Genomic DNA, 71607 nt, shown 5'->3' on the forward strand with positions numbered 1-71607 from the left:
ATTTCCTGGGGACCCCCTCGCTTCTTTTATTCAAAGTCACTACCTGTCTTCTCCTGTCGTCTCCTGCCCCCTTGAATCCCAGCATCCTCTCCTTCAACTCCCCCAAATAAAGGCCCCCAATGTGCCCACAGCACTGCCCTTTGGGAGGAGAGGGAAGAGCAGGGAAGGTGCCTGTGCTGGACCAGAATCAGGGGAGGAAATGACCTAGGCGCCTGGGACCGGTGCTCACCCCACAGGCCCTGGACAGTTCCTGCCCGAGTGGGAAGGGGAGGAAGGGGACTTTCATTCCCTGGGCAGAAAGGGGGCACTCCTCTTTCCCCTCGGTGTGTCTCATTTATTTCTCCCCCCTCCTCCCTCTCCTTACTCTGCCCCTCCCCCACTCTCTTATCCCTTCCCCTTGCACCCCTCTCCCTCCCCCTCCCTTTTTCTGTCTCTGTCTTTCCTGTATATTGAAGATCCAGTTTCACCTCCTGGGATGTGAATGGGGAAATCTGGGGAAGAGATTCTGAGAAGAATCTCCAGAGCGTGGAAGGAGCTGAATTAGGGGCCGTGGGGTGTGGGAGGGAGGGAAGGTGTGGCGAGGACCTACTTTAACCTGAGATACAGCAGGCCGATCACCATGGGAAGCAACGTCCTCTATTGCCCCCTTCTCTAATGAGGGAGGGCAGGCTCGGGGTGATGGGGGGCGAGACTAGAAGGGAGGTTGATCCACAGCATGAGCCAGAGCCAGGCAGCGTCCTGCGTCTGGCTCAGCTTCCGGGAGCCGGGCTGCACAGTCCCTGCGGAGGGAGGGCCGGTCTTGGTCCCGGCACTCGCACTCGGGAGAAGCAGGAATTGCCTCCACTAAAAAGGCCGGGTTCCCCGCCCAGGCGCTAAGGCTGCGGATTTGTAGCTAGGTTTGCTTCAATGCCTAGAACACAGGAGATGCTTAACAGTGATTAGTAATTGGCCCTGTTGTCAACTGCCATCAGGAGATCCTGGGACAGACTCCAGGCCTGGAAAGGATCCAGCCCTTCTCCATGGCATAGGGTGGCAGCGCGTTCCCTGAAACATAAAGAGAGCAAGTCCGGCACGTCTTAGCAGCGTCTTCCGCTGTCCTGGGCCGGGACAACCTGCTTCACTCGATTATCAAGCGCATGTTAAATACTTAAGTAAGACTTTCAGGTCCGAGGATGGGCCCCGAGGGAATAATGAAGCATATTGTAGGCACGAGGGAGTGTGACTCTCGTTGGCTGAAAGTCTGATGAACCCTCAATGTCATGTGTCAATAAACTCGCCAGAGCAAAGACCCAAAGAAGAGAGAGGAAGGATGGAGAGACGGAGAGACAGAGACAAAGAGATGGAGACAGAGACAGAAACAGAGAGACACAGGGAGAGAGGCAGAAAGAGACAGAAATGTACACAGAGAAACAGAGACAAAGAGAGATGGAGACAGAGACAGAAACAGAGAGACACAGGGAGAGAGGCAGGGACAGAGAGACAGAAATGTACACAGAGAAACAGAGACAAAGAGAGATGGAGACAGAGACAGAAACAGAGAGACATAGGGAGAGAGGCAGAGACAGAAATATACAGAGAGAAACAGAGACAAAGAGAGATGGAGACAGAGACAGAAACAGAGAGACACAGGGAGAGAGGCAGAGACAAAGAGACAGAAACATACAGAGAGAAACAGAGACAAAGAAAGACAAGGAGAGGCAGATAAAGAAACCAGACAGAGAGACAGAGAGAGACACATACTCACACAGAGGCAGAAGACAGAGAGAATTTGACAAAAACCAAGGAAGAAACAAGACTAGAGTGAAACATGGCTCCTAACATGTCTTTTGATTCCCAGTACCTATAACCCAGGAATTGTAGAATTGCTGAAAGTGGACTTTCCCAATAAGAAATGCTCTCCTTGGTTGAGATGAGATTTTATCTTGTTCTCAAAGAGAACTTTTTTCTTTTATTTTTTTAATTAACAAAAATGTATTTGGAAGGAAGGAAAGAAGGAAGGAAGAAGGAAGAAAACCCTTTTTTGACAAATACGCATAGTCAAGCAAAACAAATCTCCACATTGGTCAAACCCCCAAAATATATGCTTCATTCTTTCTTTGTCTCTCTCTTTTTAAATCATATTACTATAGATTGTCTATTTTATTGGGGTTCCCCCCAAAAAAAACAGATTCTAGTTTCATTTATTAATTCAATGTTTTTCTTACCTTTAATTTTATTTATAAATGCTTATTGATTGACCAATAAAGGAAGTATTGTTTTCTTTGTGTCTGTCTCTTTGTCTGTCGTCTCTCTCTCTCTCTCTCTCTCTTTCTCTCTCTTTCTCTCTCTCTGTCTGTCTCTCACACACACACATACACACACACACACACACACACATCTATCTAGTGCTGGTAGGGATGGGTTCAACTCTTAAGTGAATAAATAAACTGCAGTTTACTTATCCCTGTTTTCTGTTCTCGATTTATTTATTGACACTAGCTAGATAGCCTCCTAAGGAAATTCATGTAATTATTCATGAACTTGGCTCATTCTTTTATTCCAAAGCATATAACTTACATCTCACTTCCCTTGAATAGTTTTTATTTAATTTCACGTGCAATGCCCTTTTTCTGGCCTTTGTATATGGAAGAACCTACTTCTGCTGCTGTTTCGGAACAATAAAAAGGAAATGAAAAAGAGAGGGGAAATCTTGTTAACTTTAAATAAAAGAAGATTCTTATCTCAGCTGCCCCAAGTCTTGCTTGTTTGTTGTCTCAATGGTATCTGCACTTTGCCCCCCACTAGACCATCATCTGGGTAGGTCAGTTCTTTCCTAATGTCTTCCCAACTTGTCTTAGCCTGAACGAATGCTTTACCCTGACTTTTTATTATTTCTGCCACTCTAAAATTCAATTTGTGTTGTTGTTTTAAGTTATTTTGAGGGGGAATACGAGTCAGTGAATTTCCTCTCTTATTGCACCAAATTCCCATAATCCCTCCCATGTCTCATTTTGTACCCTGGGTCCATCACACCTCTGTTAGGAGGGGGGCAGCGTATTTCATTATCAGTCTTCTGGATTTGGAATTAATCAGTGTACTGTTCAGAGTTCCTAACGCTTTCTGAGTTGTTAGTTTTTACCATGTTGTTGCCACTGAATAATTTGTTCTCCTGCTTCTGCTCCCTTCACTTTGCATTGGTTCAAACAAGTCTTCCCAGGTTTCTCTGAAACTATCCCCTTTGACATTACTCAGCCGCACAATAGTATTCCATACTATTCACATAGTGTAACTTATTCAGTCCTTCTTTAATTTATGGGCATCCCCTTAGCCTCTAGGTTGTTTGTTTTGACAAAAGAGCAGCTATGTTTTCGTATCTATGGGTCCCTATGAGACTGTTTTTTAAGGCTCTCGGGAGTATAAGCCTTATAGTTATTTTTATATTGAGCTCATTCATTCTGGAGTATTCTATTATCTACTCTAATCTATACAATTCCCCCAGTTTCTGTTTATTATTTAGACAAATGCATTTGGTCATTAGTCGGAACAATTTTTTGTGTAATGATTATTTGATGGGAGGAGCTAACCCTAAAAGAGCATCATATCCCTAGATATTCCTTCAGACTATGGCCCTCTGGCCACGACAGGACCGAGGAAGATTGTCCCAGGCTTGCCAGTTTTAAAGCCAAAGTCTTTCTGACTATGAGACCCTTCAGAAGAGGTTACCTCCACCTACATGGCAAAGGATGCAGATCCTCTCCGTCTTTGGAACTCCAAGCATGGCCAGAGGGTTGTTTGTAGCAAATCTCCTAAGTACCATGAACCAAGCTAAGGCCTGAGGACCTAAGTCCAAAAAAGAGAAAACTTGTCCTTGTCTCAAAGTACTTATACTCTAAGGCAAAGCAGTACATCAAGGAAAATGAGCATCAAAAAAGAGAGTGTTTCTAAGGCAAAGGTTTTTAACTGTGTCAGATTTAAGATTGCTTAGGAAAATATGCAGATACTTAGTGGCAGAGGCAGAATTTTTTCCTAGTCTTAATTCCAATTTCTTGCAATAAATGTATTCTAGGGACATCTAGGGGAATCTCAGTGCACAGAGTACTGGGTCTGGAATCAGAAAGACTCATCTTCCTGAGTTCAAATCTCACTTCAGATATTTATTAGCTGTATAACTCTGGACATGTCACTTCATCCTGTTTGTCTTAGTTTCCTCCTCTGTAAAATGAGTTGGAGAAGGAAATGACAAGCTATTTCAATATCTTTGCCAAGAAAACCCTGAATGGGGTCACAGAGTGGAATTGATAAGACAATGAGTATCTAGTTTAGCATGGGGATTAATCGTTCTCTAGTTCAGTATGATTGAATTAATCTTACAACAAATAATGGTTTCCTAGTGATACAATGATTGGTTTATACTCAGTATGATGAATGGATTTAATTGTAATAGAGTATTTAAGAGGACAGAGTCAGACCTAGAGGGAGGATCGAATAGACTCAGAGACAGATTCGGAGAAGACAGAGGACTGGAGGCTGGAACTCCAATTTCAGAGAGACGTTCCATCTTTGATCAGGCTCCTGGTGGCTCTCCTGCTTCCCCCACTGAGACCAAGGCCTGTCCGAAGGGCCTCCAGAAAGCTGGCTTAGGCCGCAGGCAAGGAGACAGACGTGAAGGAGACAATAAAGACTTTTGGACTTTAACCCTGACTGTTCTCATGGTGATTACTCTGCTGAAATGAAGGCTGGTCCAGGACCTCCAGAACGTTACAGATAAGACTGAAAACTGAACAACAATAAACCAGTCTCTACTGCACTTTTACTTTCAGATTTGGGATTTTTCTGTGGAGGTTCATATGTTCTTGACATATTAAAAATTCTTAGAAATGATTTTTAAAAAATAAATTCTAAACTATGAAGGATAAGTTATTTTGTAAAGGGCCAAGGGTTTAGGGTAAGGAGAAAGAGATCAAGATCTTATTTAAGTTCAACAAGATTTTTTTTTCTCTATATAATTTCCTTTCTTGTTCTGAACTTGACAAATAATAGTAGATATGGGCATTTCCATATGATGTGGACTTAACTTTCTTCCTCTGTCAGAAAGAAGCCCAGCTGGCTATCATCAGGCATAATCAATTTCCGGACTGTTTGTATAGAGTAATTGTGAGAATGGAACTCTTTATCAGCCTCCATTGTCTATCCCCAAACCTCTGGGCAGCTTTAAACAACGTTTGAGATACTGATGATCATATCTTTTAGACTAATTAGAGCTGATTACCATGCCCCAACATAGCATTTGCACTCTTTCTGTTGTTGTTTGATTGCATTTTTGTTTTTCTTCCCAGGTTATTGTCTTCTTTCTAAATCCGATATTTCTCGTGCAACAAGATAACTGTACAAATATGTATACATACATTGTGTTTAACATATACTTTAACATGTTTAATATGAATGGGACTGTCTGCCATTTAGGGGAGGGATTGGAGGGAAAGAAGGGAAAAGTCGGAACAGAAGTTTTTGCAAGGGTCAGTGTTGAAAAATTACCCACACGTGTTTTGTCGATAAAAAGCTATAAAAAAAAAAAAGAACTGATTACCACAGCAGATTGGGATTCTACCCTGGATCAAAACATGTACACAAACTTCTGCAAAATTGATTCCACTCACCATTGGTACATAGAATGTCTACATATTTATAGACAACCCAAAATCCAGTAGACTTAAAAGTGAACAGCTCCTGTTCTGAGAGAACTCAACAGGTATCACATGTAAATAGTACCCTTGAGTGAAACAAGATTGGCAAATAACCAGCTTACTGAAATAGGAGCTGAATACACGTTGCCATGGGGAAAAGGAGAATCGTGAAGGTGGTAAAGTTTTTACAATCAAAACTAATCTAGTAAACAAGCTCACAAAAGGAGTAAATAACAGGCTCATGACAATACAATTGCTACTTGCAGGAAAATGCCATGTCACTGTCTTCAGCGCCTATGCTCCCACCATGATGAAACCCCATGGGCTCAAAGAAAAATTTTATCAAGATCTGGAGTCCCTTATCATCAATGTGACAAAAGAGGACAAGCTCCTAATTCAGGGAAATGTTAATGCTAGTCTAGGTTCAGACTACCAGATGTGGCAGGAAGTCATCAGGAGGAAAGGAATTGGAACCAGCCCAGCAATGTTCACTTACTGCTGAACATTTATGCATCTCATCATCTTCTCATCACCAACACTGTATTCCATTTATCTGAAGCATCATGGATGCACCCTCGCTGCAAATGCTGACATTTAACAGACTGTGTAATTGTAAGAAGAAGAGACAAACAGGATGTGAGAGTGACCAAGGCAATGTGTCATGCAGAGGGTTGGACTGATCATAAACTTGTCCTCTCCAAGCTGAATATTTGCATCCAACAAAAGCAGTGAGCACAAAGCAAAAAAAAAAAAAAAAACGAATTAATGCCAACAGATTAGAAGGGGAATGGTTTATTATTAGATAGGAGATAGTTTGTTGCTAACTTGGAGGTAAATTGAGTCAACATACAGTTGGCAACAATGTAACAGAAAAGAAGTAGGCAGCTTTCAGCAATTTATAGCACTTCATTTGCTCACAAGATCAAAAAATATGCAAATATCAAGATTGGTTTGACAAAAATGATGAGGAAATTCAGAAGCTATTAAGTGAAAAATGAGAACTCCACAGGGTGTATCAGCAGGATAATTCATCCATGTCTAAGAAGGTTGCATTCAGTTCCATCAAGAGTAAAGTACAATTGAAACTTAGAGAAATGCAGGATTCTTGGATCAGTAAGAAGACAGATGTGCAAAGGTTGATGCACTGGGCTTGGACAATCGAGCACTTATGGCTAATTACCAGTTGGACAATACTCTATTAGCATATGCTTGGAAAATAGCCCTTCCCCCTATTCTGTGCTGGTTTGATCTTTATTGTGGGAGGGATTAGAGGGTGAAGTAACACAAGCCAGAGTCATTTTTGGTGGTAGATGAGGAGAAAGAAGGTCGTGAAGATCCTGTGTCCATTCCCTTCACTTCTACCCCTAAAGACCAAGAATAAAGATCAAGGACTTTTTCTTATCCTGACTCTAGCCGATTCTAAGGTATCCAGGTCTTCACACAGATGAAATTCAGTTTTATGCTAATAGTACCAATCCAAAGCATTCTTATGACGTATTAAAAGTTATTATGGCCAAAGACCTATGGTGCATCTTAACTACTCAATGCTGCTGGAACTACATTGATTAGTGACAAGAACATGATCCTAGAAAGATCTACTGAACACTTTCATAATGTTTTCAATAGACTGTCATCAATCAATGCTGAAGCTACTAACTGTTTACCTCCAGTTGAAATCAGTCACTCCCTAGCTGAAGTTCCAACTAGAGAAGACCTTTTGAAGGCCATTAGCCTACTTTCATGTGGCAAAGGACCTGGTGCTGATTCTATTCCAGCTGACATAATTGAGAGTCCATCGCTTATATAAAAGCCAACTGAAAATTTCTAGATTATATAACCCAAGAGGTTATACCCCAGGAGTTCAAAGATGCCTTCATTGTCCATCAATATAAAGCTAAAAGGAATAGATTGTCCTGTGACAAGCATAGGGAGGGTTTCTCTGTTAGTCATTGCTGGCAAGATTCTTGCCAGAGACCTCCTTAATAGGCTGATCCTACACCTGGAAGAAGGTCGTCTACCTGAGAGCCAGTGTGGCTTCAGAAGGGCCAAGGAATGGTCAATATGATGTTTATTGCCTGACAGTTCCAGGAAAAATACCAGAAGCAGACTGAGGTCTGTATATAAGATTTGTAGATCTGATCTAAGCCTGTGATACTATCAGTCATGAGGGTTTATGGAAAATTACATCAAAATTTGGCTGCCCAGAGAAATTCATCAGTTTCATGATGGCCTGCTTGCCCCGGTTTTGGACAATGGACGGTGCTCTTGAGCTTTCCCAGTCACCAATAGAGTGAAACAAGACTGTGTACTTGCTCCTGTGCTTTTTAGCATGATGTTTTGCATGTTGTCAAACATCTTCAATGAGGACATACATGGCATCAAGGTCAGCTACTGCACTGTTGGTAAATTCTTTAACTTGAAAAAATTACAAGCCAAAACGAAAATGGAAGAAGTGCTGGTACATGATTTTTTGCTTGCAGACGATTGTGCATTTAATAATTAAAGCAGGGTGCTACAGGTAGTCTAGGTCCTGTGCAAGTGATCCCATAGAATAGTTGGAGCTTCTTTTGCTCTTTTCATTTATTCAAGGTAGCTTACACTTATGCTTTTCTGTGGAGTCATAGATCACATTACTGGGCTCTGGGTTATTCCCATACACACTGATCAATAAATAGTTCAGTCAGTGGGATATACAAAAGAAGAAAGCTACAAGTACCATAGAATTTGATAACCCCCAAAATCCTTACCTGGTCAACTTCACTAATGTGATGAGGTAGACCCTTAGAATTGTTTTAATTTGCATTTCTTTCATGATTGGTGATTGGGAGAATTTTTCAAATGGTAGAGTAAAAATTTGTATTCAACAAGAACTGGGAAAACTAGAAAACAATCTGATAGAAAGTAGGCATTTCACACAACACACTGAGAAGTTGCAAATAGATATATAATTTGGACATATGTGGTGACATCATAAGCAAATTAGAAGAGCATGAGAAAAATATATGTCAGTTTTCTGATGGAAGCAGCATTTATGACCAAACGAGAAAGACAAAGATTCACAGGAGATAAAATGGACAACTTTTATTATATACAGTTAATTAAGTTTTTTCACAAACAAAATCAGTTTCACAAACAAAATTGGAAGGGAAAAAAGGAATTTTTTGTATCTTCTCTGATAAAAGTCTCATTTTCAAGATTTGTGAATTTTTGATTAAAATTTATAAGAATAAGAGCCATTCTCCAATTAACAAATTATCAAAGGCTATGAATGGCCAGTTTTTAAAGAAAGAAATCCAAGTTATCAATAGCCATTTGAAAAATTCTCCCAATCACCAATCATGAAAGAAATGCAAATTAAAACAATTCTAAGGGTCTACCTCATCACATTAGTGAAGTTGACCAGGTAAGGAAAACAGGAACATTAATTCACTCTTTCAGAATCTGTACATGGGTTATTTCATTCTGCAAAGCGTTTGGATCCATGCCCCCAAATTTACTAAACTGTACCCAGTTTATACAGACCCACCAATACCATTAATTGCCTATATCCTCAAAGAAATCTAAGAAGTTCAAGATTTTTATATAAACATATTTCTAAAAACTCTTTTTGTAGAGGGAAAAACCTGGAAACCAAAGAAGTGGCCATCAGTCGGGGAATGGTTGAACAGTACCTTATTGTGCTAAGAAACAATGGATGTCTGTTTCATCAAAACACCTTAACCTGATGCTAAGAAAAGAGAGCAGAACCAAGAGAACAATTTATACAATAACAACAACTTTGTAAAGACAAATGACTTTGAAAAACTTAAGAACTAATACAATACTATACAATAATCAACCCAATTCCAAATGTGAAGTATGTTATCCTCTTTCTAACAGAGAGGAAATAGATTCAGGAGAGGAAATGAACTTTATAAATAGTTTGGGGTCATGATCAGCATACAAATTTCTGTTGCTTAATTATGCATATTTTTACAAAAATGGGAGGGGCTTCCTTAAATGTAGGACAGGAAGTGGAAGGGAAAAATTATTATTTGTCTTTCATTTGTCAAAAGGACATCACCAGGTGATGTCTTTCCTTGCATGGAGTAGATTTAAGTGATGTAAAATTGTAAAAATTGTCAGTCATATTCTACCTTCTAGAGTAAATGAGTGCCTAGACAAAAATGAGGTTAACAGATGATGGTCCAGGATGACCTTGACATCTTTGATGTCTTACAGTTCTAAGTGCTCCTGGTGCCTGCTTCAGGTGTCTTCATGTGTTTGGGAATAAATCGTTCTCATGTACCCATCCTCCTGGGGGAAGTTTTCATCTGCTTGACATAGACACCCCTCTAATTCACCTATAGGTCTGAGAACTACTGGTTGTGTTCATTGAACAAATTAAAATTAGTTAGTTAAAACAATAAATAATTTTAAAAAAAATTTAAAGAGCAGTTGCCCCCCCCCAAGAAGCATCCAAAATTGTTTCATGTGACGTACCACACTCCTTAATTTCATCAGAATTGTACTTAACTCCATTCTTGTCTAATTCTTCATACGTTTCACCTAGTTTGTCAGTATCCTCCCCCTCCTGTTCTTTCTTCTTTTTTCTTATTCTAATACTTATATAATTTCTTAAAGCCAATTTTATTAAGTTATATGTATAAAGTGTTTCTTTAGGAATTGAATCAGGGCCATTATCATTTTAGTATTCACATAGTTGCTCTCCTATTAATTTCCATTCATCTGGATCTAATTCTTTTTCCTTTGAGAACCAAGGAGATGTGTATTGTAATGTTTCTAAAAGTTCAACGATCTGCTCCTAAGTTACAATCAAACCTTGGGTTTTTATGAGTTTAACTAAGCTTTCGACACATTTTCCTTGAGGTGGAAAAGACTCCTTTCTAAACATTTGTCCCATTTCAGCTGAAACACTACTTTAGCTCTTAACAAAGTTTCCTTCTTGTCTGTTTTTGTATTTACCCTAATTTCTGGGTCACAGATGTAGGTCCTTAGCCCCGCATTGGGTGCCAGATTGTAATGTTTTTGTTGGTTTTCTGGAGGTCTTGGTACCAGCCTTCTTTTCAGTGTATCAATCACCACAAGAATAGCCAGGTGCTAACGTCCAAATCCTTTATTATCTCCTTCACAATCTAGTTTCCTTGCCTGGGGCCCAGTTAGCTTTTTTAAAGGCTTTCTGGAGTCTTGGTTTCAGTGGAGAAGTGAAGGAGGAGAGCCTGCCACCATGGTGGTGTGAGATGAAGTGAATGAAACTGGCTCTCTGAGTCCCTGGGCTTGTGCTTCAGCCTCCAGCCACCACAAAGATGGATGATGGAATGAATCTATCTCTCCTACCTCCAGTCCTTTGTCTTCTCTGGTTCTGACTCTGGCTGAGTTTGCCCCAGCTTATATGCTCTATTCTAATTACTTTATCATAGTTGTGAATTTTGTGGAACTATATTAAGTACTAAGTACATGTACTGACCTAGAGAACTATTAAGAACCAAGCTAAACTAGATAACCACTGTCTTTATCAATTCCACTGACTTAACATCTTGTAAGAATCCTTCTTTCAGAGTTCTGGCTCATAACAGTTTCAATTTAATCATTTCAAGGTTCACCTTGGCTTAGCCAACTCCTGCCACCAATCTGCCATCAGAACACCCAAGCTGCAGCCTTCTTTGCCATAGGTCTCCCTCCAACGCCAACACTTCCCCTGTCGTGCGTCAGTGTTATTATGATAGTGGAGTCACCACATCTGCTGCAGCAGCTGTTAAGAGATAACGCCACTGTGGCCAGAGCAGACTTCCAGTCCCATCAGATCTTGCAAGATTGCTTGATTAAAGAAAGGAAACACAGAAGGGCTGATAAATCCAGTCTACTTTTCACACCACAGCCTTCTGCTTGCTTCACCCAGCAGCCCCAAACAATGTTTAGCTAATCAGCACAGCAAAACAGCTGAAAAACCTGTGCCTCCCTTTTTCTTCTCCTTCTCTGAAGCTAGAGAGAGTAGTGAGTGGCAATATAGGAATCTTTACAGGGTTTTCCCTATCTCAAACCATAATTGGTGACAAAGAGCAATATAACCTTCCTCTAATCAACCAATTTGCAATGAAATCAAATTAATCAACTAGCATTTACTAGAAACTGTGCCAAGTGCTGAGGATACAAAGAAAGACAAAAACAGCCTCAACACTTCAAAAATTCACAATCTGATGGGAGAGACTGTTGAGGTTCAAAGGAGACCTCAAAGATTGGGGTCACAGACCAGTGTCACAAGTTGTCTCAAAAGAATCTGTAGGCTTGAACCCATCTCCAAGTCAAGGGACAAAGCTTATTGTAATTGTAACTCCAATTGAAGCAGGGTAAGTTTGAAAGGATTTTAGCCGAGAGAGAGAGAGAGAGAGAGAGAGAGAGAGAGAGAGAGAGAGAGAGAGAGAGAGAGAGAGAGAATACATACATATATATATATGTATACATATATATACACACATATATATATAGATATGTACATATATATATATATATATATGAGATAAAGTTAGAGAGACCAGAGCTTCATGTTCCTTTTTTTTTTTTTTTTTTTTTTTTACTAATTTTATAACTTACAAGTAGGTTTGAGAAGGGGTTTATTCACTATTTTCTCAGGAACTTGGTTATCACTGACTAGGAGATTGTCTATCTGACAGTCAGCAATGTTTGTAGGACTGTCCTAAGGTCAGAAGACTTTAGAATCATTGACAGACAAATTGATAGAACGATAGCACTCTAAGGTCAGGGGACCTCAGGATTACTTCTATATTTCTCCTAGAAGCTGTACCCCCATCAAGATATGCCAACAAGATATAAACAAGGTAACCGAGATAACCTCAGAGGGAAGGCATTAGCCTTAAGAAAGATCAGGAAAGGTTTCTTTCTGAAAATGGGATTTCAAATGAACCTTAAAGGAAGCCAAAGAAGCCAGGAGATGAAGTGTTTAATGGCTCGTTTCCAATTTACATAGCTCCCAACAAAGCAAACGAAGAACCTCTATCTAATCCACTCTTTCAGTTGCTATTTTTTTCTTTCCCTATTCTGGCTTCTGTAAGCACATGTTCTTGTTGCTTTCTTTGACTTCTGTCTCTGGCTTTTTCTGGCTCAAAGCAGAATCTCCTTGTGTTTAGTAAGACAACTCTACCCTGTGATAAGCTCAAACATCCATCTTCATATCATATGACCCCAAATCTTTTGATCCATGTCCCACAGCCCCTAGCTAGTCCCCAAACAGAATTTCATTGCTATAAACTTTCAAATTTTTAAAAATAGTAATAAACTATCTGCCTGAACATAATGCATCGCAGCTATCTTTGACATCAGTTTGGGTCTCTTCACAAGCACTTATCTGATGTACCATTTCCTCACTGATTGATTTTTATCAGTGTTTCACCCTCAAATAAATTTTTCCTGCCCATTTCTGAAAAAAATATCTAATACCAAAAGAGCAGTATATACAAAAACCAAAATAATAAAGGCTTTGCCCTCAAAGACTTTATATTCTTCTATTCTAATACGTCTAACTGGGAAACAACACGTACATATATAAATGAAGCAATGATATTCATCTGCGGATCCCTTATCAAATGAGTCCTTCAATTGACTAAGATTCTAGGGTTTTCAAAATATTACTGGCAAATTTACACCAGTTAAAGGGTGAGTCTTTAAATGACAATTCACATATGAAAAGCTCAGGAAAGTAAACCGAGACTTGACAGAGACATGGACATAACCCAGGATGGGAATAGTCAGATAAATTTAAAAATGAAAGCACCAATCTTACTAGCAATCTTGAGGTGGAGCTGAGTCAAGAAGAGAGAACTTTAGAGGAATCGTTCAGCTTCTGGGTTTTCTTTTGTGCCTTTTAAAGAATGCAGCAAGAGAGGAGGGGATTTCTCTCTCTTCCTCCTACCCCATCAGCAATTTTCCTTAGTGTGTCATTTCAATCATTGAATTTACTTTAAGCTAATTATATTTTCTGATTGATCAGAAAAGAAAGCCACATAGGAAGAAAGTTCTCTACGGTTCATGGTTATCATTCCAGAGCCCTCACATGATACAGCTATTCCTTTGAGCTCTGACCGAGGCACAGGATAGGGGTGCTCTCCTGTAATACCAGGGTCTCCTTGTCCCTCAGGCCAGTATGACAAACCCATCCTATTGTCCATGCTCAGCTCTGCAATGGCTCCAGTGGAGATGGTGACTCTCACTGTCGGTCCCTATATGGCCTGGCTGGCTTCATGATGTCTAAGGATCAAGTAGACAAGGAGACACCTTGTTATGAATGGAGGACTCCGGCCAACTTCTCCATCGTGGCTGAACCAGCTGCCCATTAGGAAGTGTCATGCTTTTCATAATGACTTTCCCTATGTGTAGTCAGCTTCCAGCAACCCCCTGGTTCCTAGGGTCACAGGTGAGACATCTCCAGCCTGGCCCCTTTCCCTTTCTCAATGCTTCTAGCTGTCCCAGAGAGATGGAGAATTGTGTCCCAGAATTACTGGGGAAATTCTGGGCAGGTAGGTCCTAATAGCCTCAGGATAGGTGAAAGATGCCTCTCCTTCCCTGCTCTTACTCTTGCTTACCCAGAAGAAGATGGGTCTGTAGGGAACCAAGAAAAGGGGAGGTCGCAAGAAGACTTGGGAGGGATTGATTGGACTGGCATGGGGAGGACTGTGTGTCCTCTCAGCCCATTCCTAGACAACTGACGAGCACAGCCTCCCAGCTCCCAGGGAACCAAATCCCACAAACTGTGAGTGGCCACAGCCCAGAATGGGTGTCTAGGAATGGGGAGACACCTCTGCCATCCTCAGTGTCCCTTCCTGTCCCCAGGGAACCCAAAGGGATGGTAGGAAGGGCCTCAGGAAAAAGATGTGGGGAGAGAGAAGGGAGATCCAGTCCCCAAGTGTTAGGGAGGTGTGTGAGAGAGATCTAGGAGGAGGGAGAGCACCACTAACAGAGCAGTGAAGGCTAAACCTATGATTTCATTGATCTAAAGAGTTCCCAGATGAGGAGACAGCATTTCCCAGTGCAGGTTGCCACTTACTCTACAATTTCCAGTCTATAAGAGTTGCTGGAAGCACTGAACACATTAAGTGACTGGTGCAGGGTTACGCAGGCAAGAAGAGCCAGAGTCAAGACTTGAACCCAGATATTCCTGCTCTGGGGCCAGTCCTCTACCTACCAAAGAAGACGTTCTGGGATCCAGGGCAGCCAAAGTACATGGGTAGGACATAATGGGTCCTATATGAGAAACAGCAATGAAGTCAGTCTGACTGGAAAGGAAGAGGGGAGAGAGATTATAGAATTTTAAGTGTCAAACAAAGAAATTTGAATTTGATCCCAAAGGCAATGGGGAGCCACAAGGGTTTAATGAGTAAGAGAAAATATCTGATCTATACTTTGGGAAAATCACTTTAGCATTTGACAAGGGTGGATTGGAGAAAGAAGAGACTTGATACTGGGACTAATCCAAATGTACTAGTCCAGCATAGAGGTGACAAGAGCCTGGCTGGGTGAGTGGGGACAAAGAACAAAGCTTGAACTTATTTACATGCACAGAGTGAGGAAGAAAGAACAGATGAGGTTGTGAGCAAGGGCAATGGGAGGACATGGTACAGGGAAACAAATGGAGAGGTCTTTAAATGGCGGGGAGGAAGGACAGGATTGGGATGAATGGAATATTCCAATAAAGGAAGAGGCTGGGTATGAGGGCCAGAGTCAATGTAGAGGGGTCTAAACTCATGTTGAGTGCACAAACAGGTGCCAGCCAACAGCTCTGCCCTTCAGTACCCAGTTTGGGATCATGGACCCATGGCAACCCAAAGAGGTCACCCACCTTCAGGATGGCATTCTGGGTTATGGAAGACAAGGTCCTAGGCTAGTTCAGAGCCTGAAGCACCAACAGCAGTGTGACTCAGACCCCAGGATGGCCACAGCTTTCAGAACAATCTGGAGCCTGCAGTAGAATAACCAGGGCCGGAAACCTGGTGAAAGGGACGCCAACAACTCTGTTGCTCTGACTCAGAAGAACCTTCCAGATGGCTGATGAGCATCATTTAGGAGCATCTACTGAAACTCCAAATGAGACAGGCCCACAAGCCTTTTGTTCAGACCCAAAACCAGCTCAAGAATTTGCAGAGGGTGGCGATCAGACTTGGCTTTGAAATAAACCACTTGGGGAAGGCTAAAAGCCGGCAGCCCCCATCATTAGCCATCTCCAAGATCTTGGAATCGCTCAAATCTCATTACCCCAAGAAAGCAGGGTTCGAACCAGCCCAGACCTTCAGAAGTTTGCAGAGCCTGGCTATGCCATTAAATCTGAAGTCAAGAATTGGACTGGAAGAATAAACAAACAAATAAAAGAAGAATCCTATCATAAAAAGGTCTTATAGTAATGTGGACACTCAAGATAGAAATCCAGAAAAATAGATTGACTCCAGAATATCTGCAAATGAAACCACAGAGAAAAATAAATCTTGGGCACTAAAATTTCTAAAGAAATTAAGTGAGGATTTTTAAAAACAAAGTTTAAAGTGTCTTTCAAATTAAATCAGACAGAGGAGGCCAGACAGGAGGACACTGCTGTGAGTCACTCACAGATCTCTCTTAGAAGGAACAGAGAGGGAGAGGCTTCCCCATGCAGACATCCAGCTGGGAAGGGTCAGGGTCCTTTCCCCTGCTCAGTGCTCCCGACCTATGGCCAGTATAGCCATCCTCTCCTCTTGCCAGGCTCTCAAAGGGGAAGACCCTCAGCAAGTGACCTATGCCCAGCTGAACCTCAGCAACCTCAAAGCTTCAGCTGAGGACCCCATCTGCTCTAGACCAGTGGAGCCCAAACTTCCTGTGGTGAACTTTGCCTGGGTCCAGGGACCCTGGGAAGTAGAAGCCCTTCCCCAATCAACTTCTGCTTTCTGAGAGCAGCCCCTGTCCCAGTCGTCAAGAAGCCTGGTTATCAGGACCCTTGTCACTGCAGCAAGTAGCCAGCCATTTGATCTCTGTTGTAGCAGCAGCAGGCTTCGTGCATCCTTGCTGGGTCTCAGAGGGAGCTTTAGTAGCCTCTACTTTCTGCAACCTGCCCCTCCCTCAAAAAAAAAAAAAAAAGCAGGATCTCACCTTATAGGCGAACTAATTCACCAGGAAGGAAGTATGAAATAACGTGCTACTGGGGGAGGGAGAGCCTACACTCAAGCCAACAGTTATCCTTCTGTAATATTCTTCTCTAAAATGTAATGTTCTCTGGGAGCAGGTTTCTTGGGGGGCTTCTGGGAGCAGCCCTCGTTTCAGTTCAGTAACCACCCCAAATGCAGCCAGGTATTAAAGTCCAAATCCTTTATTGTCTCCTTCAAAGTCTTGTCTCCTTTCCTGGGGCCGGGCTTTCTTAGAGGCCTTCTGTAGTCTTGGTTCCAAGAGTTTAAGCTCCTGCCGCCAGTCCTTTGTCTTCTCTGCTTCTGCCAGCTTCTTGAGGTCCTGCTGAATGTGTCTTGGTTTCTGTGGGGGAAGCAGGAGGACCACCACCACTTCTCTGTCTTCCCTCGTTCTCCCCGACTGAATCCTGGCTGAGGCTCCGAGAGCTTCTAGTGGGCTTGTCTTTCTGGCCCTGAGAGCTTCTTGCTTATATGCTGTACACTGAGTATACACCAATCATTATATCACCTGGAAACCATTATTTGTTGTAGGATTAAATCAATGCTAAACTAGCATTGTCTCCTCCATTCCATTAGTACCTTGTTTCAAGTTCTGGACCATAACATCTCCTTGTAGGATTAAATCAATCATAATTGCTAAATTTGCTAAATATAAATATGCTAAATTACATAACTATTGTCTCTATCAATCCCACTGACTTAGCACCTTGTAAGAATCCTTTATTTCAAGTTCAGAGTTCTGGCCCCAACATCCTTCTACTCACCAGAAAAAGCTAAAGGGTGTTAACAATACTGATAATAACTAACACTGATGTAACACCTGTTATGCACCAGGCACTAGGCTAAGCACTTTACACATATTATCTCATTTTGATCCTCATAACAACCCTGGGAGGGAAATGCTATTTTATAGATGAGGAAACTGAAAAGAATAGAGCTTAAATAATAATAAATAATTAAAAATAGAGGACAGGGTCACCTAACTGGGAAGTATCCGAGGTCACAGGTTTTCCTGACTCTAACCCTGGCCCTCTATGCCTTGTACCAGCCTACAAGCTCTGTGCTTAAGCTCCTCTCTTTTCCATAGGGCTCTCTATGATCCCTGGCAGGAAAAGTACTGATTCTGATTCAGTACTGATCCAAGACTATGAAACTAACCTACTGTAAAGTGAATGATGAGAACCAGGGGAAAGGATCTGCTGGGCCCAGCCCCACCCTTTCGGAGAAACCCCTCAATCTGGCCCATTTTCTGTATTCACATTACACAGGAAAGCCACACGGTGACCACAAGATTTTATTTTATGTAAAGAAAGTTGTTAAGGAGATTGACTCAGTTTGGCCATTTGAACAGCATGTTTTTACCAGCAGTGGAGTTGGATGACACAGGGCAGTTCCTGACAGTTGAAATAATAAAAAAAAAATTTAATTAACAAGTTGTTTTATGTACTTGTAAGATTAGCCTTCCTACTGATTGTAACTGAAGTTATAAGTTACTACTGAATCTTCGTGTTATAATTAATTCTGCACTTGTATGCTGTGATTCTCTTGTGATTCATACTTTTCTCTGGGGAGGAATAAACTACTGTCCCATACTCAGATATTAGATAAAGCACCCTAACAATGTTAGGAGTCCCCAAGTCAGTGTCCCAGGTATGGCAAAAGAATTCACAGACTCACTTTGTCTCCAAGTTAAAGGGCAGAGATCACAGTGGGCTAAGTTCCAAAAGGATTTTAGCAAAGAACAAGGAGAAAAAAGATAAATTTAAAGGACAAAATTAGAGAGACCAGAGCTTCATGTTTCTTATTTGCTAATTTTATGGCTTAGGTTTGAGGGGTGTTCTATTCACTGTTGTCTCCGGAACTTGGTTGTCACTGAACAATAGATTATCTATCTGATAGTCAGCAGTGTTTGTGGGACTATTCTAAAGCCAGAAGACTTTAGAATCATTGACGGACGGAGTGTTAGAAGAGTAGCACTCTAAGGTCAGGGGACCTCAGGATCACTGCTATATTTCCCCTAGAAGCTGTACTCCATAAAATCACATTGTACATTAAGTAAATCTTTTACTACCAACCTTCTTTTGGAGAGAGCCTGAGACTCCAGGGACTATCTCTGAAAACAATATCCCACATCGTGTCTCCTGAGATCCAGTGAGACAAACAAACCTGTACCTGAGCACAATAATTCTATCTCTAGTGAACTGGGGTTTCAGGAGATGGACAAGTAAGAATATCTTCCAAGAACTTAGCAGTCATGTTCTGTTACACTGAGACTTGGGACAAGCTCCTAGACCACCATAATATTTCATCAGATAAACAAGGTTTCCAATCTCTTTAAATTAGGTTTTGTTTTTCTTCTCAGTAGAATGAAATCATTTTTATTATTCCTCTGTCATCTAAAGTCAAATTTTACCTGAAGCTTATTTTTTTTAATTCTCAAATTAACTCTTCACCAATTTCACAGGGTGTCTCCTGGACAAATAATCCCCGGAAGCATTGACTGTTGCTCATTGGCCAGAGCAATATCAAGCTTAGTGAGTGACTACTTCTCTGGCAAAGCAAAGCAAAGTCATAGAACAAAGCATGTGGTTTATTTGTCACCTTCTGATCTTTCTGTATCCATGCCTAAACTCACAATGTGGATCATCATTTTCTTTGCTTTTCTTTCTTTTTTTTTCTTTTGCTGAGGCAACTGGGGTTAAGTGACTTGCCCAGGGTCCCACAGCTAGAAAGTGTTAAGTGTCTGAGGCCAGATTTGAACTCAGGTCCTCCTGACTTCAGGGCTGGTGCTTTATCTACCACACCAACTAACTGTCCCTCATGGATTATCACTTTCTATAATTTTTATAGTTAGCCTTCTTTTCCCCTGCCATAAGAGTCTCTACTAATGAAATTTGGGTCAGAAGAGATTGTGTTTCTGGGATTGTCCTGGATAAAGCTTTCTTCAACAGCATTTGGAGAGCAGGAACTGCATTTATATTTCCAGAGCCTAAATCAAGGGAGTACTTGGCTCATAATAAGTACTAATAAATGCTCATTGATTAATTGGTTGGTTGGACTCCCTCCTAGCTAGGGATCCCTACTTACTGTTTCTGTGGAGCTAACCTAAAGGTGTTTTTACTTCAACTGGCTAATTTCTACCCTGGGAACTTTCTTCCAATCTTCTGTTCAGCCCCAAGTCTTCTTGATTTTTCACCTATCAGTTTGCCCTGAGGTACAAATTTGTTCTGTTTGTGGGGGAAATCTGGAGAGCTTGAAATTTACTGACCTATTCCTCCATCATCTTCCCAGAATCCTCCTTCCTTTATGATTTTCTTTAGCTCCATTCAGCTAAATGGCAGTAGGAATAGGAAATACATAGAAAGAATGATTGAAGGCTGGAGTTTTATAAGGCAGGAGTAGGGATAGAACAAGATATCTAAGAATAAAATAAAGTTTCATGTTGAACATGTTGTCTATGGTGTTGATACTGTGAATGAAGGTAGCAAAAGTCACACCAAAGATAAATGACCTGGGAAGTCACTGAGATGAACATAAAGGAGATCCCAAGGAGAATGAAATGTGCAAGAATGTCAACTCTTTCAGAACATGACAGTTTTGGATTTGCCTTCATCTCTCCAAAATCTAACATAGCACTAAATAAATACTTAGTGGGTGAATGAATGAAATATAGAGAGGGAAAGAGAGAGAAGCACAAAAAAAAAGACTAAGACATAGAAGACAAAGACTTGGACACGTGTTGTTCCAACCTGCTCTTTTACACCAGCACAAGTCAAGAAAAACCCTAAATAAACATGGATTTGTCCAAGTATCTGCCAGTGAGGGTGGGGAACTGGCAAGAGCTCTGGGCTTGAAGTCAGAGGAACTCCTTTGTTATGTGGTACTGATGATTACCCTAATGCAGTGTCTCTCCCCTCTAACACAAATTCCCAGAGAAGGGCCACCACCATGTGATTGAACTCAGTTCTCTCACAGAGTTTCATGGAGGTTGTGGAACAATACACTCCTTCTACTTTCCATTCTATCTTATGAACCCCCAGAAATATACTTCCCATTAGATACGTGGAAGTGATGGAATACAGCTTCTAAGGGAAATATAGCAGTAATCCTGAGGTCCGCAATCTTAGAGAGCTGTTATTCTAACAATCTGTCTATCAATGATCTTAAAGTCTCCTGGCCTAAGGAACAGAATAATATAATTATATATTTCTTCCCTGTATTTTAGGAAAGATATAGCAGTGATCCTGACGTCCTCTAACCTTAGACAGCTATTGGTCTAACAATCTGTCAATGATTCTAAAATCTTCTGATCTCAGGATAGTCCTACAAACATTGCTGTGTGTCAGATAGACAATCTGCTGGTCAGTGATAACCAACTTCCTGAGACAATAGTGAATAGACGCCCCTTCCCCTTCAAACCTACCCGTAGGCCATAAAATTAGCAAATAAATAACATGAAGTTCTGGTCTCTCTAACTTTGTCCTATAAATTAATTTTTCTCCTGGTTCTTTGCTAAATCTTTTTGGAGTATAGCTCCCTTCAATTGGCGTTACAATTACAATAAACTTTGTCCCTTGACTTGCAGATGGGTTCAAGCCTTCAAATTCTTTAGAGACACCTGGCAACACTATTCTGTGACATCAACCTTTTGGGGTCTCCTTTTGAACCTCAACAGAAGCAAATAAGGCATGTTTTTCTCCCTTCCTCCCAACTTTTGTAAATATTATGAAAGCATTTTAAAATTATTCTGGTCTGACATCTTTATACTAATGACAAAGAAATCCTTTTTGTTTTATAGCTAGTCTTTTTTTCCCCTGCCATGAGAGTCTCTACTAATGAAATGTGGGACAGAAGAGACTTATTTTTGTTAACTATCACTTCCAAAACAATGTCCCACTCTCCTCTTTCAAATCAGCCCAGGAAGGATTTCTCCTTTGAAGTCATTAAAGCAGTGACCAGACAAGAGTCTGCTAGCTGATGAATGAGGGAAGGAAGACCCAGGGCTAAGGAAGGCAGCTGAGTGGAGCATGGAGTGCAGTGGGGAGGTATTTGAAGCAGGCAGTCCTCTCCAAATAGGGATTGCAATAGTCCAGGCACAAAAGAATATCAGATATAAGAGGATTTATGCAAGCATGGTGAAAACTGTCCCTTACATGTGGCATGGGAGTATCATTGGAAGTAGCCAGTCTCTTCTTCCCACAATGAAATACAAGATGATTAGCAAAGAAATCTATTTATCTACTTCATAGCAAAACTGAAATCAGAAAAAGTCTACCTAAAAGAATATATACCAGAAAATGAATAAAGGTGTTCTGTCATTGGCAGCAACATAACTCATCTGTACCAATAGAGAAGGTCCCGGATCTATCCCAAAAAGAAATGTCCCAAAGACTCTACAGTGGCAAAGTTGGGACATGGTTATAATGGGGACTGCCAGCTTATGTCGGATCTTCCAGAGTCTTCCTTCCACAACCTGAAATGGAGTTGACCTTGTTCATCTTCTCTCTCAAAGCTGGAATCCAAAAGCACCTAAAGTGATGGAAAGAAAACTGAAGATCTATTATTCTCTCTCTGGTTCTCCCCTAACTCTAGTCATTTTCTCACACAGAGCAGGGCATTATCTTCACCAATTAGAGCAGGTCCAAATCCTGTAATTATAGCATAAATACAAACATCTACAAGGATGAGTGTCCTGGCAATATGTCTAATCAACCTTTGTTGATTGGCTAAACAAAATAAAACAAATGCTCATTAATAATACATACAGCATCGTCTTTTAAAAGAAGTAAAAGAGGGAAACAAGCTCTATGTACAAAAATATTTATAGCAGCTCTTTTCTGGCAGCAAAGAATTAGAAATTGAGGAGATGCCCATCAATTAAGGAATGATTGAACAAATTGTGGTATATGGTTGTGATGGGATACTATTGGGCTATAAAAAACAAAGAGCAGAAAAACTTAGAAAGATTTACATGAACTGATGCAAAGTAACATAAGTAGAACCAGAACATTGTACACAGTAATGGCACTATCGTAAGATAATCAATCATGAATGATTATTCTTGATAATACAATGATCAAAGACAACTCCATCCAACATATAAAGGACTGCTTGCCATCTAGGGGAGGGGGTGGAGGGAGGGAGGGGGAAAAAAATCGGAACATAAACGAGTGTCAATATAATGTAATTATTAAATAAAAAATTAAAAAAAAAAGACAACTCCAAAGAACTTGTTTATTCCTACAAATAGCATCATTCAGATTGTTAAGAAATATATCTTATCAATAAATGAAACTGCAGAGTTAGCCTGACTTATTCCATATTTAAGATCTTGTTAAGGTTTGGGGTACATGGGCAGCCAGCCTATATAATATGAATTCCAGAAATACCCTTGAGCATTTGCACTAATCCCATCTCCCTGTGATACTGTGATGGAGTAAGGACTGTTCTAATCCCTTCTCCTCATGATCACATGCATCAATCAACATATCTTTGCCCTTATTTACAAGTTGTTTATTTCAGTCTCCACAAACAGCTTTCAACTGTCTGCTGCCTTAGAGTGCAAATAAAATCCTTTTTGACCTTTTTTTTCCTCTGGGTTTGCCTTATTGACAAGATGAGACCTAAACGAAGACTTCTTTTAACTTAAATTCTGGCAACCAACTCTAAAAGGACCATTCCTATTCTGCAGCCAGCATCTAGAGCTTTGTCTAATCTCAGTTTGGAGTGGACTCTCTCAGAAGTCCATTGAGCAGCTATGAAATAGTCAAAAACCTCAGGAAAATAAGGAGTCCCAAATCCTAAACCGATTCTTTCTTATTTATATGTAAAAATGAAAGCTGTGTGCATGAAGAAAAAGGCAGTGGGAAGTTGTAGTGTTCTGGTTGGTTTTCTGGAGGTCTTTGGATGTCTTTTTTTTTTTTTTAGCATGCCTTTTTTTAGCAGACTTTTTTCCTAGCTTTCTAGAGGCCTATAGACCAGCCTTGATCTCAGGGGGGAAAGCAGGAGGACAGGTCAGACACCTCGGTGGTGTGAGATGGAGTGAATCTGTCTTCTTGGCTCTGAGAGCTTGAGCTCCCACCTCCAGTGTTCTGCCTTCTCTGGCTCTGACCCTGCCTGAGTTTGTCCCACTTTATATGCTCTATTTTAATTACCTCATCATAGATGTCAATCTTATAGAACTATATTAAGTACTAAGTACATGTACTGAACTAGAGAACTGTTAATCACCATGCTAACTAGATAACCATTGTCTCATCAATTCCACTGAATTAGCACCTTATAAGAATCCTTGTTTCAAGTACAGAGCTCTGGCCCATTACAGGAAGTGACTGGTCTTCCCTAACACTAGGTCACTAAAGAACAGGACAGTCAAGTGATACCAGTATCATTCTGGAACTTGGACAGTCAGCCAGCTGAGAGAGAGTTTAACTTGTCTTTTGATAAGGCTGTTGTGAGATTATTAAGTTCTTTAGAGGCTATCATCATAACATGAAAACCTAGCAAGTATTAAATTGGGTATATTTTAAAAGGGAAGAATAATGATTAGTGTATGGGAGAAAGAAGAGAGAAACACATACACACAGAGGCACAGAGACAGATACAGAGAGACAGAGACAGAGAGAGACTGAGAAAAGTATGAGAAGTTGAGTTTCCACAGATATTGTTCAAACAGGATGAAGGGAGTAAATGAAATATCTTGTAAAGACATCTCCAACCAAATCACCTGTGAGTTAAGGAATTGGTTAGATAACTAAGCTCCTGACAAAGGGGCTAAAAGTTAAACTGTCCCAAACCAGCTGCAGTCAGTGACAAGGCCTTTGAGTGTGATCCAACCTAGCTGTCATTTGGATGGTAACTCCGACCAATTCTAACTTCGATTGTTACCCAAACTAATTGCCTTTAGGATGATAAATCTGATCAATTGTAACCAATCCTGACTGTAAATCCAACTCATCCAAACCTTGAAGGGAGAGGTAAAGAACAGAACTACCAGTTTAAAACTTGCTCCCACGGAGTACTCTGTGTGCCTCATCCATGAGTACACTTGCTTCCCATGAGAATCACTGAATAAAGATTTCTTCTCTCATTCTAAAGGGCACTGGTTGTAATGCTACTGGACCAGCTTGCAATTGGGGAAGCAGTGGGCAGCAGCAAGCTGGCCAGTACCACTTGGAATGTCCAAAACTCAAGGGGTAAATCTCAACAAGGAGTGGACTTCAATTATCTTAAGATAATCGTGGGGAGCAAATTTGGTCAGATGAATATAAGATCTCTGGGGGTGGGGGTGGGAGGGCAAACAGATCAAGAAGGTCAAGAGCCTAGACAATAGGGTCACAGGTATTATTATCTGAGAATAAGAAATGCTAATAGCAAATAACAAGTTTGGGAAAACTGATATTGTGTGATATTATTTGTACATAATAGATTTAAAAAATAAATTCATTCCAGTCTCATTTGAAGTGAGATGTATTCTTCCATTAGGACGCTTGTTTCTTTACTTATAGAGGTTTGACCCTCTATAAGTAAATCAGGTCTTAATGGACAAGACATTTAATATTTTTAATTCGGGCAAGTTGTTTAAAACTGCAAAATTAAATTTGTTAAAACATACCAAAATTATTCTATCATAGAGTACCAAAAGTGATTTTTTTAAATGAAGTTATTTTCTATGTAAGATATGCATTCAACTGAATTGATGTCATCTGACTGGCAATAAGTTTTGTGTCATGTCTAAAGTCTACAATTACTATGTTTCTAAATTATATTATACTGTGAATGTTGGGAAACTATTGCATAAGAAAAAGTTAAGAGACTGATACAATTGTATCATTGGAAAATCTAACTTGTCTTTTTGATATGGCTGCTGTGAAATTATTAAGTTATTTAGAAGCTATTGTCATAACATTAAAATCTATCAAGTATTTAATTGGGTATATTTTAAAAGGGAAAATAGCTTTCCCTTTTAATCATTATTGATTAATTGATTAATTCCGTACACAATGATTAGTGTACGGAAAAATGAGAGAGAGAGGGAAGGGGAGAGAGATAGAGACAAAGAGAGGGAGGAAGAGATAGAGAAACAGAGACAGACAGAGGTTATAGAATCTCTGTAATGGGCTGAGGCTCGAGTTGATGCACTGAGGTCCCAAGCATGTGAGGCTAAATAGTCATTGGACCATACTCTATTACTATATATGCCTGGAGAAAAAATTGCCCCCCACCCCCCAACTCGTTGTGTAAGTCCTGATGTGTTGTATAGGAAATGATGATTTTCATGGGTGGAGGCAGGGGAGTGGAAAGGGAAGCTGAAAGAGAGACTGCTGGCTGGCGTCTTGACACAGCTGCTCACATTGCAATCGCGATCCCCTTTACCTCCAATCCCTCTTTCACCTGCAATCCCTCTTCACCTCTGCTGGCTGGCTTCCTGTCGCAGCTGCCCATATTGCTATCGCAATCTTTCTTCACCTCTACTGAGAATAAAGATTGAAAATTTTTCCCTTAACCTGAATTCTTGGCTCCGGCTGATTTTAAACACATGGTCATCACAAATCTCCTTATTTATCAAGTTTATATATATATATTACATATTATATAATATATTACATAATACATATTTTATATATATTATTTTATTTTATTTTTTTGCTGAGACAATTGGGGTTAAGTAACTTGCCCAGGGAAGTGTTAAGCTTCTGAGGCTGAACTCAAGTCCTCCTGACTTCAGGACTGGTACTCTATCCACTGCACCACCCAGCTGCCTCAAATTTCCAGATTTCTTTAGACCATCTCCTTGAGCAAGATCATAAAATCTTTTCCAGTCCTTCAAAAGAACTTCTGAAATATTGCAAAATTCCAAAATAATGAATTGGTTTGCCGAGAAAATGGGATTCCCTCTTCCATCACAAACACCCCTTGGAAAAGCAGAGAGAGAAATTTACAAGTTTGTTTATAGCATAAGAGTGATTTTTAAGAAGATTTTTGAATGTGAAAATTATGAATTTACAGGAAGTAGTCACTGTTTCCCTTGGTTTTGAATGAACAAATCAGATATTCCCTATCGTTGTGGAATTCCAGAAGGTAGTTATTATCTTAATGACACCCTAAAGCTACAGCTATATTTGATCACTTTATTCACTCTATTGTAATTTTGCTTTTTTTTTTTTAATTGTTCTCTCTCTCTCTCTCTCTCTATATATATATATATGGACCTGATACCTATCTTTAAACTGCTTATCATTTCTTCCTCAACAATCTTTATATTAAATTAGGAGAAAATTAGTAACATTTTCTAGTTTTCACCCCAACTATAGCTATGCTATCCTGTAAGGCTACCCCCTCTTTATCATGAATAGAACAGGACAAAATGGTCAGATAATGGGGTGACAGATAAGTGCAATCTGTCTGAGTGATCTCATGTTTAAAGCCTTGCTTAGACTTTGGACATGTGGGCAGCCAGTCTGCTGGAGATGGTGGTCTAGAAATACCTCAAACGTGCATTAATCCCATCTTTCCGAGTTATGTAATGAGGAAAAAACTGGGGTCACAGTAATCTCATCTCCTCATTTTACTTGCGACAATCAACGTATTTTTGCTTTCATATTGTAGGAATTGGATGGGAGTTCAGTTTCCACAGTTATGAAAATTGAATGAAACTTAATTTAGAAAATTGAAACTGAAGAAATGGAAAGCTAGGATGCAGAAAAGAAAAAAAAATTTTAAAGGAAAATACAATTAGGAATGGGAGATTCCTTTAAAAGAAGGGAAAATGTAAGGTAGAGACTTAGAATGGAAGCACTATTGTAAAATGTAACTAGAGGTGAAGAATCACTTATGAGGGGGGCAAGTGTAATGGGGCAATCAAAGGAGAAGACTTACACTCATGTGGGGGATGGAGTGTGGAGAAGACCTAGTGATGCAATTATGGGTGGAGACTTGTGATGGGCTGAGGCTTGAGTTGATGCACTGAGGTCCCAAAGCACGTGAGGCTAAATAGTCATTGGACCATACTCTATTAATATATAAGCTTGGAGAAAGAATGGCCCCCGCCCACTCTTTGTGCAAGTCCTGATGTGTTGTATAGGAAATGACGATTTTGGTGGGTGGAGGCAGGGGAGTGGAAAAGGAGTCGAATGCAGTAGTGAGAAGGGAGGGAAAGAGAGAACAAGGAGATCGATCTGTAACTGACTGTGAACAATCAATTGAGATAACTCAATACCTGCCTCCACCCACCAAAATCGTCATTTCCTATACAACACATCAGGACTTGCACAAAGAGTGGGCGGGGGCCATTCTTTCTCCAAGCTTATATATTAATAGAGTATGGTCCAATGACTATTTAGCCTCACGTGCTTGGGACCTCTGTGCATCAACTCAAGCCTCAGCCCATTACAGAGACTCATACTCTGTAACCTCCACAGCACTCAACAGGTGGCCAGGGGAGGGATTTGCACTAAATACAAAATAAAAGATTGCCTTTGCATTTCAAAACTGTGCTTAGCTTAGACAGCCAGTTTTTGTGATCCATTTCATAGATTTGAAGAGGGAACCCCCAAACCTACAATCCTTAAAGGAGAAAACCTCCTTCGACTCTGGGTCAGTGAGGGGACTCCACCCCAAGCACAAACAGTTTCATCTTTGTTATCTGGGTGGGCTCAGTCCCGGAACCCATTGAATTCAATTCAAATTCTAGCCCTAGCTAAAACTCATCAAGGAGCCAACCTGGGACTCCACCCACAAGCCCCCTTCAGTTTGTAGCCAGAGCCCCCTATTATAAAAGAGTCAGACTAAAAATCTCTCTTTGCAGAGGTTCCACACTTGGCAGCCCTACGCTTGGCACGCCAAGGGTCTCTGCCCACTGGAATATTGTTTCCAGTGCCCTCCTCTCTTTACCCTCACCTATTTTCCCTAACCAGACTTTATGCCTTTCTGTCAGGATTTCTAACCTTATTTCCAATCCCCATAATAAACCTCTTTTATCAATCTGGGTTTTCAGGTCTGTAAATTCCTTTACGAGAACTGCTTGCTGTACAGAGAACCTCATTTAACTCCATATCCTTGCACCAAATTCTGAGGGTTGCAGGGGAGCTCCATTTGACTCCCTGAACCCCAAACCTGACACTAGATCTCATTTAACTCCCTGACCACCAGAAACCCTAATTCATTTGGGTACCCCAAATCTAAACGTTATCAGTGACTCAGTGAAGTTCTTGGTAAGACATTTTCTTTCTTACAATACAGAGGTTATTTACTCCATTATAAAACCTGTAGTAGTTTTAAATCCATGCTGGGCTGAGTTAATAAAACACTTTTACATTCCTTTTCCTAACTTTCCTTCATCGAACAAAGAGAACCCAGAAATATGATTTCTTTGAAAATTGCAATTGCATAAAAGTAGGACAAAGCCAAATCAGTTTGGATAAACTCCTTACATCTTCAAGAACCAGTAAAGCAAGATAAAAATGACATTAAAAACAATTCCAGGATATAAGCAAAAAAAGAAATTATCTGGCACTCAAAAAAATTAACTATTTTCTATGAAAAGAAAAATGAAAGAAAAGTGGTTTCCCCCCTTCCAGAAGAGGAAGCAAACATCTTCAGATACAGAAACTGACTGACCACAGTGGAAAAACTATACCAACAACTTTCTTTCTAATTCAAGGAAGTTTCCCAAGTCTCTGAGTGTTTGCACAAGGCAACAACATTTCAAAGTAATGGGTTAAGCAAAGTTATAAGACTGAAAGAAAATGGCGTCAGGATTCATTCATTCACACATACACACACACACACACATGCAAAATTCATCTAGGAAAGAATTCTCCCTCCATATTTTGTCAGGAAATATTTCAGTTTACCAATGCAAAAAATACCACACTATATGCCAAAAACAGTTTCTAGTTGTACTTATTCCAGTCCAGCAAAAGTTTTAACAAATCTAAAACAATGGTTTTTATGGATAGAAGACTGGAGTTTTTTCAGAAACCTGAAGCAAATTAGACTTTAAATACGTGTGTGTATGTATGTATATGTATGGATGTATGTATGTACTTATGTAGCACCATTTAGAACACCAGGAAATGCTTTTAAGAAAATCAAATACTGAAGGAGTACTGAATACAAAGAAAATTGTCTTAGCTTTTTAGAGAAAGTAGCAAACCCCAAACAAAAATTTCTTGCACAACTAAGAAATTATATTCCTATGGACAGAACTCCCACATGTAGCAAGGGATGTTCCTCCATGGAGCACTGGGGTGTGACTTTTGTGGCTCAAAGGGAAGCAGAATAAACATCTCTAGCCTCTTTCTCCCCCTTATAAAGTGAAGGAGCTCTCCCATTAGAAGAGAAGTGACTCAGCTCAATAAAAAGAGTCCCATTTCTCACCCAAATAAGAATTTTCCCAAAGTCTCTAGAATATCCAAAGGGGAATAGAGACAAGATGGAAATAGTCGGCTCCTCTCGTGTCAACTTCTTGCCAGAATAGCCGTCCTCACCCTTACTGTTGGTATTCAAGGAGGACCTCAAAAATGTTAGGGTCCCAGACTGGGATCACCGGGGGTCTCAAAAGTGGGCTCAAATCCATCTCCAAGTCAAGAGAGAAAGTTTATTATCATTGTAACACCAATTAAAGCGGGCTAAGTTCCAAAAAACAAAATTAGCAAAGAACCAAGAGCAAGAAGATAAATTTATGAGACACACACACACACAGGTGCTTTATGTCACTGAGATGTTAATTTTGTGGCTTAGAGGTGGAGTTGAGGAGTGATCTGGTATTCACCTCACTACTGTCTCAGAAATTTTGTTGTCACTGACCAACAGATTGATGTGTGTGTGTGTGTGTGTGTGTGTGTGTGTGTTATGGGCCAGAACTCTGAACTTGAAACAAAAAATTCTTACAAGGTGCTACATCAGTAGAATTGATAGAAACAATAGTTATCTAATTTAGCATGGCTCAGTATGATAAATTTAATCTTACAACATATAATGGTTTCCTAGTGATATAATGATTGGTTTATACTCAGTGTAGAGCATATAAGTTAGGAGCTTTAGCCAGGAGTCAGTCAGAGAAACTCAGAGGCAGAGAAGACAAAGGACTGGTGGCAGGAGCTTAAACTCTCAGAACCAAGTGGAGAAATTCAATTAGATGTTCGACCTTCCTGGTGCACTTCCTCCTGCCCTTCCCCCACTGAGACCAAGGCCTGTCTGAAAGGGTCTCCAGAAAGCTGCCCAGCCCCAGGAAGGAGATAATAAAGGATCTGAACTATAAGAAAGCAAACTGGGCCCCAAGCAAGGAGACAAGACTTTGAAAGAGATAATAAAGGATTTAGACTTTAACACCTGGCTGTACTTTTGTGGTGATTACTGAACTGAAACAAAGGCTGCTCCCAGAGACCCCAAGGAAACCAAACAAGAGAACACTACATTTTGGCACCTGAATGTAGGACCAAGAACCTACATTTGTGAAATTAGGATGAGTACAAGAAGGAAACTTTGTAAAGGGCTAAAGTAGTATTCCAGCTAAAATGGGACAAATGTTTAGAAAGGAGATTTTTCCACCATAAGGAAAATGTGTCAAAAGCTTGGTTAAACTTATTAAAAACCAAGGTTTGATTGTAACTTGGGAGCAGATCATTGAACTTTTAGAAACAGTACAGTACACATCTCCTTGGTTTTGTAAGGAAGAACAATTAGATCCAGAGGAGTGGAAATTAGGAGGAGAGCAACTTTGTCAATCCTATAATGATAATGGACCTGACTCAATTTCCAAAGAAACATTTTATACATATAACTTAATGCAACTGGCTTTAGGAAATTATATAACTTATAGAATAAGGGAAAAGAAGAAAGAGCAGGAGGGGGAGGAGCCAGACAAACTAAGTGAAAAGGATGAAGAATCAGATAAGAATGGAGTTAAATACAATTCTAAGTGTGGTGCTTCACAGCAGAAGAAATTAGGGCATTCCCCATCCCCTGACCTATTTCCCTCCATTAACCCTTCATAGGTGGAGGGAGAAGGAGGAGGGGGAGAGGCAGTGACACAATCAGCACTACCTATGATGCAGCCTATGACAAGATTACAAAAGGCACTGGTTAAGGCTAAAAATGAAAGACAGGATATATCTGATTTAATAAATGCATACCCTGTGATTGAAGAGCTTGATCCTTCAGGTCAACAAAGGAGAAGATACGCTCCTTTTGATCTAGAAAAAAATTAAGGATTTGAAAAAGGCTTGCACTCTTTATGGGGCTACATCGTCTTATGTTAAGATGTTACTAGAGAGTTTGGCTTATGAAATCCTAACCCCAGTGATTGGAAATCCATAGCAAGGACATGTTTAGAACCTGGAAAAAACTCGTGGCTTTCGGAGTATAGTAAACTATGCAGGATACAAGCCCAAGCAATAAGCAAACAGGAGTTAATGTACAAATCACTTTTGACCAACTAGCAGGTGTAGGTCCTTATGCAGGCAATTTAGCACAGACTAATTACCCCATAACAGCATATGAACAAATTGCTGCTGCTGCTACAAAAGCTTGGGGTACTCTCTCCTAGGGGAAGCCTTCACAAAAATAGAGCAAGGTCCCAATGAACCTTTTGCTGATTTTGTGGGATGTCTGCAGATGTCACAAGAACTATTGGAGAAAATGCAGCTACAGAAATAACGATAAGACAACTGGCTAAAGAAAATGCTAATGAGGCTTGCAGAAGAATTATATGGGGACTACACAAAGATGCTCCTTTAGAGGAGACCATAAGGTGCCACAGTGGGCACAAGTGCTTATTATACCCAGGCTATGATGAACATGGGAAGACAAGGTCTCTCTTGGCAAGGGACTTCTAGAGAAACTCGTCGATGTTTTCAGTGTGGAAAAATAGGACATCTTAGAGCTCAGTGAGATAGAGTGAGAGGACAGGGTGAGAGAACAAAACCCCAAACCCCATGTCCAAAATGCCACAAGGGCTTCCACTGAGCCTCAGAATGTAGATGGACCCAAAAATGAGAGGCAGGGCCCAGCTCCAAGGTATCATACAAAAGACAGGTGGGGCATGGGATGGCAGCCGAGGTTACATGCAGGTAAGATTTAGAACTTCAATACTCTGACATGATCAATCAGGCAAAAAGCAATCAGGATGGAAGAAAGGGATTACAACTGGGGAGAATACAGGCTTTTTAACCCACCAGAAGGGCAGTGTCCAGTGGGAGCAGCTCCAATATAGTCACCAGGTGATGAGGGGGATTTAGAAAGTGCTAAATGGAAGGGACCAGATAGGCTAACTGCCTGGGAGAGAGGGTTTGCTTGTATCTCTACAGATGGAGAAGGAAGCAGATGGGGGCCACTGAGCTGTATTCGCCTTGTCCATCGCAGAAAGACAAGAGAGAGAAAACAAAGGAGAAGACTTAAAAAACATCTGACACTGAAAGAGCATGGCTGACAATGACACTGTTACAGAACTTCAGAACCAGAGGAATCATTGGCTTCTCTGAGATAAGACTGATAGAGGACATCTAAACCTGCAGGAATCATTGGGACTGTGCCCCTCCCTCCCCTCAGATCCTCAGACCTCCCCCTCCCCCCACCACATCCTTCCTTCCAGGCCAAGGAGCTCTGGGGCTTGTGGAGGGGCATGTGGCCAACAAGGGAGCGCCCAGCCAGGTCTTCCGGGGCTGCCTGTCAGTGCGTCCTAAGGCCCTACAGGAGCCCAGGGAGAGCTGGGTCCTACTCTGAGGCCGGGGAGGCCTTGCTCCTTTGGCCAAGTCCCTGAGATGGGGGAGGGGGCGAGAGGGAGGGTTGGGCTCCCCGAAGGGCCTGACACCTTTTCCACGTGACTGAGTGTGCAGATACACTCACAGGCATATGAACACCCACGTGCACTCAGATATGCTCACACTCACATACCCTATATACAATCTCACACTCACATACACACTTATCTACATGCCTACGCACATACTCAGACTCACATAAACTTGCAAACATACACCAACACACACTCATGTTCACGCTCACTCACATTCACACTCACACTCACACACACTCTCTCACACTCACACACACACACACTCACACACTGACACTCATACTCACAGACTCTCACACTCACACTCACAGACTCTCACACTCACACACTCTCACACACTCACACACACACTCTCACACTCACACACACACTCACTCTCTCACACACACACTGACACTTGCACTCACACACACTCTCTCACACTCACACACACTCTCACACTCCTCAGCCCTTACTCCCCACGGGGTCTCCAGCAGGTGACACGGCAGCTGGCGGGGAGACGGCATTGGCCGGCGGCCTCCTAGGGCTCAGGAGGATTTAGGTATTGGAGCTGGTCACGAGTCGGGGCCCAGAGCCCCGGTTACACCCACCAGGAAAGATGCTTGCCTTTTCTCAGTCAGCCCCGTACGTTTGCCTGGAAGGACCCGGAGGGAGGCGGGGGAGCCGGACCCCAGGGTGTTGTCTCTCCTCCTCACGGAGCCTTCCTGACTTTCCTTCTGTAAAAGCTGCAGAAATGCCACTGGCATCACGTGAGCTAGTTGACGTCATTTGGTGTGTTGATATTGGGGAGGCAGCGGTTGGCTAAAGATTTTAGGGCAACACCCTGGCGGGGGGGGGGGGTCGTAAGCAACAGTACTAGAGAGTAATAAGCCCGTCCTGGGACCTGACCCTCCAGTCTGGGGCAAGCGGGGAGTCCCAGGCCTCCCATCCACAGAAGGCAGAGGCCCAGGAGGTCCCGAGGATGGGCTGGAGCCAACAGGTTCTTGGGGAAACAGACGCCCCTGGGCCCTAAGGCAGCAGCCCCCCCATCAGCCCCTTATTTGGAGGTTAAAGGTTAACCCCTTAGTGACTAGCACCCGGGAAGGCTCTGTTGGGCTGGGGATTGAGCCTAGTCTCAGAGAGCCAGGGCTGGGGGCAGGGTCTGGTCCCCAGGGTCAGATTCACAGACCCCTGGGGAGCCCAACACCTGCCCATTGGGAGGGTGCAGGGGACACACTGAGGCTGACACCTCACGCTTCCCGAGGATCTTTCCAGGTTCTGGGGCCAGAATTAGCAAGAATTGTTCCATCTGTCACAAGGTGACCGCCCCCACCCCTCCCCCACAGCACGGGGCCAGCAAGGAGGCAGCACCCACAAAGAGGAAGGGGAAGCTTGGGAACCTCAGAGCAGAGCCAGCCCTGCTCGCATCCTGTGCCCCGGTCCGGGTCGGCCAGCAGCCCCCCTCCCACTGGGACCACCATGAGCCCCGCCCTCTCTGCCCTGCTGTGCCTCGGTGAGTCCTAAGAAGCCCCCACGATGGAGGGGACTTTACAGAGCCCCAGATTCAGCGCTCCCACCCCCAATTTATGGGGGAGAAAGGGCCTAACAAGTCAGAGATCAGCCAGCAAGATGGGGGGAGGGGAGGAGCTGGAAGCCTCGGGAAGGGAGGTGGTCTCTGAACCAGGCTCTGGGTCCTGTCTCCTTGCTCTGGGGGGGGGGGGGTTGGAGAGGGAGGGAGTGGGGACTGACCAACAGTAATCAGGGTCCTCTCTGCTAGGGCTGTGTCTGGGCCACAGGATGAGGGCGCAGGAAGGTGAGTCCTCCCCCTCCCCCCTTTTTTATTCCTCTCCTTCCCCCCTCCCCCCAGAGCAGACAGCTCCCCAGGAGAGGGAAGTGAGGGGGGGTCTGGGCTGGATTGTCAGGGTTTGAAGGGGGACCCAGTTTGGGGGAGCAGAGAGCAGGGGATCCCCTGGAGCTGACAGCTCTCATTCCCTTCCAGACGAGCTCCCCAGACCCTCCCTCAGAGCAGAGAATGGGTCCCTGGGGCCCCTCGGGAGAAGCGTGACCTTCAGGTGCCGGGGGTCACCGGGGGCTGCTGAATACTTTCTGGAGAAAGAGCTGGGATCTGGATTTCTACGTATCGGCTCCAAGCTGTCACAGGAAGATGAGGTCGAGTTTTCCATCCCATCGATGACACTGAATCACGCAGGGACCTACTTCTGTCGCTACAGAACAGCGTCCGACTGGTCAGAGCTCAGTGACCCCCTGGAGCTGGTGGCCACGGGTGAGGAAGTCCCGGTCACTCCTTCCCTCGGGCAGGGCTGGCGCGGGGTCCCAGCAGCCCCTGAGCTCCTCCCCAGCCCAGCTTGGTCCCGAGCTGCCCTCTGACCCTGCCCTTCTGCCTTCTACCCTCTCCCTGCCTCTGCTCTCCCCTGGGGCTAGAAGTGGGGGAAGGGAGTCAACACTTATGCAGCACCAAGCACTCTTCTCACAATAACTGCCAGATGGATACTCTCTCATCTTACAGGTGGGGAAACTGAGGCAAACAGAGAAGTGACTAGCTCAGGACCATCTCACTGGGAAGTGTCTGAGGCTGGATTTGAACTTGGGGGTTTGCTAATTCTAGGCCCAGTGCTCTGGCTTCTGCACCCCCAGGATGTAGAGATTCAGTTTGGGGTTCAGAAGCCCAGACAGAGCTGATGGTTCCCTGGAGGGGACACAGGACTAGTGGGCCATCTCCCCCTCTCAGCTCTGACCCTCCCAAAGGCAGAGGAGATTAGAGGGACCGGCTGCTGCTCTGTGCCCTCCCCCAGCTCAGACCTAGGCACAGGGAGGGGAGGGAGTGTCTCCTCTGGGTAGCCCCAGGGGTCTCTGTGGGAAGTCAGAGTCAAGGGAACCAGGAATCCCAGTCAAGCCTCTTATTGTCCTTCCCAGGGACCTGCCCAGGGGCCACAGTGAGAGCAGCGTCTGCTTTGGGGGTGAGAGCCAGCCCACTCAGGTCATAACCGGGTGTAACTGCCCCAACTCCAAGCCTCCCCCAATGAAGAGATTCTGTGAGAGAGGACCAGGGCCTGGGGCCCCCTCCCAGGGAGAAAGCTTCCCTGTGTCTCTCCCTGGCCCTGAGCTGAATCTGTCTCTTTTCCCCTATGTTCTTCTCTCTGGAGCTCCCTCCCTTCCTCTCTCCTCTTTCTGTCTTTTTCCACCCCTCCTTTCTCTCTCTCCCTTTCCCTCTCTCCCCTACCCCCATTTTTCACTCCCCCCCATCCTGCCTTGCTGTCCAACATCCTTCCTGTGCTCAAAAAGCTGGAGATTTCCTTTCTTCCCCCAGAGGTTTCTAAGGCTCTTTTTTCTACCCCAAAACCTGCAATATTTGTGTGGTTCTGGATGTGAATTAAAATTCCAGCCCATCCTGGGGTCCAGGCAGGCCCAGGCCAGCCCCCCCAGCAGCCAGATCTGCCCCCCCCCCAAGGAGAAGCCTTCCAGCCCTAACTCTGGCCCCTCCTCCCACAGACCGCTATGGCCCCCCCTCCCTCTCGGCCTGGCCCAGCTCCGCGGTGGCCGAAGGAGAGGCCGTGACCCTCCGGTGCTATTCAGGGAATCGCTATGACCGCTCTGCCCTGTACAAGGATGGAGAACAAGTCACCAAAGCCCCGGCCCAGCTCCTTGCTCAGGGCTCTCAGGCCGATTTCCCTATCCCTGCTGTGAACTTCACCCATGGAGGGACGTACCGATGCTACAGCTTTCAGAGTCACTCCCCCCATGAGTGGTCAGCCCCCAGTGACCCCCTGGAGCTCAGGGTCACAGGTGAGAGACCCTGGCCCCTTCCCCCTCCCTCCCAGCCCTGCTACACTCCCTCCCTGGGACACCAAGCTGCCTGCTCAGGCCCTGACCCAGAAGCTCCCAGGGGCCAGGAGGGCTGGGGGGAGGGAGGCTCAGAGGGAGGAAGGGAGGGTCTGGGCAATGGGTCGTGCTCAGAGAAGGCCCCAGACTCTGGGGCCTCTGCTCCCTGGCCCCTCTAGACCCCTCCCCATTGGCTGCCAGTCCAGTTACCTAATACAGACAATATCTCCAGGTCCCAGGAAAGGGGGTTGAGGAGGCCAGGGCTGAGCCCCTGGGGGAGAGTAATACCCACAAGCCCCTCACACTTCTCCCTCTTTGTTCCAGGAACCTCAAAGGATTCTTCCCTCCCCCACAGCCCTGGAGGCACCCAAGCTCTGACCCCCTCCCCACCCAGTGAGTAACAGGCATCCTCAGCAGAGGGACAGTCTCTGTTCCGCTCCTGCTCCTGCAGCCTAAGTCAGGGCCGAGTCCCCCTGTCTCAGAGCATGAGGAGGGATGGAGGCCTGGGACACAGGCAGGAGGAACTCCAAGCTGGGAAGGAGGAAGATCCCGGCTGCCAGGAAGGGCCTCGGGAGGTGGGAGCAAAGAGGGCGGGACAGCCCCAAGTCTGCTCCCTTCTCTGTCTTCCCCATCATTCTCCAGAGCCTCCCTCTCCCCCCACCCCCATGCAGCCACAGCAGGGACTATGGGCAGGGGGCTCTGCTTCTGCCATCCCTGCTTCCCCACTGAAGAGGGAGGGGCTGCTCAGGTGCCCTCAGCCCAGTTCCTCTAAGCTGGAAGCACCAGAGAGAGCTCCTGGCCCCTCACCCCTCCTCTGCCCAACAAGGCCTCCCACGAACACAGCACAGCCTCAGGGCCCCAAGACAGAGGGGGAAGCTCAGGGTCCTGGGGACAGCCAGGACAAGGGGTCCTGAGGATTCAGAGGGACCCTCCTCCTACCCCAGCTTCTCCCTTCTCCCTGGGTCCCTTCCCAAGCTCAGATCCAGCTAGGAGAGGGCTCTCGGGCATCATGGGAGCATCAAATCTCTCAACTGGACAGACAGCAGAGATCATGAGCACACATGCCCATTGCACAAATGGAAAAGTGAGAACCCGAGAAGGGAGGCTCTTGTCCAACATCCCACATGCAGAAAGTCTGGGCAGAGCTGGGGCTCCCTCCAGGGGCCTCCCCTGCCCAGCCCCTGACCCTGACCCTTCCTCATCCACAGAGACAAACACTCAGAGCCCTGAAGCTGAGCCCTGGCTGTTTGGTGAGTAGCTGGGAGAGTCCCAACAGGGAGGGGGCAGGCGGGATGCCCAGTTAGGCCTGCTCACCCATGGCCCCCTGTTTCTGTTATAGGACTGTGTTATTCTCCCACCTCTGGGCCTTTGCCCAGACTGCCCCCCCTCCCTCTCTACCCCCCCTTGCACGCTCTCCCATCTCCTCCTCTGACAAGGCAAAGGTCCCCCACACTTAGCTAAGAAGCCCGCCCCTCTTCTCCCCACCATGGAAACCTTTCCTGCCCCTCTCCCATCTCAGATGAGAGGAGCCCACCCCCGGGATTGGGTAGCAGGAGAATGTAACACCCCAGGGCAGGGGCTGCTCTGTTTTGTCGTGTGTGCTCTGGGTGTGAGCCAGCTTGGGCAGGGGGGTGGGGTGGGGAATAAAGTCTGGAGGCCTGGATTCTAAGAAGCCTGGGGCCTCCCTGAGCACAGGCTTCTGTCCCCCTCCCTTGGGCCGGGGCTCCCCAAAGAACAGGGTCACTCAGCCCCTCCCCCTCTTGCTCTTCATCCGTGACCTCCCAGGTCTCTCTAAGACACATGCCAGCATCTTGCTGGGCGCCTCAGCGCTGCTCATCCTGCTCTTCCTCCTCCTCCTCCTCCTCTTCTGCTGCCGCCGCCATCGGGCCAGAATCAGTGAGTTCTTGGGGCTGGGGGGGGGCCCGGGGCCTGAGCCCCAGAGAAGGCTGACCCGGACTCTCCCCACAGGCAATGGGAGCAGAGGGGCAGAGGGCAAGAAGACCCCCAAGAGGTAGGAGCCCCAGATAGACCCCCCCTCACCCCACTGTCCCCCTTCTCAGCCCCTCCCCCGCCGCACCTGCCCCCCTTCCCAGCCCCTCCCCCGCCACACCTGACCGCCCCCCCCCTCGACCTCCCTCACTCTGTGCCTTCTGGTTCCCCAGCTCAGACCCAGCTGCGACCCCCATGGAGGAGACGCTGTGTGAGTGAGGGGCGGGGCGGGAGGGGGAGGGGCTGGGAGAGGGAAAGGCCTGGCCCTGGGCAGAGCCGGGTCCTGAGCCCCTGCTTCTCTGCCTCAGACGCTGCTGTGGAGGATGGCGGGCAGACAGAGGCCACGCGGGAGGACACAGCCGTGAGTCTCTGAGCTCGGGGGGTAGGGGGGGTGGGGGTGGGCAGAGGGGGGGGCGGGGCGACTCACACCCACACCCAGCGGGAGGTGGGCTCAGGCTCTCCCCCCGCTCAGCCCCTCCTCTCCTCCCGCAGGCTCCCCGCGGGGAAGACCCTCAGCAAGTGACCTACGCCCAGCTGGACCTCCGCAGGCTCGGGGCGGGGGCCGAGGAGCTTCCCCCTTCGGCCCCGGAGGCTCCCAGCCTCTACGCCGCCCTGCGCTGAGCCCGGGCCCAAAGGGAGGAGCCCCGCCCCCGCAGCCTCTGTCCCGCCCAGGCAGCCGGACCCGCGGTGAGGAGCCCGCTCGTTGCCCCAGGGAAGGCCGGAGGGGACCCCAAGCCGCTGGGAGCAGCGCCCCCTCCCGGCTCGGGCACGGACGGGGCTTTCCTCCAATAGAATGAGCCCAGGCCACGCCCGGGGAGGACAGTCCCGACACTGATCAGCACCGGACAGATCCTGCTCTCAGTACAAGTGTAGGGGCCAGAGAGCTCCCCTACCTCCAGCGGAAGTGGAGACCAGAATGAGGATGGCAATCTCTTTACGGACCCCGTTCTTCCTACTGACTCCCAGTGTGCTCAGGTCCGGGTTTGGGGAGAGAACAACCCGAAGAGAAAGGAGAGGTGTCTCTGTGATGGGTGACTGGTTATCGGGGAAATCAGAGAGAGCTCCCTCCCTCCTTCTCCCTCCCTCATCTCCCTCCTTCCATCTCCCTGCCTCACCTCCCTCCCTCTCCCTCCTCCTATCTCCCTCTCTCCATCTCCCTCCCTCACCTCCCTCCTCTGAGTTTTTATGAAGGCCCTTCAGACTTACTTAATGAGGCCTGGAGTTGGAGACCAAGCACCAGGGCCTGAAGTGCCTGTTTGGCCTCGGATGAAACCATCTCTTTCATTTGCCTCTGATATAAAATGAGCTCCACCTAGTTCAGCCCCTAATCACTCTGCTCCTCCAGAATGAGGCATTCTCCCTTGGGCCAAAGAACTCTGGGCAGAAGCCCCGGGGGACAAATTATCAAGCAAGACCACAGCCACGATGTGCTTTTGTGACACCTGAAGCGCTCGAGAGAGTTTCTGGGTTATTAATAATTTATTAATTATGCTAGCTGCTACTCATTAACTTGATGACCATTCTTCTCTCTTGATAAACCAAGACAAAACCATGGAGATCCCTTAACGCTTAAATACCCTTGGAAAGGAGGAGCCTTTGACAGGCGGAAAATCAACCTGGGCTGTGAACACAATTAATGAAGGGGTTACTGAGGAAGTGGCCTAAAAGTCTCCAGCTCCTCCTGTTGGGAACATGATTTGATCATGACTCTCAGCAGCCTCCAATCAATATGGACAAAGGACTCCATCTCTCTCCAGGCCCCTCAGCTTAGTTTTCTCCTTCACAATCTGGGTCACCCCGAATTCTAAAGGAGGGTCTGCAAGGGCAAGAGTTCACCTAGAAAAATCTCTTCATAAGGTCTTCCGGTTAGGTCGGGTCCTTGAGAAGATTTGGGCAAACTCACCTTTCAGCAATGTCCTTCAAGGACTGATTGACTGTGTCGATCAGTGTCTACAGACACTGGTCCCTGCATGAGCAAATAGAAAGGAAAAACCTCAATTGTGATTTTTCTCACCTCCTTCTGGAAATGCAGGACTGAGGCTCTCCAGTCATCTATCCCAGACTCACGATCCTCCTAGGATATGCTCTTCACCGTCCCCTCTCTTCGTTCCTCTCCTCTCATTAATATATTTATACTCACAGTGAGAAGGGGACTTCCTACCTCCCTAGAACAACTAAGCAATAATGGGAATTATTATTTTTATTTATTAAATTTCTTTTTATTATTTGGGACTAAGTGTCATTCCTCCTGCAAATTTTGGTTACCTACAACCCTATCTTCTGTTAATATTAACCTCATCTGAGCAAAATCTTTCCCATGGAATGTGAATTTTACTTAAAGCCTAAACATGCCATGCATGAGCAGCCCAAACTGTCCCAGATTCCTTGGAAACATGGGAAACTTCTTTTTCCCTTAGTCTATTTGTGTACCCTCTGAATGTCGTTTAGTTTGTAACCTGATTGAGTTTACCTGGAAAGTTTGATGAAGTTTGTTTCCTGAAGGGATAAATGAGATAATGACTCTTTTAACAAAGTTTGTTCAACTTTTATGATATTGAATGGAGTATCTGACTTTTCTTCAACTTTTACTGCCTAAGAGGAATATACAACATTGCAATATATAAAAAAAATTATTTTTCTGTCAACCCGGTATCATTTTGCCTATATGAAGTCTTGAAATAATCTTTGGGGGAAACCATCTGCCAGTAACAATACTGACCAGATAAAGACCTGGAAAATGGGAAATAAAGAGGAGAGGGAAGGCCCTAGTATTCAGAGGGATTGAGAGATACTTCTTTGGAAAAGTGTGGAGGCCAGGAGTCAGTCAACAGTTAATATGCATGAGTTAAGTGCCTACTGTATGCCAGGCACTATACTAAGTCTGGGGATACAAAAAAAGGCAAAGACAGGAAGTGTTCTTAAAGAGTTCACTGTGTAATGTGACATGACAACAACTATGACTAAGACTAGATGGGAAAAATGGCAATAGATTAAAAAGAGGAAGGAACTAGAATTAAGGAAACCTGGGGTGAGGGGGATGGTAGGAGGTTCTTCCATCAGGTAGGACTTTAGTTGGAACTCAAAAGAAGTTGGAGAAACCAGAAAAAGAGGAGAAAGGGAAGGAGAGGAGAGGGAAAGGAAAACCAGAGAAAATGGAAATAAACATTAATTAATCACCTCCTGAGTGCCTGATTGTGCTAAGCACTTTACAAATATTATGTTTTTTTTAAATAACTTTTTATTGACAGAACCCATGCCAGGGTAATTTTTTTTACAACATTATCCCTTTTACTCACTTCTGTTCCGATTTTTCCCCTCCCTCCCTCCACCCCCTGCCCTAGATGGCAAGCAGTCTTATACATGTTAAATATATCACAGTATATCCTAGATACAATATATGTGTGCAGAACTGAGCAGTTCTCTTGTTGCACAGGAAGAATTGGATTCATAAGGTATAAATAGCCCAGGAAGAAAAACAACAATGCAAACAGTTTACATTCATTTCCCAGTGTTCTTTCTTTGGGTGTAGCTGCTTCTGTCCATCATTGATCAATTGAAACTGAGTTAGATGTTCTCTTTGTCGAAGAAATCCACTTCCATCAGAATACATCTTCATACAGTATCGTTGAAGTGTATAATGATCTCCTGGTTCTGCTCATTTTACTCAGCATCAGTTCATGTAAGTCTCTCCAAGCCTCTCTGTATTCATCCTGCTGGTCATTTCTTACAGTAATATTCCATAATATTCATATACCACAATTTACCCAACCATTCTCCAATGGATGGGCATCCATTCATTTTTCAGCTTCTGCCACTACAAATAGGGCTGCCACAAACATTTTGGCACATACAGGTCCCTTTCCCTTCTTTAGTATTTCTTTGGGGTATAAGCCCAGTAGTAGCACTTCTGGATCAAAGGGTATGCACAGTTTGATAACTTTTTGAGTATAGTTCCAAATTACTCTCCAGAATGGCTGGATGTGTTCACAATTCCACCAACAATGTATCAATGTCCCTGTTTTCCTGCATCCCCTCCAACATTCCTCATTATCTTTCCCTGTCATTCTAGCCAATCTGACAGGTGTGTAGTGGTATCTCAGGGTTGTCTTAATTTGCATTTCTCTGATTAATAATGATTTGGAGCATATTTTCATATATCTATAAATAGTTTTAATTTCTTCATCTGAGAATTGTCTGTTCATATCCTTTGACCATTTATCAATTGGAGAATGGCTACAAATATGTTGTTTGATTCTCATAATAATTTTGGGAGAGAGTTGATATTGTCATCCTTATTTTAAATTTTAAGAAATAGAAACACATAGAGTTAAGGAGAGAAGAAAGGAGGGGAGAGCAGGGGATGGAACAGAAAGAAAGGGGAAGAGAGGACAGGACAGGACAGGAGACTAAATGATGAAAAGAGGAAGGGAAGTATCTGGAGGGGATTCCCCTTAATTAGGCAATGGCTGAGCAAAAACTGGAATAGAGATATACGTAATGCCCTATGAGAAATGAGAAAAGAAACGATTTCAGAGAATTCTGGGAACATAAACAAATGCAGAACAAAGTGAACAGAACCAAGAGAACTGTTTATCCCAGGAAAACAACATTTTTAAAAATGTTATTTAGCATTTTATTTTTTCCCAGTTACTTATTAAAACCATTTTTAACATTTGTTTTTAAATGAGTTTCAAATATTCTCTTTATCCCCTCTCATTGACAAGGCAAGCGATTTGATATAGACTACACGTGTGCAATCATGCAAAACATTTCCATGATAGTCATGTTGTAAAAGAAACAGCCCTCCTTCCCCCCCAAAAAAAAAAACCTCAAGAAAAATAAAGTTTAAAAAGTATGCTTATATCAGGATTTACATACCCTCAGCTCTTTCCCTTTATATACCGAGCACTTTTCATCTTAAGTCCTTCAGATTTGTCCTGAATCATTATATTGCCAATAGCTAAGTCATTCAAAGCTGATCATCCTACAATATTGCTGCTTCTTTGTACCTAGTAGTAGAAGTCACTTTGCATCAGCTCATGGAAGTCTCTCCAAGTTTTTCTAGAGCATTCTATTATTTCTTACAGCACAACAGTATTCTATCAGAATCACGTACCACAATTTCTTCCGCACCCCCTCACTTTCCAATTCTTTGTCCCCAGAAGACAGCTGCTATGAATACTTTTGTATTTCCTTTGGGTTTTTTATCTCTCCTGGGATTGCTAAGTCAAAGAGTATTCATGTTTTATATCCTTTGGCATAGCTAAAAATTGTTCTGCAGAATGGTTGAATCAATTCACCATTTCGCCAACAGGGTGTTAATATCTCATTTTTCCTACATCCCCTCTAATGTGCCATTTTTCTTTTCTGCCCTATTAGGCAATTTGACAGGTATGGGTTAATTTCTCAGAATTGTTTTAATGGACATTTCTCCAGTCAATAATGGGTAAGAACATTTTTTTAATATAGCTATAGCCAGCTTTGATTACTTCATCTGAAAATTGGACATATCCTTTAATCATTTATCATTTGGGGAACGTTTCTTATTTTTGTACATTTTATTCAGTTCTATACATGTTTGAGAAATAAGATGTTTTTCAGAGAAATTTGCTTTAAATTTTTTTTTCACAATTGCTATTGCTATTATCCTCCATTCTATTCCTCCCACCACCATATTTATTTTATTATCTCTCTTCTTTCATCCTGTAATTCCTCAAAAGAGTTTTGTTTTTGGCTACCCCCTCTCACCAATCTGCTTCTCTTCTGTTAACCCCTAATCTTCCCTTTCTCCCCTTTTTTTCTGTAGATAAGATATTGTTGTATCCACTTAAGTGTGCATATTATTCTCTCTGAGCAAATTCTGATGAGAGTAAGGTTCACTCCCTCCCTCTTTCCTCCTCCTCTTCCCCTTCACTGTAAAAGCTTTTTCTTGTCTGTTTTATGAGATTATTTATCTTACCCTACCTCTCCCTTTCCTTTACTTCCAGAACATTCCTCTTTACCCCCCCTTAATTTTATTTTTTTTAAATATCATCTCTTTATATTCAACTCACATGTGTGCCCTCTGTCTATGTATGCTCTAATAATGAGAAAGTTCTTTTGAGTTACAAGTATCATCTTCCTATGTTAGAATGTAAACAATTTAACCTTATTAAGTTCCTTATGATTTTACTTTCCTATTTACCTTTTTATGCTTCTCTTGAATCTTGTATCTGAAAGTCAAATTTTCTATTCAGTTCTGGTCTTTTCATCAAGAATGCTTAAAAGGACTCTACTTCATTGAATGCAGATGATATTATAAAGAAACATATGTATGAAAGGCAAAAAAATTTGGATTAATTTAGTGACTAAACATGACTCCTGAAGAGGCCAGATGAAGCCATTGACCCCCTGATGGTGAAAAGGAAGTAGTCACTGGATAACGAAAAGCACAGACATTTGGTGGACAGTCACTTTGTGGTTCAGTTTAGCTTGATTTAATGACCCGTAACAAAGTTGTTTTTGTCTTTCTTTAGGTTTTTTTTATTTGGAAGGGGGATTAGAGGGGAAATGAGGAATTAGGGGAGAAGCATATCATTACTGCTAGAGTGATGCAAAAACCCAAATAAATAAATGAGTCCATTGTGTAAAATGGACAGAAAAAAGAGGGGAAAAATCAGAAGGGAGTGTAGACAAGTAGGTCAGTTTCAAAAGCAATACGTGTGATTTATTACATGCTTTTTAAAAAAAGCAAATAATGGCAATATCAGTCAGGTAGTGCATAACCACTGGAAATGAATTTAAATCCAGCCTGAGACAGTTATTAGGTATGATCCTGAGTAAATCCTTTCATCTCTAGCTGCTTCTACCACTTCAGCTGAAAACTGGGGATAGTATTGCTATAGCCCATTGCTGAGTCTGTGTAATTCGAGTCTTTGCCCTTTCCTGTCCATCTTCCACTCAACTACCAAAGAGATTTCCTTCCCCAAGAGGATCATGACACAGGTGATACCATGACATGCAAGTGAGTTCGATTTGGATGAGGGAGAGCTGTACGAGGTCTCCTGCCTCACTTTCCCCTCCAGAGTCATCTGGGTCCAGTGACCAGATATAGATCAGAACAACTGGAGATGCCCCTGAATAGAATGGGAAACCTTGGCCTTTTTAGGCTGTCTTTAAACAGGTCTCAATTTAAAGGTGGTCACACTCATTTAGTGATTGAGACTTGGTAACAATTGAGGCAAAGAATCTCCTCTTTCACCTAGTCAAAAAAAAAACTAAATAAATAAAGCTGGGAGAGGAAGACCTCAGGGTTTTTGGCTAAAACCAGAATGGGGATTTTCCAGAAACACAGGTCTGAATGTTAAGGATCCAAAAAAGTACTGGAGCTCTAGACTGGTGTCACAGTGTCTCAAAAGAATTTGTAGACCATCTCCAAATCAAGAAGCAAAGTTTTTTTATTATTTTGACACTGTTGACAGTAGGCTAAGTTTCAAAATGGAACCTGCAGAAAAGGAGGGGACAAAGAGGTATTTTTATAGGAAAAAGTAAGAGAAAACCTGGTGCTTCACATCTCCCATCTGACAGGTGGAGTTGGGAAGTGGTTAGATAAGGCATCTCCGAGCATCCCATCTGGCCATCAAATCTAAACTAAAACAAGATGGCTCTAAAATGTAAATTAGGACAAAATAATCCAAAGACAGAGATATAGCATTTCTAAGACAAGACAACTTGGAGCCTTTACCATTATCATCCCTAATGGTTGTGTTTCTAAGAACATTGTTTCCCTGGTCAAATAGTCTCAAGAAGTTAGGACCTAAAGGAGCAAAAGTCATTGCTTCTGTAACTGCTTCTGTAATGCTGGAGAAAGTGAGGCAAGACAGAGATTAGTTTTAATATTTTAATAGTGGAGAATATGAGCTAGCTGAAATCAGCCAGCTGAATAGAACTCATGTCTCAAAGCATCCAGCAGCGAGCAATCAATTCCAGAGACTTTTATAGGCTTCAGTTATCAGGGAAACAAAGGCAAGGTGGGGCAGAACACTGGATGAGTGCATGAGTCATAATTTCAGCAAAGGATCATAATTTAGTTCTGACAGATTGGGGATCAAGAAGGTCAGGAGCAGGAGACAGCAAGTCTAGGCAAGAGATAGTGAACAATACCCAGGCATTTGAGATGAGCCATTTGGGATTTTATGACTCTTTGGAATGTGAAAGTGGCCAGAGCTTAATGGGGTAAGGAAAGTGGGGGGGGGTGGCCATAATAATTTTTATGCAAGGCATAGCATAATAATTCAGGAAAACAAGTATAATAATTCAGGGAAACTGAGGCATTACACTTCAAGCTGACAAGAGTTTTAGAGATGTCCCTGCCTTTCTCTCTCAGGAAGGAGATGATTTCAATTGAGTATATGTAGAATCCATTTATCCTGTTCTGTTTTTTGTTTTGTACTCTCCAAAGCCCTATAAATTTACTTGCTTGGCTCCTTGCTCTCCGATATCCTCCAAAATGAAAAGTGAGGTTCCCTGGGGGGTGCCTATGGACGAATCAGGAAAGGCAGACTTGGTGGATTGAGCAAGTGGTCTCTGGTAGAGCCCTGTCTGAGGGTGGTCACCGAGGCAAACCACTGAGTCTTTGCCATCCTCGGCTACCCTACCTAGATCTCCTCCCTTCATTCAGGATAAAACACCCAATAATAACAAGAAAGAAATCACATATGAGGCACAGTAAATGGATAAGTTGCCAGGGCAGAAGGCACGATCGTTGAAATTTTATCATTTTATCATTTTGTTCTTATAAAATTATCAGGAGGACTGAGAAAAAATATCACCCAGGTAATGTCTTCTTTATTCCTTCAGGACCTCCAAGGGATGTCTGTTTTCTGAACAAGCAGCTTCAGGCTCTCCTCTGGCTCACACATGTACTGGCATGAGTTTGGCATCAGAAGGAGAGCACAGCTTTATTATGGGTCCAACTAGGGAGACCTTCGAGTTTGACAGGAGTCGGAGTGATCTAAATGATCCAGTGTGTCTCTTTCCACTTTGGGTCAAGGGATCAGTTCCTTGTATCTTCCAAGATTTTAGATATACTATCTCTCCCAAATTTATTGGGGTGACTATCTGGGAATGAACATCTGCCAATCTTGGGAGGCATTTGTTTACCTACTCAGAAAGAGCCTTCCACACAGCACCAAGCTGGGTGGCAAACTGAGTGACTAGTTGTTGTTTTGAGTCTACACATGAATGTCAGAGGTCAAGAATGGCCACACATACAGGAGCTCCAAGAGGCTGAGCTGGGACTCTAAGCTGTCCAAAGAGGAGAGTTTTCACCCAGTCTTCATAAATCTCCAGGCACCACTTACTAAGGACTTACTTAAGGATATGATTCATAATTTCTGCCTTCTCAGAGAACTGAGGATGCCAGGCAGAGTGGAATTGACGATTTTAAGTTTCTCTACCACAGTTTGAGGTGTCTGTGAGGTGACGGCTGGGCCATTGTCACTCCATAAAAAGTTAGGCCAAAATGAGACATAATCCCTTTTAGTAAAAAGTTTGATACCTCCTGAGCTTTTTTAGTCCTACAAGGAAAGGCTCTCACCCAGGGTCAAACAACAAATCATAAAACAATCAATAATATCATGCAGAAGAGTGATAATAATGAGGCAACATTGTGGGATGCAGCCTAAGCAGTTCTTAGGGGAAATTTTGAATCTTACTTACATAAATAAAATAAAGAGAAGATCAACGAATTGGACATGTAACTAAAAAAACTAGGAAAAGAACAAATTAAAAGCCTCCAATTAAATATCAAATTAGAAATTCTGAAAATCAGAGAAGAGATTAATAAAACTGAAAGTAAAAAAAAAAAACTATTGAATTAATAAATAAATAAATAAAAGAGTTGGTTTTATGAAAAGAAAATACATAAACCTTTGGTTAATTTGGTTAGAAAAGGAAAAGAAGTTACCACTATCAAAAATAAAACTTACCACCAATGAAGAGGAAATTAAAATAATAATTAGGAGCTATTTTGACCTATTATATAACAATAAATCTGACAACCTAAGTGAAATGGACAAATATTTACAAAACTATAGATTGCCCAGATTAACAGAAGAGGAAATAAAATACTTAAATAATCCTATTTTTGAAGAAGAAATTGAACAAACTACCATTGAACTGCCTAAGAAAAAAATCTCCAGAGCCAGATGAATACACAAGTGAATGTTAAACACTTAGAGAACAATTAATTCCAATACTATATAAACTATTTGGGAAAAAAGGCAATGAAGGAGTCCTACCAAATTCCTACCTAAATTTATACCTAAGGAATTATACCAGGAAGAGCCAAAACAGGAAAAGTCTCCCACCCACTTGGTTAAGGTGTCAACAAAAACTGAAGTAATTTGAAACCCTTGCATGGAGGCACATGAATAAAGTTCTCCCCTAAACAGATTTTTTAAAAGGCTTTTAGTGGCACCGTCAGGATTCACCTGAGAGGAGATTGGGCAGGCCTGAAAAACCCTCTCGATGATTTCTCCCAGCTCAGGACCAGTGAAAATAAGTTTCATCAAGGACTAATGAGTGATCTTTCCCAAGTGAGTAACTTGGTGTAGGCCAAGGAGAAGTTTCTACTGGCTCCTCTCTAGGATTAAAAGCTGGCCTGGGGATATTTGGAAGGGAAAGAGTGTATATCCCCTTTCTTTAGCAAGGGCCTGTTCTCAGGAACTATGGGAAGGTATATAAGCATCAAGGAGCTGGGGGAAGACATGCAAGAGTTTGGGCAACTGAGTCAGCAAGCCTGGTACCCTTGGCCTGGAATGAGTCTCCCTTTGGATGTCCTTTACTAAATATAATAGAAATCTCCCGAGATGTATGAACAGCTTGCCGTAATTATAGGATTTCCCTTGCATGCTTAAGGGGTATTTGGCTGTCAAGAATTCCCTTTCCTTCCATATAGGCCCATGAGCATGTAAAACATGGAAAGCATATTTAGAATCAGGATAGCAGTTAACTCTCAATCCTTTCCCCAACTCCACAGCTCCGAGTTTGGTCCTCTAAGAGGAGGTTCCAGAGGGAGTGCGTTAGCCACAGGTGACCAAAAGTGAGTTTGGAAACTTCCTCAAATAAAAGAGCTGTAGCAGTCACTACTGTGAGATACGGGGGCCACCCAGAGGCCACAGAGTTAAATTACTTAGAAAAGTAAGCCGGCGGTCTACGATTGAAATCTAGAAATTGAATTAGAACTCCCAAGGCTACCATTCATTACCATACAGACTGGAAGGTTTTTCTGAATTGGCCTGGGCTAACGCTGGGGTGGCAGACAATTTAGCTTTCAGGACCTGATCAGGTCCTCAGTCTAAGGGGAGTGATTCAGGAGCTGGAATAGAATTATAAAGAGGCAAGTCCAAGTTTCTAGAGTCTACACAATCCTGTCTTACCTAGAAACAAACACAGCTGTTTTAGAGAGTGACGAGATAGCCTGCTTTTTCTTTGCAGAAAGGGAATGAAATTTGGAGATTAATTCATGGCTCAGATCCTTAACAGAGTGCTGGGGGATGAGTGCCTTATAAGGATACCCAATAACCCTGGAAGCCTAGAAAGTCAAGAGCTGGTGTGGCAGCAGCCAGAGAAGCCTCCTGGATTGGGCTGCAGATAATCTACATACTAGATTAAAGCGCCACTACTCATTTCCAGATCCCTTCAGGTTTTTTCTAGTGCCTGACCAAATAAGCGGGAGTTGTCTCAGAAACTCTGGTTCCACTGACCATATCCATGGGTAGGAGTTTGGTTCCCCTGAAGGTGCCCACTCAAAAGCAAAATGAAATTGTGTCTTTATGGAGTAGTATACAAAAGAAGACATCTTTAAGAGTTAAAGTAAAAAATCACTGTGTAGCTCCTGGAAACTGAGTGAGGATGGTGTAAGGATTAGGAACTATGGGATGAATTGGAATGATGGCCTTGCTGACAGCTCTGAGGTCTTGTACCATGCAGCACTCCCCATTTTTAATTTTTTAACTGGCAGGATGGAAGTATCACAAGTAAAGTAGCATGGAATCAAAAGTTGGTAATTAAGGAATTTCTCCAAGACGGGTAGTAAGCCTTGTGGGCCTCAAGCTTTGTTGAGCTTTGTGGGGGAATACATTAGGATCTCACAGACACATTATGGCCAGGGTGGTGCAAGTAGCTTGCCCTGGGATTCCCTGTCCCCAAACAGTGGAGTCTACCCCCTTCCAGATTTCAGGTGGAATATGGGAAGGCCTTGAGAGAAATATAAAGAGTGCTGTTGAAGGTCTGAGGTTTCACCATCAGGTCACATCCCAATAAGGTGTCTGGGTAAAGGAGAGGACAAGAAACAGGTGTTTAAACAACAGATTCCCAAACTTCCAGGGCAGAGGGAAGGTCTCAAAGCATTTCCTAAGTTTCCCTTCAATTCCCATAATGGAGTGAGGAGCAGGTAGGGCCTGAGTTGTTATGAGCCAGAACTTGAAACAAGGTGTTAACTCACTAGAGTTGATAGAAACAATGCTTAGGTAATTGGTCACACATTAGAGCTCACAACTTTAAGAGAGTTTACACATTAGAGCTCACACATTAGAGTTCACAAGTCCGGGAGATTCACATGTTACACCTCCCATAATCCCACTCTCTCAGAGGAGGAGTCAACCTTGAAGTTTACACTTCTAAAAGAGCATAAAAGGAGCTGAGGCAGTGGAGTCAGAGAGTTGGGGAGATTGAAAAGCCAGAGACTGCAGTCGGGCAGAAGGATCCGGAAGAGGAAAGGCTAAAGTTGGCAGAGGATTAGCAACAAGAGCTCTCAGAACCAAGGAAACCTTACTGGGCTATTTTGGAAGAGACAATAAAAGATTGCGTTTTAACTCCTGGCTGTATTTGAGGTGATTATTACTTGGAACTGAAACTAAGGCTGCCTCCAGAACCTCCCCAAGAAACCTGCTCACAGAGAACCATCATATATTATACAAAAGAAGAAAACACCACACTGAGTACTGGGGTAGGACAAAGTAAGTGGCTCCCATATCAATAAGAAAATTAAAAGACTTACCGGCTACATTCTTTCTTTTTTGTCCTTTTTAAATAGCTTTTTATTTAGAAGTTATATATATATATGTGTATATATATATTATATATATATATATATATATATATATATATATATATATATATATACATATATATATATATATATATATATAATATAGCAATTGTCAATGCTGTGTGTATATATATACACACACAGCATTGACAATTGCCAAACCCTTTGTTCCAATTTTTCCCCTCCTTCCCCCCACCCTCTCCCCTAATGGCAGGTTGACCAATACATGTTAAATATGTTAAAGTATAAATTAAATACAATATATGTCTACATGTCCAAACAGTTATTTTGCTGTACAAAAAGAATCGGACTTTGAAATAGTGTACAATTAGCCTGTGAAGGAAATCAAAAATGCATTACCTGCTACATTCAAAATTACCCTGGGTTTACCATGGTGATGGAGTAAGGGAGAACCTGGTCAGATCCCAGGCCCCATCACTCCTGCTCCTAAGGAGATAGGAGAGTGGGGTAGTAGGAATAGGTAGCTTGATCCCTTTATGGCTCCTCCTAGTTGCACCCAAGGCTTGGGCCTGGGAGCTTCCTTCCAGGGCTGTCTCAAGTCCAGTGGCCCTGTCTGAGACATCAGAAGCATGAACACCCTTGGGCTGGGCCCCTCTGGGACCAGTATATGGCAGCAGCCAAAATCTGATCCAGTTTCCAGTTGCTGCCCCTATCCTTATGGTTCTAATCCTCTTGCTGAAGTATGGTCCCTTCAAAGCTGGGCTTGGGGAGTCATAGTTAACGGCTGCAGTTTCCTCTGATTGGCTGGGGCAGACTTATAAAATGCCTTCTGAGGACAGTGGTCCCTTCACGAGAAGTGGGGTCCAAGTGGGTATACTTTTACTCTATAACTCACCCTTGAAAGAAGAGAGGGTTTTCTTCATTTTCCTGGGTAACTTCCTTAAGTTTTTCATAATTGACCTGTTTCTTAATTTCCTTTTTCATGTTTTCAGTGAGTGCTTTCTTCTTTCTGTGTCCCTGCTACCTTCTAGGCAGTTCTACCCAGAGTCTGCAATGGGGCAGCAATACCCCTGACTGAAACCCTACCTGAGGGGAAATTCTCAGCCATGTCATCGTCAACCTTCTGAGCTAAATCCAAGATTCTCTTTCTTTCTTCAGGAGGAAGGGTGGCCATGATACTGACATCTTGCCCTGGTGAGATCAGAGTGGAGGGCAATGGTTTTTAAGCCCTCAGAATAATGGCCAAGTTTTTCCTTAATTTGGAAAAGGTCTTTCACTGAGAAATGGACACATACCCTGATTATTCTTTCCTGAGAATCTGCCATTTTTCTCAAATGCAGAAGGGAATGTCTAAATCGGTATTTTGAGGAGGGAGAAAAAAAGGCCCCATTCCTTGTATGGGTGGGACTGAGGAATGGAGGGTTCCTGGGAAATTGTAGAGTATGGGTTAGGATGTGAGGATCCATGGGACTCGTGAAAAAAGGACTATGCAATTAGGGAAGTGTTGCTGGGCAAGGAATCTGGATCCTGATATGGGAGCAGTCCCAGAAGGAGGTTGTGGATCTCCTGGTAGGAGGTACAAAAAGGGATGGGAGAAGGAGGCCATACATACTCCTGGGAGCGTAAAGGGAGGGCAACAGTCTCCATCTTTAAAACCCTTCCACTAAATTTAGCCAGTAATATCCCACACTGTTATCTTAAGTTAAGGTTTTGAGATAAAGCCAAGAACATCTGAGCATATGGAACTCCAGTCCACTTTGGCAACAGAGTAGTTCAAGCTCTAGAATAGTATTATACTTAAGAGATGTATTAACAGGCCATTCTTTGTGATCTTCCGAGGTAAACTGAGGTCAAGTGGTGATAATAAAGAAAATGAGCCTCTTCTTTTCGAGCCAAATTTGTAAGCCAAATTTATCCGTTATTCAAAAGGCTATCTTGGGGACAGTCCTGGAGGTAAGAAGGAAACTGCCCCATCTTTGTCACAAGTTATAAAGAGTTTCTGTTCTTCTAGCAACCTACGAAATCTGGTATCTCAGGGAGACTGAAAACAGTCAAATGTTCCCAAGACCAGGAATTCCTAGCCAGGGACTAAGTGCACCATTGACCTGTAATGTTCTCTTCTCTAAATTATAATCGTTCTCTGGGAGCAGGTTTCTTGGGGGGCTTCTGGAGGCAGCCTTCCTTTCAGTTCAGTTCAATAATCACCTCAAATGCAGCCAGGAGTTAAAATCCAGTTCTTCATTGTCTCTTCCAAAATAGCCCGGTTAGTTTTCTTAGAGGCCTATGTCTTTCCTTGGTTCCAAGACCTTCTGTTGCTAGTCCTTTGCCTCTTCCAGCTTCAGCCTCTCTTCTTCCGAATCCAAAACCTCCATCCCACACAAAGGTGATACACATGGAATGAATTGACTCCTCCTCCCAGAGTGGGATTGTGGATTCTCTGTGACTTGTGAATCTCCTCCACTGAATCCTGACTTATGAATCTCCTCTAGTGGGCTCCTCCTTTTATATGCTCTCTTAAAAGTGTGAACTCTTAAAGTTGTGAAAGGTGTGAACTAGAGAACTGTTAAGTACCATGCTAAATTAGACGGCGGACTTAGCACCTTGTAAGAATCCTAACATTGACCCAACAAGCCTTCCTATGTGCTTACAACTTTCTAGCTGTCGGGTGGAGGAGGACAAAGAAAAGGGGGAATTATCTTGAAGTGGAGAAGATAAATTCAAACTTTCTCTGCATGAGCCACCAGATGTAAGGATCCGGGGAGTTGATCCCCTAAATATTGAGGTTCCAGACTGGTGTCATGGCTGTCTCAACAGAATTTGTAGGCTTAGACCTTCTCTAAATCAAGAGGCAACATTTTTATTATTATAACATTGTTAACAAAAGGCTAAGTTCCAAAATGGGGCTAATGAAAAAGCATGAAATAAAAAGGTATTTTCTTGGGAAAAAGTGAGAGAAAACCAGATGCCTCGTGTCCCTGATCTCAGAGATGGAGTCGGGGACTGGTAAAGACTGCCATTTTTCTACCTCTACTCACTACCTGCAGGATATCTCAGATGTGCTAATTTTGTGGCTTGGAGGTGGAACTGAGGTATGGTTAGGCTGGCATTTCATTCCAGGCACCCCGTGGTAGCTGGCCATAAAATGTAAACTAGGACGAGATAATATAAAGGCAGAGATACAGCCTTCCTAAGAAAAAAACAACTTGAAGCTGGCACCACATGGTCCCCAAGGTTATAAGCTCCCGGAAAAGGTAGCTTGGTGGTTACAATCACATCATTATCTCCTGTGGCTCCAGAATGAAATACAAAATGTTGTTCGATCTTCAAAGTCCTTGCTGCCCTAGCACCTACATTTCTATTATTCTTACACCTTACCCATCTACTTTTCCATCTAGAACCACTGGCCACCTGGCTGTTCCACCAACAAGACCGTTCATCTCTCATTTTCTTTGGCTGTCCTTCCAGGTATGGAATACTCTCCTTCCTCTGCCCTACCTACTATTCCCTGGTTTCCTTTAAGTCCTAGTGTTGCACGTCTTAAGAGCTCAAAGCATAGGAGCCCTTTGATCTCAGAGGTGAGATGAATGAGGTGGGAGACTCATAGCCTGTGAAAAAAGCTCCAGTTTATTATGCCGTTCAGCCTTGTTGATATACATTTTGCAAGGGTGATTAGTGCATGGACAGTAGGCAATCCCCAATCTCCATTCAGAGAAGCAGCTCATGGACATTATGTATGCATGGTATCTGCCAATGGGAGTAGAGCTCATCCAGCCATTCAGCAGCTCACTCACAGGTGAGAGACTCTGTCAAGCATCCCTGCTCACGAGCCACTGGCTGTGACCCTCAGGCTCACTGGGTCCCATGACACAAATCATCGCTCCTTGCTCAACAAGGGCATTTCTGCAACATGGCAGAAAACTTATTGTTACTGAGGTCAAGATGACCTCAGTACTCCCTCTCGATAGAGTCCCATAGCTTAGCAATTCCTCCTTTTTATCTTTTAGATAAAAAAAAGTCCTTTCTTGAGCTGCAACCTCTGAAAGGATGGTGGAGAAAGATCTATAAAAACATCCTAATATTACAGGACAACAACAAAGCAGTAACAATCTAACAACACTCAGGGCAATCCATCATTCGAATTTTAACCATCACGAAGGGATATTATCAAACCAATGTCTGATTTTTTTCAGCAGTTTTATTTGGATTCAAATCTTCATGAGAAGCTTTCTCTATGTCAGATGCTAGTTCATATAAGCTTTCTATGTCATCTTCAATTGTGTTATTGAGAAATAAACCATTCAAATGCCTCTTGGTGCTGTCCCAATCACAATCTCATCCTGTCTGATTATACAGCAAAAGGGTTAATTGAGCCTGGACTTTCAATAACTCTACTTCCAATGATACTTCCCTTAAGTCTTTTATCACCTGATACAACTGTTCATCTGTCTTAGTCTGTCGGGCAAACCCCACTGAGCCACTCCTAGCTAGTTCCTTTCTCTATCTAGCTTGTACTATGCTGTTGTGTACCTTAGACAAGGACATTGCGAGAGAGACTGAGGAAGCTCTAAGTGAAACCCACAGAGTGATACCTAATATGACACAGCTGATACATCTCTTTTTCTAATGGGACTAAGGTCTGTTTCCTTCTTTTCTATTATGGTATCGAATATATGATCAGTCTTAGTGCGATACCATTTCTCACTTTTGACAGGAAGCATTGCTACATGAGCCCTGGTGACCACAAACACAACTGCATTTTCAATTTTATTCTCTAAACAATCACTGACTATACAATTCCAACGAGTAACATTGTAAAAATCCAATGTTTCTTTGGTAACAGTTGCAGAGTCTCCCTACATGGGTGTACATTTCCTTCCCAGACAGGCTTTAGTATAGAACTAGTATCCAATTCTCCTGTCATTCATCCAAAATCCAGGGCCCAAGATCTTTTTCCATGTGCCAAACTGCCGGCCTGATTCTCAAGTGATAAGAATGTGTCCCATGGAGGCTTGTGCTTTCCATCAACCTTTCCAGGCACTGCCTTTTACCCAGACAGGTACTGGGAGATTGTAGAAGTCATCTTTTTAGCCTCAGGCCATGATTGTAATGTCCAGTTTACAATCATATAACAAGTACGAGTATGGGCACAGCACACAGATATGAGGGGCCAACCTGATGACCCGTTTATCTAGACACACAGCTACAACCCTCCTAAGTGGACGAGGGTGTCACTATGACAGGGCATCCTCTGTATGTCCAACACGTGTTAGATGATACCCTATTCCCCTATGAGACAATGGCCTAGGATTGTCTCATGTTGCTAGTCCTGATTGCATGTAACACAAACCCATATATATAGAAAACATCTTGCTAGTGGACTTAGGGGCACATCTCCTTTTTGACAATTACCTCTTCTTCCTTCTTTTCCTCTTCTGCTTTATGGACGACTTTGAGATGTCTGGTGGGAATCCACTTCCGAAAATTCCCTCCTGTGGAGATATATCCTGGCCCCCATATTAGAACCCTAGGGGTCCCTCCCATCCTTCAGGAATCTTTTTCATTACCAAGGTCTCATTCTTAGAGGGCCTTCTTAATGAAGAGTGATTCTCTGTCTATGTTCACCAAAGAATATTTCCTAGCTGAACTTAAATCATTTGAATCGAATTTTAAGTAATGTATTACGTACACTGCTTTATCTATATCTTTCTGAGTGACCCTACCTCCATCTCCCTCTTTTTGTTTTTTGATGAATCTCCTCAGGGTCTGATTAGTCCTTTCTACAATGATCGGCCCTGGGGGGTTGTAAGGACTCCCAAAAATATGCTGTATGGAGAATTCCTGTAAGAACGGTTTTAATATTTTTGCGGTGTCTGGGGGCCCATTATCAGACTTGATGGTGTGTGGGACACCCATAGAGGCAAAACCGTGAAATAGGTGGTTTATTACATGTGAAGCAGCTTCCCCTGGTTGAGAGGCTGCAGATGCAAAGCCTGAATAAGTGTCAACTGTAACATGAATGCATGTTTTTCCCCTATGTGTAACACCTATTTACCACATAGCATTTGGCCTGTCACCTCTGGGCTTAGTCCCCAGCCCTACAGGTCTTTAAGAATATGACACACAAGCTGCACATCTTCTTACTATTCTCGCTGCTTCTTGCCGGGACTCCCCATACAATCTCTGGAGAGATCTGGCAGACAGGTGCAGATGTGCATGAGCTTTTATTGCTGTTCTAGAGGGCATAGAAATATACATTGTGTAAGCAGACCATTCACTCTTTTATTCTTTCAAATATAGGTCCCAGCCCATCTGTATGAGAGTGGATGTGCATGCTATAAAAAGGGTGGACTCTTATTAAAATCACCTCTTGGACCTCCTGAAACAATGAGAAGATAGGTCCTGTTTGAGCCTTTATATATACTGTCTCTATTCTCTGGATCACCCCAACTTCACAGTGACTCTCTGAAATGATATTGATGGGTTGGTCTATTCTCAATGCTTGTATAATGGCAATCAACTCATTTTGCTGTGTTGAGGTGTAAGGTGTAGTGAATACATTAGAGATGCCCAATTGTGGGGGATATGTGGCTGCTTTATTTTGATATGGCATCAGTGAACACATTAGGACCTTTAAATGGAGGTGTTTTTGTTTTTGTGGGAAATATCCATTGCTACTGTTCATAGAATGGCAACTGGGTCAGGAGTTTTCCTTCTCTTACCTCTCCTAATCTTAACAAAATGGTTCAAGTTTCCTGAGTAGCTATTAAGCAATTCAACCTAGTTTCCTGAGTAGCTATTAAGCAATTCAACCTATCCTTGTCTATGTTAATCCATATAATTTCTTTTTCTCCTGTTAATTGCATAATTCTGAGCAATGTTTTCTTTGCTATTTCAGCTGTCACATCTAAGTATGGTTCTAGTGACCTTTTTGTCTTTGAGATATATAACCATTCATCAATATCATTGTTTTGATGTATAATTCTTATGGGTTGTATAGGAGCTAAAATAACAGGGCCATCTGAAGAGAATTACATGAACTGCTGCTGAGTGAAATGAGCAGGACCAGGAGATCATTATATACTTCAACAACAATACTATATGATGATCAATTCTAATGGATGTGACTCTCTTCAACAATGAGATGAACCAAATCAGCTCCATTTGTTCAATAATGAATAGAACCAGCTACACCCAGTGAAAGAACTCTGGGAAATGAGTGTGAACCACTGCATAGCATTTTCAATCCCTCCATTTTTGTCCCCCTGCATTTTTTATTTCCTTCACAGGCTAATTGTACACTATTTCAAAGTCTGATTCTTCTTGTGCAGCAAAATAATGGCATGGGTATGTATACATATATTGTATTTAACATATACTTTAACATATTTAACATGTATTGGTCTACCTGCCATCTGGGCGAAGGGTGGGAGGGAAAGAGGGGAAAAATTGGAACAAAAAGTTTTGCAATTATCAGTGCTGAAAAATCATCCATGCATATATCTTGTAAATAAAAAGCTATAATAAAAAAATTTTAATAAATAAAACAAAATAAAATAACAGAGCCATGTAGCTTTTTTGTGGAAGTACTCTTTGAGTGTTGGAATCCTTACAAACTGCTAACTAATTAGAGTTGATCTAATCTTACAAGAAGATGTTTTGGGCAGAACCTGAAACAAGGTACTAAGTAGAACTAATTAGTACAATGCTTGTGTTTGCACCTTTACTCATTGGAGTTCACAAGTATGCCAGCTTCACAAAGTAAACTTTGTAACTTTGGGAATTCACACCTCCCTTGAAGCTCTTAAGGCCAGAGAGCACTATGGGAGAAAATCCATAATCCCTCTCTCTCGTATCCCACAATTCATCCCTCTTGTATAAAAGAAACAGACAGAGGTTCTCGGTCAGATTTCAGTGGAATTATGCCAGAAACCCTCTCTCCGAGGCAAGGCAAGAGAGAATATATTTTCCACTTGGCTGGCTGGTCGCAGAAGAGAGTTCAGCTGGACTGGAGAGGAGCACTCTGGTGCAGACAGAGAGCACTTTGGGAGATTTCACCAGAATGACATGAAGAGTGGAGCTGGCTGGAGGCTGAAGAAAGCAGAGGCAGAGGTTAAAAGACAGAACCTTTGGATTTGGCAACATTCGGAGGGAGCTCTTGGAACCAAGCAGAGAGATAGGCCTCTAAGCTAACCGGGCTATATTGGAGATAATAAAAGATCTGAACTTTTATCACCTGGCTGTGCTTTGAGAAGAAAAAGCTCACCACATTTTGGCGCCCGAACAGGGACTCCGGCAAAATCCTGATTCCAGGGAAGGCACCCAGAGAGAACTTTTATAATATTTTATAGAAGAACAAGAACCCAACATTTGAACTCCCAACATTTGAGTACTTGCTTTTGCTATTATTTGTATCTTCTGCTTTATGCTGCCAGGGCTTCAGGAGTCCATGTCCTGCTGGAATCTAACCAAGTTTCACCCTCTAGCATTTTATACAGAGTTTTGGTATACGAGTCCGAGTGTTGGGTATACAAGCTCAGGGCCTAAGCCATTGAAATCAATTTTTCAACCTGATTTAATGTGTGTCCCTGGTCAGTCTGGAATTCAGGTGGTTTTTTATATACATCCTCAGGCTAAAGAGTGAAACCCAAATAACTAAAAGGGAGGTATCTTTGAATTTTTTCTAATGATATCAAACTTAAGTGTTTTAATTCTCTTTCTGTCATTTGTAACACCTCTTCCAAATTCTCAGGCCATGGATGGCCAGCCAAAATATCATCCATGTAATGGAGGATGACTGCATCGGGGTAATGTTTCCTTATCTTGCTAATAGCTTTATCAACACACCATTGGCATATGGTAGGGTTGTTTTTCATATCTTGTGGCAATACCTTCCACTGAAATCTCCTCACAAGTCCTTGAAAATTATATGTTTGTACTGAGAAAGCAAATTTACCCCCATCCTTAGGGTGAAGAGGGATAGAGTGAAAGCAATCTTTAACATTCTCTTATCCATAAAGGGCCATTCCCTAGGGATAATGTTTGGGGATGACAAATCTGCCTATAAAGTGTTTCAGGACTGAATTTACTTGTCTCAAATCTGTTAACAATCTCCATTTTCCAGATTTTTTCTTTATAACAAATACAGGAGAATTTCATGGGCTGTTTGTTTTCTCAACGTGCCCTAATTCTAATTGTTCTTGTACTAATTGCTGTAAAGCAGCTGTTTTTTCTTTGTTCAGGGGCCATTGCTCAAGCCATACCACAGTGTTGGTAATCGTTGTCATTTTTGGAGTGGTGGAAGCCTTACCAGCAATGACTCCTCCTAAAAATCTGTGGTGATTTTCATCCTTAATTGATATAATTTATCCCCTACCCCACAAGTTGACATGTAAGCCATCTATTATTAAAGAAAAAAATGGTTCCTGTCTGTTGTGTCCTGCTTTCTAGAACCCCCAAGTTGGGGTGACAAAACATATCGTGCTTATTAGAGCTCCCACACCGGGATGACTAAAATATTGAGTCCTGCTTTCTAGAGCTCCCATGCCGGGGTGATTAAAATAAATCACCTTAAAGGAGAAGTGATGAGGCAGAACTTCTGAAGATGGTGGAAAAATAGAGTTCATTTATTCCAACGACTTTCCCTTTTTTGTATCCTCATACCCTTATGTAACCCAAACACTGGCCATGTGCCAAGTATATACTGTGAATGTGGGACCACATAAACAAACTTGCTATTGTATGTAGTTTGCCACCTGGTATCACTCTTTGCTGCCTGATATCACTCTGCTTCAATCTCAACACAGGTTGTCATGGCCCCCGACTTCTCAGACCAAGAGCCCTTAGGGAGATAGGGAGTCGAACAGACATTGTTAGCAGGTTTCCTCTGGGCTGAAGGGTCTTATACCTCACCCAGACTTCCTCTACTGTCTGTGACCTTCTACATCTGTCTTTCCATCTTTTTGCCAATTTAACGGTTCAGAGGACACCAAAGCCTCCTACTGCCTCCTACCTCTGCCACTCTATTGTTAGCTAAAGTCATAGGCCACCAAGGGGGCCATTGAGAAGCAGCCACCACAGTCCTGTCAGCTCCAGTGTCTATTAATCCTTCAAACTGTTGGTTATTCAACGTAAGAGTTAGCAGTTTCAATTGATCAATGAGGGACAGAAGCAGCTATACCTAAAGAAAGAACACTGAGAAATGAATGTAAATTGTTTGCATTTTGGTTCTTCTTCCCGGGTTATTTTTATCTTCTGAATCCAATTCATCCTGTGCAACAAGAGAACTGTTCGGTTCTGCACACATATATTGTATCTAGGATATACTGTAACCTATTTAACATGTATAGGACTGCTTGCCATCTGGAGGAGGGGGTGAAGGGAGGGAAGGGAAAAGTTGAAACAGAAGTGAGTGCAAGGGATAATGTAAAAAAAAAATTACCCAGGCATGGGTTCTGTCAATAAAAAGTTATAATTATTCAAAAAACAAAACAAACAACAACAAAAAAAAACAAAATAAGAGTCAGTATCAGCCGAGTGAGTGTGATAGCCTTCGTAAAATATGTTTGAACAATGGCCTCTGAATTTGGATCTATTTGTGGGGCTAATTCACAATTATCTTCTGTTTTGACTGTAAGTTCAGATGGAATGACTATTCCATGAGCTATACATTATACATTAGGTGATAATAATCATTGCTCCTGAGTTTTGTTATTGTGAGTATCCCTTGGCGTCTAAAGCTACATACCTCTTTCTCCATTCCTGATCTGAGTTGTCATTCCCCAGGTTGGTTTGGGGCCCCCTTTTTATCGTTTTCTGCAGGAATCCTACTCCATACTGTTCTGACACATTGGGATATTAGGAGATATGTCTCTTCAATAAAATGAATTTGATCTTTGGTGTCCACATGAGCCCCAGTATCACTAAGTTGCTCAAAGTATAACTTCATGGTTGCTCCTGGAGCAACCTGAGTGGAAGTCAACCTAGTCTGTTCTAACAATTCCGACATCCAGAACACTGTTTGGCCTGGAGTCAACACTGCTCGTGCAAGTGCTTTCCAATCATTGGGGCACAAAATTGCCCATATGTTTCAAGTTGTAACATAACAAAAGGTACTATGGGCCCATATTTATGAAGAGTCCTTAAGCTGGGATAGAACTTTAAAGGGAAGTGGTTCATGTCTGCATCTTCTCTGCTCTGGGTTAAAAGGGTCATTCTCCTCTATAACAGGATATAATTCTTCCCACCCCTCTGTGTCTTTTCCTTGATCTCTAGCCTGTTGCAAAACTTTTTGAAGTGAAGGTAAAGAATATAATTATCTTTTGCTTTTTATCAGCTATGTCACTGCAGTCTTTGTTTTATAATTCTGATCCTGCTTTTCTCAGTTCTTATTTCATTTTGGGGTTTTACATTAGGATAGCCTTTGAAAGGTTGTAGATCCGGATAGACAAACAAATAAAGCGGGGCCTAAGGTGGTGGAGGGGGAGGAAGGAGGCCATTCCTCCTCAGGCTCAGGAGAGTGTAGAGAGCTGGAACTCTGGAGAAGTAGACTTGAAATCAGGATACTTACAATAAGGTGTTAACTCAGTGGAATTAATGAGATAATGGTTCTCTAGTTCACATATATCTAGTATGATATAATGATATAACCACTCTAGTTGGCATATAATCAGTATGCTGTCATGATGTAATTGTAATAGAGTATTTAAGGGCTGAAAAAACTGGGGACACAGTCAGTCAGAGTGAGCAGACTGTGAAGAAGACAATAAAGACTTTAGACTCTATTCCTGACTATCCTCGTGGTAATTATCCTGCTGAGACCAAGGCCCATCTGGAAGACCTCCAGAAAGCTAGCCCAGACATTACAGGAGAGGTGCATCTACTGCTAAGAGATGGGCCTGTCTGTGCTCAAACTGTAAATTTCCTGACCTCTTTTTCTGGTTCTGATTTCAGATTTTGTTTAATGAGATTATACATAGTAAAGTAACATTTTTTTTTATTTCTCCTGGATGTTGTTTATCAAAAGGCGGTGAGCTGTTCACCAAAACAATCCATCTCTCAAAATTATAACAGCCCTCCTCAGTAACCATGGAGAAGCTTTGTAAGCAATGTCCAGGAATTTCCTAATGTCTCCTAATTGAATTGTGCGCCCCTACTCTTTTATACATTTATATATAGTCCCAATATATGCTTCCCTGTCTGAAGGGAGTAGGGTGCCTATTTTCTGCCCCATTAGGTTACTTAACTATCTCCACCGAACTCTGCCTGGTCCAGAAACAGCATGGTTCAGTGGGCTCTTCCTCTGCAGTTCTCTTAAAGGTTGTCTTGACCATGTAGTAATGCTTGACTGCAAAGTGGTCGCTCTGGCACCTTTCTATGTTCCTGTCCCTGTTCCCTGGAACCAGTTGTTGCAGCCATCGTAGAGCTCAAAGCATATGAACCTTTTGATCTCAGAGGTGAGATGAATGAGGTGGGAGACTCATAGAGTATGAAAAGAGCTCCAGTTTATTACACAGCACACCCTTGTTGATATACATTTTTGCAAACATGATCAGCACATGAACAGTAGGCAATGCCCAATCACCATTCGGAGAAGCAGCTTGTGGACATTGTGTATGCATGGTATCTGCCAATGGGAGGAGAGCCCATCCAACCATTCAGCAGCTCTCTCACAGGTGAGAGGCCGTGTTCAGGCATCCCTGCTCACAAGCCACTGACTGTGACCGTCAGGCTCATCCGTTCCCAGGATTACAATCATTCCTTCTTGCTCATCAAGAGCGTTTTTGCAACATGGCAGAAAACTTTTTGTGCACCAAAGGTCAAAATGGCCTCAGTAGTCCCTCTTGGTACAGTCCCATAGCCTAGTATCCCAGCTAGAATCTAATCTTTTACTTTTCTGATCCGACATAATTCTAGTTACTTCCCCTCTTGACTATTTCCTATTTATCTGTGTTTGTACAACTTTATTGGCATATCGTTTCTCCCAATAGAAGGAAATCTTGAGAGCAAAGATTGACTTTTAACCCTTTTTTAATCCCCATTGATTAGCACAGTGTATGACAATTAGTTGGTGTTTAAATGTTTATTGGCAGATAATAGTACCAACCCTCTGTTATAATTTGACTATCAAACTAGACACTATTTGTAAAAAGCACTTACCAACGTTCTACTCAGCTGTCCTGGATGGAGCTACAAACTAAAATAATATAACTGAGAACCACCTGAGTAAAAGAGGCCTGAAACTCTTGAATTGTTGCACGGAGGTCAGTTTGAGCACTTAGGGCTAATTACCAATTGGACAATACTCTATGGGCATGTGCTTGGGGAATGGCCCTTCCTACTATCCTGTGCTGGCTCGATGACTGGTATAGAAAGAGAATTGTAGGAGGGATTAGAGGGTAGAGAAAGACAAGCCAGGGTCACTCTGGTGGTAGACGAGGGAGGAGGAAGGTTGCAGAGATTCTGCTTTCATCCAATGCAAGCCTACGTCTAAAGACCAAGAATAAAGACTAAGGACTTTTGCTTATCCTGACTCCGGCTGATTCTAAGGTATCCAGGGGGCTAATGTGGTCATTACAGCTTTACTTTTTCAGGAACAAATGGGAAGGGGGAAGTTACAAAGGTAAGGAGATTGTGTAATTGTGATAGATTGTTTTAAAAGTAGAATTTCAATCAATGCTCACTTTTACAATTGATATTGAGGAAACAGCAACTGGCTGAATGATTTATGGGAATACACTAGGTGGGGGCTCATAAACACTGGTTTCCCAGGAGTCCTCAAAAGGACTGATGACCAGTAACTTGTGGCTGATGGATTTAAGTGAGGCAGAGCTGCCCAAAGTCTCAGTCTCACTCTTGTCCAGAGTCAGAGTCTAGAAACAAGGACAAAAGTCAGCATGGCTGGTGGTGGTCTGGGATGCAATGGATGCTCATGGTACCTTCTGTGTCTGACCCAGCTTTAAGCACTCACTGATCTTGCTTCACTCTTCTTCATGGCCTGTGGAACAAGTTGTGTTCATCCTCCCATTCTGCCATGGAAAGTTTCCCAGGTGTGAGACATATCAGACGTCCCCCACCTCAATATGGTTCTGCCAGGATGGTTTTACTTTGTGTGGTGACAGTGGGTACATGTTCTTGGAGCGTAAGAACTGGCTGGCAGATAAAGCCCAAAGGGAGATGAACAACCCTCACACCAGAGGAGCTGGCCCTTGCTCAGCATTCCACACACTCTAGTGGAGGAGGAATCCTGTCCTGGGACCGGACCCTCTGGGGCAAGCTGGGAGTCCCAGACCTCCCATCCACAGAAGGCAGAGACCCAGGCAATCCTGAGGATGGGCTGGAGCCAACAAGTTCTTGGGAAAACTCCAGAACAGACCCCCCTGGGCCCTAAGGCATCAGCCCCACCATCAGCCCCTTATTGGAGGTTTAGCTTTAACCCCTTGACAACCAGAATCCAGGAAGGCTGTCTGCTACATTGGGGGTTGAGTCCAGTCCCAAAGAGCCATGGCTGGGTGCAGGTTCAGTCTGAAAGCAGGCTCTAGTCTGGGGACCGGGGTGAGATTCATAGAACCCCCTAGGGAGTCCAACACCTGCCAATTGGGAGAAAGGTGGGAGGGGCACTGTGAGGCTCACAACTCACGCTTCTCTGGGGATCTTTCCCAGGTTCTGAAGCCTGAATTAGCACCAAAAAAGCAAGAATTATTTCATTTGACACAAGGTGACTCCCCTCCATCCTTCCCCCCACAGCATGGGGCTATCAAGGAGGCAGCACCCACAAAGAGGAAGGGGAAGTACACTTTCGCAGAATTTGGGAACCTCAGAGCAGGACCAGCCCTGGTCACATCTCAGTTCATGTCCTGGTCTGCCATCAGTCCTCTCTCCCACTGGGACCACCATGAGCCCAACCCTCTCTGCCCTGCTGTGCCTTGGTGAGTCCTAAGAAGCCCCTATGCTGGAGGGGACTTTACAGAGCCCCAGATTCAGCGCCCCCACCCCCAATTTATGGGGGAGAAAGGGCCCGACAAGCTGGAGATCAGCCAGCAAGATGGGGGAGAGGGGGAGAGGAGCTGGAAGCCCCGGGGAGGGGGGGGTCTCTGAGCCAGGCTCTGGGTCCTGTCTCCTTGCTCTGGGTAGGGAGGGAGTGGGGACTGACCAATAGTAATCAGGGTCCTCTCTGCCAGGGCTGTGTCTGGGCCACAGGATGAGGGCACAGGAAGGTGAGTCCTCCCCCCTCCCCCCTTTTTTATTCCTCCCCTTCCCCCCTCCCCCCAGAGCAGACAGCTCCCCAGGAGAGGGAGGTGAGGGGGGTCTGGGCTGGACTGTCAGGGTTTGAAGGGGGGACCCAGTTTGGGGGAGCAGAGAGCAGGGGATCCCCTGGAGCTGACAGCTCTCATTCTCTTCCAGACGAGCTTCCCAGACCCTCCCTCAGGGCAGAGAATGGGACACTGGTGCCCCTAGGGAGAAGCGTGACCTTCAGGTGCTGGGGGTCACCGGGGGCTGCTGAATACTTTCTGGTGAAAGAGCTGGGATCTGGATTCCAACGTATCGACTCCAAGGTGTCGGAGGAAGTTGAGGTCGAGTTTTCCATCCCATCGATGACACTGAATCACGCAGGGACCTACTCCTGCTACTACAGAACAGCGTCCTTCTGGTCAGAGCTCAGTGACCCCCTGGAGCTGGTGGTCACGGGTGAGGAAGTCCCGGTCACTCCGCCCCTCAGGCAGGGCTGGCGCGGGGTCCCAGCAGCCCCTGAGCTCCTCCCCAGCCCAGTCTGGTCCTAAGCTGCCCTCTGATCCTGCCCTTCTGCCTTCTACCCTCTCCCTGCCTCTGCTCTCCCCTGGGGCTAGAAGTGGGGGAAGGGAGTCAGCATTTATACAGCACCTACTGTGTGCCAAGTGCTTTACATTGTTGTGCCATGAGAGCCTCACAATAACTCTGCCAGGTGGATGCTACCCCCATCTTACAGATGGGGAAACTGAGGCAAATAGAGAGGAAACAACTAACCCAAAATCACCTCACAGGAAAATATCTGAGGCTGGATTTGAACTCAGGGCCTTCCTGACTCCAAGACCAGGGCTTTGGCCTCTGCACCTTCAGCTGCCTCAATCAGGTCCCATTTTGAGGCAGAGCGGAGGCAGGCGGCTCAGCTTGGGGTTCAGGAGCTCAGACAAAGCTGGTGGTTCCCTGGGGAGGGGGCACGGGGCTGATGGGCCAAATCCCCCTTTCAGCCCTGATCCTCCCAAAGCCAGAGAAGAGTAAAGGGGCCTGCTGCTGCTCTGTGCCCTCCCCTATCCCAGACCTAAACACAAGGAGGGGGTGGGGTGTCTCTTCTGGGTAGCCCCAGGAGTCTCTGTAGAGAGTCAGGGTAGAAGCGAACCGGGAATCCCCGCTAAATCACTTCCAGGCACCTCCCCAGGGTCCACAGTGAGAGCAGTCTCTGCTTTGGGGCCCACTGGCATCATAACAGGCCTTAACTCTGCCCCCACTCCGCCCCGTGAAGAGATTCTATGAGAGAGCGCTCACAGCCCCTGCTAAGGAAGAAGTCTCCCCATCTCCTCACCCATTCCCCATTTATTTATCTTTTCTCTGTCTCATAATTGTCTCCCTCCATCTCTTTTTCTCTCTCCTTCTCCTTCTGTCTCTGTATGTCTGTCTTTGTCTTTGTATGTTTCTGATTCTCTGTCTTTCTGCTCTGTCTCTGACTCTCTGTGTGTGTCTGTCTGTCTCTGTGTGTATGTATGTGTCTCTCTTTGTCTCTGTCCCTGTGTGTCTCTTTGTCTTTCTTCTGTCTCTTTATCTCTCCCTCTCTGTTTCTCCCTCTGTCTCTTTTTGTGTCACTATGTCTCTGTCTCTTTCTATCTCTGTTTCTGTGTGTGTGTCTCTCTCTCTGTCTCTATCTCTCTGTCTCTCTCTCTCTCTCTCTCTCTCTCTCTCTCTCTCTCTCTCTCTACCCACTTCCCTCCCGCCCCCCCAGGTTTCCAAGATCATTCTTCTACCCAAAAAGCTGGGAGATTTCCTTTCTTCCTTCAGCCCCAGGCTGGGGTCTAGGTAGATAAAGGCCAATCCCCCCCCCCCGCCCCCAGCAACCAGATCTGCCCCACCCTGAAAGAGAAGCCTTAGAGCCCTAACTTCCGCCTCTGTTCCCCCAGGTATATATCCTTCACCCTCCCTCTCAGCCTGGCCCAACTCCACGGTGGCCTCAGGACAGGCCGTGACCCTCCAGTGCCATTCGCAGCTGCCCCAAGATCAGTGTGTCCTGTACAAGGACGGAGCACAGGTCACCCAGGCCCCGGCCCAGCCCTATGCATGGGGCTCTCAGGCCATTTTTATCATCCCTGCCGTGAGCTCTGCCCACAGAGGGACGTACCGATGCTACAGCTTTCAGAGTCGCTCCCCCCATCAGTGGTCATTCTCCAGTAACTTCCTGGAACTCAGGGTCACAGGTGAGAGACCCCGGCCCTCCCCCTCCCTCCCAGCCCTCCTAAGCTCCCTGCCTGGTCCTGGGACACTACGCTGCCTGCTCAGGGCCCTGCCCCAGGGGCCAGGAGGGCTGAGGAGAGGGAGTGGAGGGTCTGGACAGTGGGTCAAGCTCAGAGAATGCAGACCCTGGGGCCTCTGCCCCTTGACCCCACTAGACTCCCTCACCATCTGCCACTGCCCAGTTATGCTGGTCCCCCAGATGACAATATGCCTCCTGGGTTCCAGGAAGGGGGTTGAGGAGGCCAGAGAAGAACTCGGGTGTAGCCACAGAAAGAGGGGAGGGGATACCCACAAGCCCCTCACCCTTACCCCCTCCCTGTGCTAGTCACTTCCAAGATCCTCAGCTCTCCCCCATAGGCTGTGCCCTGCTCTTACTGGAGGCTCCCTGAGCACAGTCTTCTCCTCCCTCACACGGGGGCTTCCTCATTCCTAGTCCCTCACACTATCGCCAGCTCCCACTTCCAGACCTTGTACCTGCTGTGCTTCGTGCCTGAAATTCCCCACCCTGAATCCCTCGGTTCCCTTCGAGGCTCTGGCAGTCTTCCCTGGTGGAGGCAGACCTTCCTTCCCTGCTGCCGCTTCCCCTCCCGCCCGGGCCGCCCCAGACATCCCCTGCCATCTTGCACACAGCTACTCGTTTTTAGGCTTCTCCCAGCCCCAGTGGGAGCTCCCCCAGGCCAGGGACCGTTCTTAGATATTCTCAGCAAAGGCCTGCTGACCCGGATAGTGATGGTAGAATCAGTGTATGAAGCCCTTTCAATGCTCTGCCATCATTGGCTCACTGGATCCATCAGCCCTGGGAGGCTTTCATCCTCCCATTCTGCCATGGAAAGTTTCCCAGGTGTGAGACATATCAGACGTCCCCCACCTCAATATGGTTCTGCCAGGATGGTTTTACTTTGTGTGGTGACAGTGGGTACATGTTCTTGGAGCTAAGAACTGGCTGGCAGATAAAGCCCAAAGGGAGATGAACAACCCTCACACCAGAGGAGCTGGCCCTTGCTCAGCATTCCACACACTCTAGTGGAGGAGGAATCCTGTCCTGGGACCGGATCCTCTGGGGCAAGCTGGGAGTCCCAGACCTCCCATCCACAGAAGGCAGAGACCCAGGCAATCCTGAGGATGGGCTGGAGCCAACAAGTTCTTGGGAAAACTCCAGAACAGACCCCCCTGGGCCCTAAGGCATCAGCCCCACCATCAGCCCCTTATTGGAGGTTTAGCTTTAACCCCTTGACAACCAGAATCCAGGAAGGCTGTCTGCTACATTGGGGGTTGAGTCCAGTCCCAAAGAGCCGTGGCTGGGTGCAGGTTCAGTCTGAAAGCAGGCTCTAGTCTGGGGACCGGGGTGAGATTCATAGAACCCCCTAGGGAGTCCAACACCTGCCAATTGGGAGAAAGGTGGGAGGGGCACTGTGAGGCTCACAACTCACGCTTCTCTGGGGATCTTTCCCAGGTTCTGAAGCCTGAATTAGCACCAAAAAAGCAAGAATTATTTCATTTGACACAAGGTGACTCCCCTCCATCCTTCCCCCCACAGCATGGGGCTATCAAGGAGGCAGCACCCACAAAGAGGAAGGGGAAGTACACTTTCGCAGAATTTGGGAACCTCAGAGCAGGACCAGCCCTGGTCACATCTCAGTTCATGTCCTG

General features: G+C 43.9%; 2 protein-coding genes and 1 long non-coding RNA gene across 3 annotated transcripts in view; 2 read left to right on the forward strand and 1 right to left on the reverse strand.

Annotated features, from left to right (window-relative positions):
- Positions 1-18104: 18104 nt before the first annotated feature.
- Positions 18105-32021, reverse strand: LOC127556515 (uncharacterized). The gene is made up of 3 exons (XR_007952472.1): positions 31960-32021; positions 22114-22351; positions 18105-18216 (listed from the first exon to the last, which is right to left on the reverse strand). It is a non-coding gene; the product is annotated as an uncharacterized LOC127556515 (long non-coding RNA).
- Positions 32022-34865: 2844 nt separating this feature from the next.
- Positions 34866-40140, forward strand: LOC127557614 (leukocyte immunoglobulin-like receptor subfamily B member 3). The gene is made up of 11 exons (XM_051990924.1): positions 34866-35112; positions 35377-35412; positions 35599-35883; positions 37110-37403; positions 37764-37832; positions 38213-38689; positions 39225-39335; positions 39408-39450; positions 39602-39639; positions 39737-39789; positions 39921-40140. Exons 1-11 carry the CDS (start codon positions 35079-35081, stop codon positions 40047-40049), a joined length of 1569 nt encoding a protein of 522 aa, XP_051846884.1. The 5' UTR covers positions 34866-35078; the 3' UTR covers positions 40050-40140.
- Positions 40141-67299: 27159 nt separating this feature from the next.
- Positions 67300-71607, forward strand: part of LOC127556508 (leukocyte immunoglobulin-like receptor subfamily A member 5) — an 8437-nt gene continuing 4129 nt past the window's right edge. The window contains exons 1-4 of the mRNA XM_051989706.1: positions 67300-67406; positions 67659-67694; positions 67882-68166; positions 69627-69920. Of these exons, the coding sequence (XP_051845666.1) occupies positions 67373-67406; positions 67659-67694; positions 67882-68166; positions 69627-69920 (649 nt within the window). The 5' untranslated portion in view covers positions 67300-67372. The remainder of the gene's footprint in view (positions 67407-67658; positions 67695-67881; positions 68167-69626; positions 69921-71607) is intronic.

Source organism: Antechinus flavipes, chromosome 3, assembly GCF_016432865.1.
Source record: "Antechinus flavipes isolate AdamAnt ecotype Samford, QLD, Australia chromosome 3, AdamAnt_v2, whole genome shotgun sequence".
NCBI lineage: Eukaryota > Metazoa > Chordata > Mammalia > Dasyuromorphia > Dasyuridae > Antechinus > Antechinus flavipes.

What these genes read in the sequence shown, in the direction of transcription:
- LOC127557614 (XM_051990924.1), top strand. Translation starts at nt 35,079, where the DNA reads ATGAGCCCCGCCCTCTCTGCCCTGCTGTGCCTCG. An exon ending in CTCTGCCCTGCTGTGCCTCG is followed by an intron (nt 35,113 to 35,376) that starts GTGAGTCCTAAG and finishes CCTCTCTGCTAG; the next exon opens with GGCTGTGTCTGGGCCACAGG. An exon ending in CCACGCGGGAGGACACAGCC is followed by an intron (nt 39,790 to 39,920) that starts GTGAGTCTCTGA and finishes CTCCTCCCGCAG; the next exon opens with GCTCCCCGCGGGGAAGACCC.